This window comes from Mchenga conophoros, linkage group LG2 (assembly GCF_057382185.1).
Source record: "Mchenga conophoros isolate Kocher_MC1m ecotype Shallow Benthic linkage group LG2, M_conophoros_male_GT1.1, whole genome shotgun sequence".
Lineage (NCBI taxonomy): Eukaryota > Metazoa > Chordata > Actinopteri > Cichliformes > Cichlidae > Mchenga > Mchenga conophoros.
Window position 1 is genome coordinate 16,981,800 of NC_140527.1, and position 72,089 is coordinate 17,053,888.

Below are 72,089 nucleotides of genomic sequence, written 5' to 3' on the forward strand. Positions count from 1 at the left end.
AAGTATAGGTTTTCATTATGTGAATAATTTTAAAATCTTAGCTCAAACGGCTGCAAAACCTGTTTGCCCAGCACGGGGATATTGAGTTCTATAAGATAAAGCCATAAATATGTTTGTCTGAGTCTTCTATCAAAAGTTACAGCGATTTATATGAAGTTGTACGAAAACGCTTTATTTCGCCAAGACAATGCGTTTCTCACTGTTACATGCATTTGAATGGGAAACTCACCTGAAACAAAGTATAGGTTTTCATTATGTGAATAATTTTAAAATCTTAGCTCAAACGGCTGCAAAACCTGTTTGCCCAGCACGGGGATATTGAGTTCTATAAGATAAAGCCATAAACATGTTTGTCTGAGTCTTCTATCAAAAGTTACAGCGATTTATATGAAGTTGTTCAAAAACGCTTTATTTCGCCAAGACAATGCGTTTCTCACTGTTACATGCATTTGAATGGGAAACTCGCCTGAAACAAAGTATAGGTTTTCATTATGTGAATAATTTTAAAATCTTAGCTCAAACGGCTGCAAAACCTGTTCTGTTTGCCCAGCACGGGGATATTGAGTTCTATAAGATAAAGCCATAAACATGTTTGTCTGAGTCTTCTATCAAAAGTTACAGCGATTTATATGAAGTTGTTCAAAAACGCTTTATTTCGCCAAGACAATGCGTTTCTCACTGTTACATGCATTTGAATGGGAAACTCGCCTGAAACAAAGTATAGGTTTTCATTATGTGAATAATTTTAAAATCTTAGCTCAAACGGCTGCAAAACCTGTTCTGTTTGCCCAGCACGGGGATATTGAGTTCTATAAGATAAAGCCATAAACATGTTTGTCTGAGTCTTCTATCAAAAGTTACAGCGATTTATATGAAGTTGTACAAAAACGCTTTATTTCGCCAAGACAGTGTGTTTCTCACTGTTACATGCATTTGAATGGGAAACTCACCCGAGACAAAGTATAGGTTTTCATTATGTGAATAATTTTAAAATCTTAGCTCAAACGGCTGCAAAACCTGTTTGCCCAGCACGGGGATATTGAGTTCTATAAGATAAAGCCATAAATATGTTTGTCTGAGTCTTCTATCAAAAGTTACAGCGATTTATATGAAGTGGTTGAAAAACGCTTTATTTCGCCAAGACAGTGTATTTCTCACTGTTACATGCATTTGAATGGGAAACTCGCCTGAAACAAAGTATAGGTTTTCATTATGTGAATAATTTTAAAATCTTAGCTCAAACGGCTGCAAAACCTGTTCTGTTTGCCCAGCACGGGGATATTGAGTTCTATAAGATAAAGCCATAAATATGTTTGTCTGAGTCTTCTATCAAAAGTTACAGCGATTTATATGAAGTTGTTCAAAAACGCTTTATTTTGCCAAGACAATGCGTTTCTCACTGTTACATGCATTTGAAAGGGAAACTCACCTGAAACAAAGTATAGGTTTTCATTATGTGAATAATTTTAAAATCTTAGCTCAAACGGCTGCAAAACCTGTTTGCCCAGCACGGGGATATTGAGTTCTATAAGATAAAGCCATAAACATGTTTGTCTGAGTCTTCTATCAAAAGTTACAGCGATTTATATTAAGTGGTTGTACAAAAACGCTTTATTTCGCCAAGACAGTGTATTTCTCACTGTTACATGCATTTGAATGGGAAACTCGCCTGAAACAAAGTATAGGTTTTCATTATGTGAATAATTTTAAAATCTTAGCTCAAACGGCTGCAAAACCTGTTCTGTTTGCCCAGCACGGGGATATTGAGTTCTATAAGATAAAGCCATAAACATGTTTGTCTGAGTCTTCTATCAAAAGTTACAGCGATTTATATGAAGTTGTACAAAAACGCTTTATTTCGCCAAGACAGTGTGTTTCTCACTGTTACATGCATTTGAATGGGAAACTCACCCGAGACAAAGTATAGGTTTTCATTATGTGAATAATTTTAAAATCTTAGCTCAAATGGCTGCAAAACCTGTTTGCCCAGCACGGGGATATTGAGTTCTATAAGATAAAGCCATAAATATGTTTGTCTGAGTCTTCTATCAAAAGTTACAGCGATTTATATGAAGTTGTTCAAAAATGCTTTATTTCGCCAAGACAATGCGTTTCTCACTGTTACATGCATTTGAATGGGAAACTCGCCTGAAACAAAGTATAGGTTTTCATTATGTGAATAATTTTAAAATCTTAGCTCAAACGGCTGCAAAACCTGTTCTGTTTGCCCAGCACGGGGATATTGAGTTCTATAAGATAAAGCCATAAACATGTTTGTCTGAGTCTTCTATCAAAAGTTACAGCGATTTATATGAAGTTGTACAAAAACGCTTTATTTCGCCAAGACAGTGTGTTTCTCACTGTTACATGCATTTGAATGGGAAACTCACCCGAGACAAAGTATAGGTTTTCATTATGTGAATAATTTTAAAATCTTAGCTCAAACGGCTGCAAAACCTGTTTGCCCAGCACGGGGATATTGAGTTCTATAAGATAAAGCCATAAATATGTTTGTCTGAGTCTTCTATCAAAAGTTACAGCGATTTATATGAAGTTGTACGAAAACGCTTTATTTCGCCAAGACAATGCGTTTCTCACTGTTACATGCATTTGAATGGGAAACTCACCTGAAACAAAGTATAGGTTTTCATTATGTGAATAATTTTAAAATCTTAGCTCAAACGGCTGCAAAACCTGTTTGCCCAGCACGGGGATATTGAGTTCTATAAGATAAAGCCATAAACATGTTTGTCTGAGTCTTCTATCAAAAGTTACAGCGATTTATATGAAGTTGTTCAAAAACGCTTTATTTCGCCAAGACAATGCGTTTCTCACTGTTACATGCATTTGAATGGGAAACTCGCCTGAAACAAAGTATAGGTTTTCATTATGTGAATAATTTTAAAATCTTAGCTCAAACGGCTGCAAAACCTGTTCTGTTTGCCCAGCACGGGGATATTGAGTTCTATAAGATAAAGCCATAAACATGTTTGTCTGAGTCTTCTATCAAAAGTTACAGCGATTTATATGAAGTTGTTCAAAAACGCTTTATTTCGCCAAGACAATGCGTTTCTCACTGTTACATGCATTTGAATGGGAAACTCGCCTGAAACAAAGTATAGGTTTTCATTATGTGAATAATTTTAAAATCTTAGCTCAAACGGCTGCAAAACCTGTTCTGTTTGCCCAGCACGGGGATATTGAGTTCTATAAGATAAAGCCATAAACATGTTTGTCTGAGTATTCTATCAAAAGTTACAGCGATTTATATGAAGTTGTACAAAAACGCTTTATTTCGCCAAGACAGTGTGTTTCTCACTGTTACATGCATTTGAATGGGAAACTCACCCGAGACAAAGTATAGGTTTTCATTATGTGAATAATTTTAAAATCTTAGCTCAAACGGCTGCAAAACCTGTTTGCCCAGCACGGGGATATTGAGTTCTATAAGATAAAGCCATAAATATGTTTGTCTGAGTCTTCTATCAAAAGTTACAGCGATTTATATGAAGTGGTTGAAAAACGCTTTATTTCGCCAAGACAGTGTATTTCTCACTGTTACATGCATTTGAATGGGAAACTCGCCTGAAACAAAGTATAGGTTTTCATTATGTGAATAATTTTAAAATCTTATCTCAAACGGCTGCAAAACCTGTTCTGTTTGCCCAGCACGGGGATATTGAGTTCTATAAGATAAAGCCATAAATATGTTTGTCTGAGTCTTCTATCAAAAGTTACAGCGATTTATATGAAGTTGTTCAAAAACGCTTTATTTTGCCAAGACAATGCGTTTCTCACTGTTACATGCATTTGAAAGGGAAACTCACCTGAAACAAAGTATAGGTTTTCATTATGTGAATAATTTTAAAATCTTAGCTCAAACGGCTGCAAAACCTGTTCTGTTTGCCCAGCACGGGGATATTGAGTTCTATAAGATAAAGCCATAAACATGTTTGTCTGAGTATTCTATCAAAAGTTACAGCGATTTATATGAAGTTGTACAAAAACGCTTTATTTCGCCAAGACAGTGTGTTTCTCACTGTTACATGCATTTGAATGGGAAACTCACCCGAGACAAAGTATAGGTTTTCATTATGTGAATAATTTTAAAATCTTAGCTCAAACGGCTGCAAAACCTGTTTGCCCAGCACGGGGATATTGAGTTCTATAAGATAAAGCCATAAATATGTTTGTCTGAGTCTTCTATCAAAAGTTACAGCGATTTATATGAAGTGGTTGAAAAACGCTTTATTTCGCCAAGACAGTGTATTTCTCACTGTTACATGCATTTGAATGGGAAACTCGCCTGAAACAAAGTATAGGTTTTCATTATGTGAATAATTTTAAAATCTTATCTCAAACGGCTGCAAAACCTGTTCTGTTTGCCCAGCACGGGGATATTGAGTTCTATAAGATAAAGCCATAAATATGTTTGTCTGAGTCTTCTATCAAAAGTTACAGCGATTTATATGAAGTTGTTCAAAAACGCTTTATTTTGCCAAGACAATGCGTTTCTCACTGTTACATGCATTTGAAAGGGAAACTCACCTGAAACAAAGTATAGGTTTTCATTATGTGAATAATTTTAAAATCTTAGCTCAAACGGCTGCAAAACCTGTTCTGTTTGCCCAGCACGGGGATATTGAGTTCTATAAGATAAAGCCATAAACATGTTTGTCTGAGTCTTCTATCAAAAGTTACAGCGATTTATATGAAGTTGTACAAAAACGCTTTATTTCGCCAAGACAGTGTGTTTCTCACTGTTACATGCATTTGAATGGGAAACTCACCCGAGACAAAGTATAGGTTTTCATTATGTGAATAATTTTAAAATCTTAGCTCAAACGGCTGCAAAACCTGTTTGCCCAGCACGGGGATATTGAGTTCTATAAGATAAAGCCATAAATATGTTTGTCTGAGTCTTCTATCAAAAGTTACAGCGATTTATATGAAGTGGTTGTACAAAAACGCTTTATTTCGCCAAGACAGTGTATTTCTCACTGTTACATGCATTTGAATGGGAAACTCGCCTGAAACAAAGTATAGGTTTTCATTATGTGAATAATTTTAAAATCTTAGCTCAAACGGCTGCAAAACCTGTTCTGTTTGCCCAGCACGGGGATATTGAGTTCTATAAGATAAAGCCATAAACATGTTTGTCTGAGTCTTCTATCAAAAGTTACAGCGATTTATATGAAGTTGTACAAAAACGCTTTATTTCGCCAAGACAGTGTGTTTCTCACTGTTACATGCATTTGAATGGGAAACTCACCCGAGACAAAGTATAGGTTTTCATTATGTGAATAATTTTAAAATCTTAGCTCAAACGGCTGCAAAACCTGTTTGCCCAGCACGGGGATATTGAGTTCTATAAGATAAAGCCATAAATATGTTTGTCTGAGTCTTCTATCAAAAGTTACAGCGATTTATATGAAGTTGTACGAAAACGCTTTATTTCGCCAAGACAATGCGTTTCTCACTGTTACATGCATTTGAATGGGAAACTCACCTGAAACAAAGTATAGGTTTTCATTATGTGAATAATTTTAAAATCTTAGCTCAAACGGCTGCAAAACCTGTTCTGTTTGCCCAGCACGGGGATATTGAGTTCTATAAGATAAAGCCATAAACATGTTTGTCTGAGTCTTCTATCAAAAGTTACAGCGATTTATATGAAGTTGTACAAAAACGCTTTATTTCGCCAAGACAGTGTGTTTCTCACTGTTACATGCATTTGAATGGGAAACTCACCCGAGACAAAGTATAGGTTTTCATTATGTGAATAATTTTAAAATCTTAGCTCAAACGGCTGCAAAACCTGTTTGCCCAGCACGGGGATATTGAGTTCTATAAGATAAAGCCATAAATATGTTTGTCTGAGTCTTCTATCAAAAGTTACAGCGATTTATATGAAGTGGTTGTACAAAAACGCTTTATTTCGCCAAGACAGTGTATTTCTCACTGTTACATGCATTTGAATGGGAAACTCGCCTGAAACAAAGTATAGGTTTTCATTATGTGAATAATTTTAAAATCTTAGCTCAAACGGCTGCAAAACCTGTTCTGTTTGCCCAGCACGGGGATATTGAGTTCTATAAGATAAAGCCATAAACATGTTTGTCTGAGTCTTCTATCAAAAGTTACAGCGATTTATATGAAGTTGTACAAAAACGCTTTATTTCGCCAAGACAGTGTGTTTCTCACTGTTACATGCATTTGAATGGGAAACTCACCCGAGACAAAGTATAGGTTTTCATTATGTGAATAATTTTAAAATCTTAGCTCAAACGGCTGCAAAACCTGTTTGCCCAGCACGGGGATATTGAGTTCTATAAGATAAAGCCATAAATATGTTTGTCTGAGTCTTCTATCAAAAGTTACAGCGATTTATATGAAGTTGTACGAAAACGCTTTATTTCGCCAAGACAATGCGTTTCTCACTGTTACATGCATTTGAATGGGAAACTCACCTGAAACAAAGTATAGGTTTTCATTATGTGAATAATTTTAAAATCTTAGCTCAAACGGCTGCAAAACCTGTTCTGTTTGCCCAGCACGGGGATATTGAGTTCTATAAGATAAAGCCATAAACATGTTTGTCTGAGTCTTCTATCAAAAGTTACAGCGATTTATATGAAGTTGTACAAAAACGCTTTATTTCGCCAAGACAGTGTGTTTCTCACTGTTACATGCATTTGAATGGGAAACTCACCCGAGACAAAGTATAGGTTTTCATTATGTGAATAATTTTAAAATCTTAGCTCAAACGGCTGCAAAACCTGTTTGCCCAGCACGGGGATATTGAGTTCTATAAGATAAAGCCATAAATATGTTTGTCTGAGTCTTCTATCAAAAGTTACAGCGATTTATATGAAGTTGTTCAAAAATGCTTCATTTCGCCAAGACAATGCGTTTCTCACTGTTACATGCATTTGAATGGGAAACTCGCCTGAAACAAAGTATAGGTTTTCATTATGTGAATAATTTTAAAATCTTAGCTCAAACGGCTGCAAAACCTGTTCTGTTTGCCCAGCACGGGGATATTGAGTTCTATAAGATAAAGCCATAAACATGTTTGTCTGAGTCTTCTATCAAAAGTTACAGCGATTTATATGAAGTTGTACAAAAACGCTTTATTTCGCCAAGACAGTGTGTTTCTCACTGTTACATGCATTTGAATGGGAAACTCACCCGAGACAAAGTATAGGTTTTCATTATGTGAATAATTTTAAAATCTTAGCTCAAACGGCTGCAAAACCTGTTTGCCCAGCACGGGGATATTGAGTTCTATAAGATAAAGCCATAAATATGTTTGTCTGAGTCTTCTATCAAAAGTTACAGCGATTTATATGAAGTTGTACGAAAACGCTTTATTTCGCCAAGACAATGCGTTTCTCACTGTTACATGCATTTGAATGGGAAACTCACCTGAAACAAAGTATAGGTTTTCATTATGTGAATAATTTTAAAATCTTAGCTCAAACGGCTGCAAAACCTGTTTGCCCAGCACGGGGATATTGAGTTCTATAAGATAAAGCCATAAACATGTTTGTCTGAGTCTTCTATCAAAAGTTACAGCGATTTATATGAAGTTGTTCAAAAATGCTTTATTTCGCCAAGACAATGCGTTTCTCACTGTTACATGCATTTGAATGGGAAACTCGCCTGAAACAAAGTATAGGTTTTCATTATGTGAATAATTTTAAAATCTTAGCTCAAACGGCTGCAAAACCTGTTCTGTTTGCCCAGCACGGGGATATTGAGTTCTATAAGATAAAGCCATAAACATCTTTGTCTGAGTCTTCTATCAAAAGTTACAGCGATTTATATGAAGTTGTTCAAAAACGCTTTATTTCGCCAAGACAATGCGTTTCTCACTGTTACATGCATTTGAATGGGAAACTCGCCTGAAACAAAGTATAGGTTTTCATTATGTGAATAATTTTAAAATCTTAGCTCAAACGGCTGCAAAACCTGTTCTGTTTGCCCAGCACGGGGATATTGAGTTCTATAAGATAAAGCCATAAACATGTTTGTCTGAGTCTTCTATCAAAAGTTACAGCGATTTATATGAAGTTGTACAAAAACGCTTTATTTCGCCAAGACAGTGTGTTTTTCACTGTTACATGCATTTGAATGGGAAACTCACCCGAGACAAAGTATAGGTTTTCATTATGTGAATAATTTTAAAATCTTAGCTCAAACGGCTGCAAAACCTGTTTGCCCAGCACGGGGATATTGAGTTCTATAAGATAAAGCCATAAATATGTTTGTCTGAGTCTTCTATCAAAAGTTACAGCGATTTATATGAAGTTGTTCAAAAACGCTTTATTTTGCCAAGACAATGCGTTTCTCACTGTTACATGCATTTGAAAGGGAAACTCGCCTGAAACAAAGTATAGGTTTTCATTATGTGAATAATTTTAAAATCTTAGCTCAAACGGCTGCAAAACCTGTTCTGTTTGCCCAGCACGGGGATATTGAGTTCTATAAGATAAAGCCATAAATATGTTTGTCTGAGTCTTCTATCAAAAGTTACAGCGATTTATATGAAGTTGTTCAAAAACACTTTATTTTGCCAAGACAATGCGTTTCTCACTGTTACATGCATTTGAAAGGGAAACTCGCCTGAAACAAAGTATAGGTTTTCATTATGTGAATAATTTTAAAATCTTAGCTCAAACGGCTGCAAAACCTGTTCTGTTTGCCCAGCACGGGGATATTGAGTTCTATAAGATAAAGCCATAAACATCTTTGTCTGAGTCTTCTATCAAAAGTTACAGCGATTTATATGAAGTTGTACAAAAACGCTTTATTTCGCCAAGACAGTGTGTTTCTCACTGTTACATGCATTTGAATGGGAAACTCACCCGAGACAAAGTATAGGTTTTCATTATGTGAATAATTTTAAAATCTTAGCTCAAACGGCTGCAAAACCTGTTTGCCCAGCACGGGGATATTGAGTTCTATAAGATAAAGCCATAAATATGTTTGTCTGAGTCTTCTATCAAAAGTTACAGCGATTTATATGAAGTGGTTGTACAAAAACGCTTTATTTCGCCAAGACAGTGTATTTCTCACTGTTACATGCATTTGAATGGGAAACTCGCCTGAAACAAAGTATAGGTTTTCATTATGTGAATAATTTTAAAATCTTAGCTCAAACGGCTGCAAAACCTGTTCTGTTTGCCCAGCACGGGGATATTGAGTTCTATAAGATAAAGCCATAAACATGTTTGTCTGAGTCTTCTATCAAAAGTTACAGCGATTTATATGAAGTTGTTCAAAAACGCTTTATTTCGCCAAGACAATGCGTTTCTCACTGTTACATGCATTTGAATGGGAAACTCACCCGAGACAAAGTATAGGTTTTCATTATGTGAATAATTTTAAAATCTTAGCTCAAACGGCTGCAAAACCTGTTTGCCCAGCACGGGGATATTGAGTTCTATAAGATAAAGCCATAAATATGTTTGTCTGAGTCTTCTATCAAAAGTTACAGCGATTTATATGAAGTGGTTGTACAAAAACGCTTTATTTCGCCAAGACAGTGTATTTCTCACTGTTACATGCATTTGAATGGGAAACTCGCCTGAAACAAAGTATAGGTTTTCATTATGTGAATAATTTTAAAATCTTAGCTCAAACGGCTGCAAAACCTGTTCTGTTTGCCCAGCACGGGGATATTGAGTTCTATAAGATAAAGCCATAAACATCTTTGTCTGAGTCTTCTATCAAAAGTTACAGCGATTTATATGAAGTTGTACAAAAACGCTTTATTTCGCCAAGACAGTGTGTTTCTCACTGTTACATGCATTTGAATGGGAAACTCACCCGAGACAAAGTATAGGTTTTCATTATGTGAATAATTTTAAAATCTTAGCTCAAACGGCTGCAAAACCTGTTTGCCCAGCACGGGGATATTGAGTTCTATAAGATAAAGCCATAAATATGTTTGTCTGAGTCTTCTATCAAAAGTTACAGCGATTTATATGAAGTGGTTGTACAAAAACGCTTTATTTCGCCAAGACAGTGTATTTCTCACTGTTACATGCATTTGAATGGGAAACTCGCCTGAAACAAAGTATAGGTTTTCATTATGTGAATAATTTTAAAATCTTAGCTCAAACGGCTGCAAAACCTGTTCTGTTTGCCCAGCACGGGGATATTGAGTTCTATAAGATAAAGCCATAAACATGTTTGTCTGAGTCTTCTATCAAAAGTTACAGCGATTTATATGAAGTTGTACAAAAACGCTTTATTTCGCCAAGACAGTGTGTTTCTCACTGTTACATGCATTTGAATGGGAAACTCACCCGAGACAAAGTATAGGTTTTCATTATGTGAATAATTTTAAAATCTTAGCTCAAACGGCTGCAAAACCTGCTTGCCCAGCACGGGGATATTGAGTTCTATAAGATAAAGCCATAAATATGTTTGTCTGAGTCTTCTATCAAAAGTTACAGCGATTTATATGAAGTTGTACGAAAACGCTTTATTTCGCCAAGACAATGCGTTTCTCACTGTTACATGCATTTGAATGGGAAACTCACCTGAAACAAAGTATAGGTTTTCATTATGTGAATAATTTTAAAATCTTAGCTCAAACGGCTGCAAAACCTGTTTGCCCAGCACGGGGATATTGAGTTCTATAAGATAAAGCCATAAATATGTTTGTCTGAGTCTTCTATCAAAAGTTACAGCGATTTATATGAAGTTGTACGAAAACGCTTTATTTCGCCAAGACAATGCGTTTCTCACTGTTACATGCATTTGAATGGGAAACTCACCTGAAACAAAGTATAGGTTTTCATTATGTGAATAATTTTAAAATCTTAGCTCAAACGGCTGCAAAACCTGTTTGCCCAGCACGGGGATATTGAGTTCTATAAGATAAAGCCATAAACATGTTTGTCTGAGTCTTCTATCAAAAGTTACAGCGATTTATATGAAGTGGTTGAAAAACGCTTTATTTCGCCAAGACAGTGTATTTCTCACTGTTACATGCATTTGAATGGGAAACTCGCCTGAAACAAAGTATAGGTTTTCATTATGTGAATAATTTTAAAATCTTAGCTCAAACGGCTGCAAAACCTGTTCTGTTTGCCCAGCACGGGGATATTGAGTTCTATAAGATAAAGCCATAAACATGTTTGTCTGAGTCTTCTATCAAAAGTTACAGCGATTTATATGAAGTTGTACGAAAACGCTTTATTTCGCCAAGACAATGCGTTTCTCACTGTTACATGCATTTGAATGGGAAACTCGCCTGAAACAAAGTATAGGTTTTCATTATGTGAATAATTTTAAAATCTTAGCTCAAACGGCTGCAAAACCTGTTCTGTTTGCCTAGCACGGGGATATTGAGTTCTATAAGATAAAGCCATAAACATGTTTGTCTGAGTCTTCTATCAAAAGTTACAGCGATTTATATGAAGTTGTACGAAAACGCTTTATTTCGCCAAGACAATGCGTTTCTCACTGTTACATGCATTTGAATGGGAAACTCGCCTGAAACAAAGTATAGGTTTTCATTATGTGAATAATTTTAAAATCTTAGCTCAAACGGCTGCAAAACCTGTTTGCCCAGCACGGGGATATTGAGTTCTATAAGATAAAGCCATAAATATGTTTGTCTGAGTCTTCTATCAAACGTTACAGCGATTTATATGAAGTGGTTGAAAAACGCTTTATTTCGCCAAGACAGTGTATTTCTCACTGTTACATGCATTTGAATGGGAAACTCGACTGAAACAAAGTATAGGTTTTCATTATGTGAATAATTTTAAAATCTTAGCTCAAACGGCTGCAAAACCTGTTTGCCCAGCACGGGGATATTGAGTTCTATAAGATAAAGCCATAAACATGTTTGTCTGAGTCTTCTATCAAAAGTTACAGCGATTTATATGAAGTGGTTCAAAAACGCTTTATTTCGCCAAGACAATGCGTTTCTCACTGTTACATGCATTTGAATGGGAAACTCACCCGAGACAAAGTATAGGTTTTCATTATGTGAATAATTTTAAAATCTTAGCTCAAACGGCTGCAAAACCTGTTTGCCCAGCACGGGGATATTGAGTTCTATAAGATAAAGCCATAAATATGTTTGTCTGAGTCTTCTATCAAAAGTTACAGCGATTTATATGAAGTGGTTGTACAAAAACGCTTTATTTCGCCAAGACAGTGTATTTCTCACTGTTACATGCATTTGAATGGGAAACTCGCCTGAAACAAAGTATAGGTTTTCATTATGTGAATAATTTTAAAATCTTAGCTCAAACGGCTGCAAAACCTGTTCTGTTTGCCCAGCACGGGGATATTGAGTTCTATAAGATAAAGCCATAAACATCTTTGTCTGAGTCTTCTATCAAAAGTTACAGCGATTTATATGAAGTTGTACAAAAACGCTTTATTTCGCCAAGACAGTGTGTTTCTCACTGTTACATGCATTTGAATGGGAAACTCACCCGAGACAAAGTATAGGTTTTCATTATGTGAATAATTTTAAAATCTTAGCTCAAACGGCTGCAAAACCTGTTTGCCCAGCACGGGGATATTGAGTTCTATAAGATAAAGCCATAAATATGTTTGTCTGAGTCTTCTATCAAAAGTTACAGCGATTTATATGAAGTTGTTCAAAAATGCTTTATTTCGCCAAGACAATGCGTTTCTCACTGTTACATGCATTTGAATGGGAAACTCGCCTGAAACAAAGTATAGGTTTTCATTATGTGAATAATTTTAAAATCTTAGCTCAAACGGCTGCAAAACCTGCTTGCCCAGCACGGGGATATTGAGTTCTATAAGATAAAGCCATAAACATGTTTGTCTGAGTCTTCTATCAAAAGTTACAGCGATTTATATGAAGTTGTACAAAAACGCTTTATTTCGCCAAGACAGTGTGTTTCTCACTGTTACATGCATTTGAATGGGAAACTCACCCGAGACAAAGTATAGGTTTTCATTATGTGAATAATTTTAAAATCTTAGCTCAAACAGCTGCAAAACCTGTTTGCCCAGCACGGGGATATTGAGTTCTATAAGATAAAGCCATAAACATGTTTGTCTGAGTCTTCTATCAAAAGTTACAGCGATTTATATGAAGTTGTACAAAAACGCTTTATTTCGCCAAGACAGTGTGTTTCTCACTGTTACATGCATTTGAATGGGAAACTCACCCGAGACAAAGTATAGGTTTTCATTATGTGAATAATTTTAAAATCTTAGCTCAAACGGCTGCAAAACCTGTTTGCCCAGCACGGGGATATTGAGTTCTATAAGATAAAGCCATAAATATGTTTGTCTGAGTCTTCTATCAAAAGTTACAGCGATTTATATGAAGTGGTTGAAAAACGCTTTATTTCGCCAAGACAGTGTATTTCTCACTGTTACATGCATTTGAATGGGAAACTCGCCTGAAACAAAGTATAGGTTTTCATTATGTGAATAATTTTAAAATCTTAGCTCAAACGGCTGCAAAACCTGTTCTGTTTGCCCAGCACGGGGATATTGAGTTCTATAAGATAAAGCCATAAATATGTTTGTCTGAGTCTTCTATCAAAAGTTACAGCGATTTATATGAAGTTGTTCAAAAACGCTTTATTTTGCCAAGACAATGCGTTTCTCACTGTTACATGCATTTGAAAGGGAAACTCGCCTGAAACAAAGTATAGGTTTTCATTATGTGAATAATTTTAAAATCTTAGCTCAAACGGCTGCAAAACCTGTTTGCCCAGCACGGGGATATTGAGTTCTATAAGATAAAGCCATAAATATGTTTGTCTGAGTCTTCTATCAAAAGTTACAGCGATTTATATGAAGTGGTTGTACAAAAACGCTTTATTTCGCCAAGACAGTGTATTTCTCACTGTTACATGCATTTGAATGGGAAACTCGCCTGAAACAAAGTATAGGTTTTCATTATGTGAATAATTTTAAAATCTTAGCTCAAACGGCTGCAAAACCTGTTCTGTTTGCCCAGCACGGGGATATTGAGTTCTATAAGATAAAGCCATAAACATGTTTGTCTGAGTCTTCTATCAAAAGTTACAGCGATTTATATGAAGTGGTTGAAAAACGCTTTATTTCGCCAAGACAGTGTATTTCTCACTGTTACATGCATTTGAATGGGAAACTCGCCTGAAACAAAGTATAGGTTTTCATTATGTGAATAATTTTAAAATCTTAGCTCAAACGGCTGCAAAACCTGTTCTGTTTGCCCAGCACGGGGATATTGAGTTCTATAAGATAAAGCCATAAACATGTTTGTCTGAGTCTTCTATCAAAAGTTACAGCGATTTATATGAAGTTGTTCAAAAACGCTTTATTTCGCCAAGACAATGCGTTTCTCACTGTTACATGCATTTGAATGGGAAACTCACCCGAGACAAAGTATAGGTTTTCATTATGTGAATAATTTTAAAATCTTAGCTCAAACGGCTGCAAAACCTGTTTGCCCAGCACGGGGATATTGAGTTCTATAAGATAAAGCCATAAATATGTTTGTCTGAGTCTTCTATCAAAAGTTACAGCGATTTATATGAAGTGGTTGTACAAAAACGCTTTATTTCGCCAAGACAGTGTATTTCTCACTGTTACATGCATTTGAATGGGAAACTCGCCTGAAACAAAGTATAGGTTTTCATTATGTGAATAATTTTAAAATCTTAGCTCAAACGGCTGCAAAACCTGTTCTGTTTGCCCAGCACGGGGATATTGAGTTCTATAAGATAAAGCCATAAACATCTTTGTCTGAGTCTTCTATCAAAAGTTACAGCGATTTATATGAAGTTGTACAAAAACGCTTTATTTCGCCAAGACAGTGTGTTTCTCACTGTTACATGCATTTGAATGGGAAACTCACCCGAGACAAAGTATAGGTTTTCATTATGTGAATAATTTTAAAATCTTAGCTCAAACGGCTGCAAAACCTGTTTGCCCAGCACGGGGATATTGAGTTCTATAAGATAAAGCCATAAATATGTTTGTCTGAGTCTTCTATCAAAAGTTACAGCGATTTATATGAAGTGGTTGTACAAAAACGCTTTATTTCGCCAAGACAGTGTATTTCTCACTGTTACATGCATTTGAATGGGAAACTCGCCTGAAACAAAGTATAGGTTTTCATTATGTGAATAATTTTAAAATCTTAGCTCAAACGGCTGCAAAACCTGCTTGCCCAGCACGGGGATATTGAGTTCTATAAGATAAAGCCATAAACATGTTTGTCTGAGTCTTCTATCAAAAGTTACAGCGATTTATATGAAGTTGTTCAAAAACGCTTTATTTCGCCAAGACTTTGCGTTTCTCACTGTTACATGCATTTGAATGGGAAACTCGCCTGAAACAAAGTATAGGTTTTCATTATGTGAATAATTTTAAAATCTTAGCTCAAACGGCTGCAAAACCTGTTCTGTTTGCCCAGCACGGGGATATTGAGTTCTATAAGATAAAGCCATAAACATGTTTGTCTGAGTCTTCTATCAAAAGTTACAGCGATTTATATGAAGTTGTTCAAAAACGCTTTATTTCGCCAAGACAATGCGTTTCTCACTGTTACATGCATTTGAATGGGAAACTCACCCGAGACAAAGTATAGGTTTTCATTATGTGAATAATTTTAAAATCTTAGCTCAAACGGCTGCAAAACCTGTTTGCCCAGCACGGGGATATTGAGTTCTATAAGATAAAGCCATAAATATGTTTGTCTGAGTCTTCTATCAAAAGTTACAGCGATTTATATGAAGTGGTTGTACAAAAACGCTTTATTTCGCCAAGACAGTGTATTTCTCACTGTTACATGCATTTGAATGGGAAACTCGCCTGAAACAAAGTATAGGTTTTCATTATGTGAATAATTTTAAAATCTTAGCTCAAACGGCTGCAAAACCTGTTCTGTTTGCCCAGCACGGGGATATTGAGTTCTATAAGATAAAGCCATAAACATCTTTGTCTGAGTCTTCTATCAAAAGTTACAGCGATTTATATGAAGTTGTACAAAAACGCTTTATTTCGCCAAGACAGTGTGTTTCTCACTGTTACATGCATTTGAATGGGAAACTCACCCGAGACAAAGTATAGGTTTTCATTATGTGAATAATTTTAAAATCTTAGCTCAAACGGCTGCAAAACCTGTTTGCCCAGCACGGGGATATTGAGTTCTATAAGATAAAGCCATAAATATGTTTGTCTGAGTCTTCTATCAAAAGTTACAGCGATTTATATGAAGTGGTTGTACAAAAACGCTTTATTTCGCCAAGACAGTGTATTTCTCACTGTTACATGCATTTGAATGGGAAACTCGCCTGAAACAAAGTATAGGTTTTCATTATGTGAATAATTTTAAAATCTTAGCTCAAACGGCTGCAAAACCTGCTTGCCCAGCACGGGGATATTGAGTTCTATAAGATAAAGCCATAAACATGTTTGTCTGAGTCTTCTATCAAAAGTTACAGCGATTTATATGAAGTTGTACAAAAACGCTTTATTTCGCCAAGACAGTGTGTTTCTCACTGTTACATGCATTTGAATGGGAAACTCACCCGAGACAAAGTATAGGTTTTCATTATGTGAATAATTTTAAAATCTTAGCTCAAACGGCTGCAAAACCTGCTTGCCCAGCACGGGGATATTGAGTTCTATAAGATAAAGCCATAAACATGTTTGTCTGAGTCTTCTATCAAAAGTTACAGCGATTTATATGAAGTTGTTCAAAAACGCTTTATTTCGCCAAGACTTTGCGTTTCTCACTGTTACATGCATTTGAATGGGAAACTCGCCTGAAACAAAGTATAGGTTTTCATTATGTGAATAATTTTAAAATCTTAGCTCAAACGGCTGCAAAACCTGTTCTGTTTGCCCAGCACGGGGATATTGAGTTCTATAAGATAAAGCCATAAACATGTTTGTCTGAGTCTTCTATCAAAAGTTACAGCGATTTATATGAAGTTGTACAAAAACGCTTTATTTCGCCAAGACAGTGTATTTCTCACTGTTACATGCATTTGAATGGGAAACTCGCCTGAAACAAAGTATAGGTTTTCATTATGTGAATAATTTTAAAATCTTAGCTCAAACGGCTGCAAAACCTGTTTGCCCAGCACGGGGATATTGAGTTCTATAAGATAAAGCCATAAACATGTTTGTCTGAGTCTTCTATCAAAAGTTACAGCGATTTATATGAAGTTGTACAAAAACGCTTTATTTCGCCAAGACAGTGTGTTTCTCACTGTTACATGCATTTGAATGGGAAACTCACCCGAGACAAAGTATAGGTTTTCATTATGTGAATAATTTTAAAATCTTAGCTCAAACGGCTGCAAAATCTGCTTGCCCAGCACGGGGATATTGAGTTCTATAAGATAAAGCCATAAACATGTTTGTCTGAGTCTTCTATCAAAAGTTACAGCGATTTATATGTGTTACGCCCCATTCTAGGCAGCCGGAACGCAACACAAGATTGAAAGAATTGCCCCGCCCTGGTCCCCAAAACCATACACAAAGGGAAACCAATTTCTTAGTGAATCGTGATTTATTTTTCTCCACTGCAAAAATGAAGCTCCGGGGTGAACAAAGGCCAAAATAACAAACAAAACCAGCTAAGTCAGGAGAAGGTGTTATCTAAAACCCTATGTGAAATCAAACAACAAACAAAAGACAAGCGCTACACCTAACTCCCTAACTGAAATAAACAGGAGAAAACAGTGCAAGGAAAAACAATAAGGCAGCTCACCCCTTCTGTTGCAGTGCTAATTACAAGGTGCTATTTACAATGGAAACTAATGTATACACTATATACAAAACTCGAAAAAAGTCGCACAAAGTCACAGGCACAAAAGTCTCAGGTTTTGGAGGCCAGGGCCCTGTTTCAGGAAGCCGGTTTAGTGGAAAAACTGAGTAAGTATACCCTGAGTTAACGAAAACTCTGGGTTTTCGGTTTCACAAAGAGAGTTCAGATGAAGCCTCAGTGAGTCACTATGACGACACACTCCGTGAAGCTAACCTGCCCCCTAGCAGGTTTACTACAACTAACCCTGACTGTCTCCGCCCCTTTGTCGGAAACCTGACAGTAGGAAGTGTCGGACATGGCGTGCCACTTCCTTGAAGAGCCAGTAGATCGTGAAGCCCAAATTCTCCGCAGAGCTCTCCGCCGGGAGAGAGTGATCAGAGCGCGTTTGGACATTTTATCATTTCCTGATGATTTTCTGTGCGAACGTTACCGTTTCTCAGCACAATCTATAATTTATTTGGATAACATCCTCAGGCCATATATTACGCATGTGACACATCGCGGACATGCTCTCAGTTCATTGCATATTATTTGTATTGCACTTCGGTTTCTTCCAAACGGGAGCTTTCTGTATAATATTGGTGACGCTGAGCACGTTTCCAAGGCTACCGTCTGTCGGGCAGTCAGGAATGTTACAGTTGCACTGAATCGTCTCCTGTACCCGTTTGTGGTGTTCCCCGGTCATAGACCCACAAGATTTATCAAAGAGGGATGCCACAAAATTGCAGGTATCAGGATGACCAAAACTTAATGTATGATGTGGTGATACTTGGACTACTACTTAAATTGCACATTTATTTTCAGGGTTCCCAGGCGTGATTGGCTGTACAGATGGCACTCACATTCCAATCATTGCTCCTTCAGTAAATGAAGGAGACTATGTGAACAGGAAGTCTTTCCACAGCATTAATGTACAGGTACATAGTTCCCTGTAGCATGTCAAACTAACAAATTATTTCATTATAGTAATGGATGCTAATTTGTGTTCTCTGCACTGTGAAGATCATATGTGATGCTGCCAACATTATCACAAATGTGGAAGCCAAGTGGCCAGGCTCTGTCCATGACTCACAAATATTCCGTGAATGTACACTGAGCACAAAATTTGGACATGGTGAGTTGAGAATACTTTAAAATATATAAAGACCAATTGCTTCAGGGACATTTGAACTGAAGTGTATCCTTCTGTCTTAGGAGAGTTCACTGGCTACTTGCTTGGTGATAGGGGGTATCCACGTTTACCCTATTTGCTTACCCCTTACCCTGACCCTGAACCGGGCCCACAGCAGCGATATAATCTGGCTAATTGCAGGACAAGAGCCAGAATTGAAATGACTATCGGAATGCTTAAGGCCCGGTTCCAGTGCCTGCAAAGACTCAGGGTCACCCCAGAAAGGGCATGTGACATTATTGTGGCATGTGTGATTCTTCACAACATTGCCACAATTAGAGGAGAACACTGTCCTTCTGAACCAAACATCAGCAGTGATCCAAACCATGAACATCCTGACCCTCCCACGGACATACAAGATGGAAGCGCAGTCAGAGACACCATATGTCACAATCATTTCTTTTGACCCATCACCTCAACATGTTGATAGAAGAATAAACAGATTTTTTGTTCAACTGGCTTTATTGGTCACCTGTATTTCCTGTACACAAAGTATTAAAAGATGTAAACCTCATAAAGTGTCTCTGTTGCTTCCTCCTCCTTAACAGCTGTCAATGTTTCTTCATTATTTTCCTGTAGTAAAGAAATAGACAACATTGCTGTTCTACTGTAAACTCATATAATCTGTGGAGTATTACTCACAACTGCATGTTGGTCTGGCTCAACAGGAGGCTGCACCAGATGCAGTACACCATCACCATCAACTGATAGAATATGAGGTTTATACAGGTCACTTATAACTTACAAGGGACCAAATGGCAATTAACAAACATACCAAGCACCTTACACTTCATTGTCATTATGCTCTCAAAGACAACCAAGGCTGAGGGAAGGCAAGATCAGTCGGAAAATAACTTCACTACAAAATAATCCATTATGGTAAAGAGTTTATCAAATGAATGAGCAGCACTGCAAAGGTGACTGTGAAGAAAGGATGTATGCACATCATGTATTATTTTGAATTTACCCCTTATGTAGGCACTTGTGTCTTGCGGGGTTATTGCCTCAGAGGATGTCCCCGCAGAGATGCCTTCGGCCACAGGGTGCCCACTGTTTTGGCTGAGGGCCAACTGCTCAGCCTCTGTGAGTGGTGGTGGTGGAGGACCCCCACCTGTTTTTCGGGCCTCCGCTTTTTTTCTGTTGGCTATAACGGGCCACATTTGAGCATACAGAGTAAGCAAATATGTACTTGTAATGTGCTCAGATAATTTCAATAAGTGCTTACAGAAAGAAAATTAATGTAGCCTCTAACTGCAATTGATTTACATGGGACAAACAGACCAAGCACTATGGCTCATAATACAATTACACCTTACCTGTTTGGACTATATTTTTATATTTCATTTTTACTTGCTTCCAGGCACGTTTGGGGCCTGTTGGGTTGCACCTGCGCTCACATCACATCACAAAATAAAATGTATAAAATAACAAATAAAATAACATATGATAAAATAACGTGTTAAATGGGTGGAAATCCCTCGATCAATGTTTATATTAACACTCACGCATTGACTCTGTCGGCTATGTTTTGCCATGCATGCTTTTGCAGCTGTGGCTGTGTTACTTTTTTCCGCGGAATTTGCATGTTATCGGCATATGCTGCCATCAGAATTTCGGCCTCAAGCGCTGTAAGATACATTGACCGCGCCTTCTTTCCCTCCGTCTCCATGGTGACTCGCTTAATCTGTGCTCCGCTTATCAGGGCTTTATGTATCATCGTCCGCGCGCTTCACTTGGGGTTAAAGCAACTCCGCGTTGACTGAACTAATTGTTATCAGCCTTTCTGAAACGGAATATTCCGAGTTGGACAGTTCGGGGTTACTCAACCGTGAGTGTCGTTTTTCACTCTGAGTTTTCCAAACCGGCTTCCTGAAACAGGGCCCAGGGCCAGGTCTGCTGCTGCTGTCAGTGGCTGCCCCGGGACAACTGCTGGTGAGGGATTTGAATGAAGATCACATGGCCAGGGGACCAATCAGCAGCCGTCAGCTCATCCACTCCGGGACCTGCAAAGACTTAAAGGCACAGACAACAACAGCCACCAAAACAGATTATGGACAGGGCCATAACACCCCCCTTCCCAAGACCAAACATCTCCCCTAAAGATGTTTGGCGCTTAGGGGTTCCGAAAACCACGTGACAGCGCATCTGCCAGTACATTCTCTGTCCCTTTTTTGTGATGGATCTCCAGATTGAAATCCTGTACTAAGAGGGACCATCTCATGAGTCTTTGGTTGGAATTTTGCATTCGGGTCAAAAACACGAGGGGGTTGTGGTCTGTGTAAACAATGACAGGTGCTGAACTGGAACCGACATAGACCTCGAAATGCTGTAGAGCAAGCAATAGAGAGAGGGCTTCTTTTTCAATGGTGCTGTATTTCTGTTGGTGGGAGTTGAATTTTTTCGAAAAGTAACCAATTGGGTGATCAACACCCTGCCTATCCTCCTGCAACAGCACCGCACCTGCACCGTTGGCGCTGGCATCCACCTCAAGTTTAAACGGATGTGTGAAAACAGGAGCGGCAAGTACTGGTGTGCTGCAGAGGAGAGCTTTGGCAGACTCAAAAGCATTCTGGCATGTGGGGGACCATACAAATGGTTTTGATACACTTGTGAGACTGGTGAGAGGTGCAACTACATCTGCAAAATTCTTACAGAAGCCACGATAATAGCCGGCCATACCAAGGAACCGGCACAAGCTCATGTCTAGTGCGAAGCACAGGGAAATCTAGGATAGCCTGGATTTTAGCCAGCAGGGGGCGCACCTGTCCCTGACCCACCTGCTTCCCTAGATAAGTCACAGTGGCCTTACCAAAGTCACATTTGGCAAGATTTAGGGTAAGGGAGGCCTCTTGTAACCTTTCAAAAATCTCCGTGAGTGTTCCAAGGTGATCTGACCAAGTCTCTGAATAGGCTACAATGTCGTCTAAGTACACTTCACAGTTTGTGACACCACCTAAGACAATGTGCATAAGGCGTTGGAATGTGGCAGGGGCATTTCGAAGGCCAAAAGGCATGACGGTGTATTGGAGGAAGTGGTCAGGAGTGACAAAAGCAGAAATTTCAGATGCACGCGGAGTGAGGGGAACTTGCCAATAACCCTTTAATAAGTCCAGTTTGGTGACAAACTTTGCGGAGCCAACCCTGTCAACACAATCTTCCATGCGGGGAAGAGGGTAGGAGTCGGGTTTGGTCACACTGTTCACTTTTCGAAAATCACTACAAAAACGTGGAGTTTTGTCTTCCTTCGGCACAAGAAGGCATGGGGAACTCCAGGCACTCGAACTAGGGACAGCAAGACCATTTTCCAGCAAGTAGGAAACTTCTTGCTGAAAAAGTGCACGTTTGGTAGGGCTCACACGATAAGCGTGTTGTTTGATCGGAGGGTGGTCACCTACATCTATGTCATGTTCGAGGACAGTAGTGCGAGACGGAGTGTCAGCAAACAGAGATGGGTAAGTATTGATCAGAGAACACACATCGGCCTGGGCAGCCTCATCTAAATGTTTTAGGTGGGAATTCAACTTATCCAATACTTCAGAGTTTCTGAGTCGGGAGCAACCCTCAGCACAAACGAAAGCTAAGCCATCACTTTCTGGGCTATACTGAGACGGGGATGCTGGCACAACTACCGACACGGCAGACAGCGCAGCAGGGGATGAGGAGTTTACACCTGCATCACGAACAAAAAATAAGGCTTCATCAGATTAACATGACACACACGACGCTTTCTCCTACGGTCTGGGGTACCTATAACATAATCTGTGTCACTCAGTTTCTCTTGGACAGTATAGGGCCCACAGAACTTTGCCTGGAGAGAGGATCCAGGAACGGGTAGGAGAGTCAACACTTTGTCACCCACTTCAAATTTTCTCTGCACGGACTTTTTGTCGAATTTCCTTTTCATTTTTTTCTGAGACGCGGAAAGAGCCTCGCGTGCAATTTCGCATGCTTTATGCAGACGCTCCCTAAAACAACTTACGTAATCTAATACGTTCTGCTCGGGGGTAGCTGTGTCGGACAGATATCTCTCTTTAAGCAGCCGCAGGGGACCACGCACTGTGTGTCCAAACACCAGCTCTGCGGGACTGAAACCCGTGGACTCCTGCACAGTCTCCGTCACCGCTAGAAGGAGAAGTGGCAGACCTTCGTCCCACTCTCTTCCTGACTCGAGGCAGAACTTCCTCATCATGGCTTTTAAAGTCTGGTGGAAACGCTCAAGCGCACCCTGTGATTCGGGGTGATATGCACTGGATTTTTGATGCTTGATGGATAGCGATTTTAAGACCTGAGCGAATATCTTGGACATGAAGTTAGACCCTTGGTCTGTTTGAACTGATTTAGGCAAACCGAAAAGGGAGAAAAAGTTTACTAATGCTCTGACAATGGCTTTGACTTTGATAGTGCGTAACGGAATAGCCTCGGGGAAGCGTGTGGCGGTGCACATTAAAGTCAAGAGGTACTGATGTCCTGACTTGGTTTTTGGAAGCGGACCTACACAATCGATGATTATGTGCTCAAATGGTTCGCCTAAGGCTGGGATTGGATGCAATGGAGCAGGAGGAATAACCTGGTTGGGTTTTCCGCTGACCTGGCAAACGTGGCAAGAGCGGCAATATTTGGTCACATCAGTCTTCAAACCTGGCCAGAAAAAGTGACGCAGAATACGAAGGTAAGTCTTCCTAATTCCTAAATGTCCAGAGAAACTGTCATGTGCTAGGCTGAGTACTTGGTGTTGGAAATTTTGCGGTACAACTGCTTGTTGAAATACGTTCCAGCCAAGATCACTAGAGGAGGGAGGATGCCATTTGCGCATTAACACATCATTTTCAATGCTGTAGACACGGGGATTCTGATCACTTGAATTTGCGGCAAGTAAACATTTGGCCAAAGTTGGGTCATTCTGTTGCGCATGAATAAAATCTGTTTTGTTTACCTCAAAAGACAGGTCAGGTGTAGTGGGTAGCATTTTATCAGACACACATTTTTCAGCTTTTTCCATAGGCAGTTCAGCTTTCTCAGGAACAGCTTCAGAACATAGAAAAGAGTCAGACAAGTCAACATCACCATATTTACGCTTGTGGGCGTGTGTGACAACACAGGCAGGAAAAACAGAGGGCAGACTGTCAGCAGCAGGCTCAGAAACAAAATCAAAATCATCGACGGGGTTTTCAATTACTTCAGGGATCGGGAAAACTTTCCCATTGGCTAGATCATTCCCCAGAATCATAGTAACCCCCTGCACGGGCAAGCGAGCGCGCACCCCAACTGTTACCGGGCCCGAAACGAGAGGCGACTGTAGGAAGACTCTGTGCAGCGGAGCTCGTAACACACTCATTTTCACTCCCCACACGAGAGCATCAGCACCACAAAACGAGTTACTTGAGAAAGGCAACGCGCTTTCCAAAATGAGAGACTGGGCAGCCCCAGTGTCGCGCAAAATTACAATCGGCACGCGATCCTCCTCTATTCCAGTCAGTGAGGCGAACCCTTGTGAAATGAATGGTCGGTAACTGCTGTCAAGACTGTCATTTCCTGGTTCATCACTGACGGGATTAGGAGTAGCAACCGATTGAACAAAACCAATGCTTTTTGGCTTTTTCCATGTGTGAGTTTGCTCTTTGCGACGGAGCGACGGACAACTGGCAATGAGATGGCCAGTATCATGGCAATAAAAGCATTCTCGGACAGTCATGGGGACCTGATCAGGGCGCGTTTGACGCTTAGGAGAAACCCTCAAACTCCTCGCAGGTTTCGACAACGGGGCACATTCACGGCGCACAGCTGAAAACGCAACGCGATGGGTCAACACAAACTCATCTGCGAGAACAGCAGCTTTAGACAACGAATCCACCTTTTGCTCATTGATATATACAACAACATTTTCTGGAAGACACGTTTTGAATTCCTCCAGCAGGACCAATTCCTTCACTTTACTTGCAGCTAACCACTTATCAAACAAGAGAGTCTTCTCCCTGGCAAACTCTACATGTGTTTGGTTGGCAGATTTTTCACACGACCGAAACCTCTGGCGATATGCCTCTGGAACTATAGCTCATAAGCCCTTAAAATAGTGGATTTCACAATTTCATAATCCAGGCTGTCATCAATAGACAAGCTCGCACACACTTCCTGTGCTTTCCCCACCAATTTACACTGCAGCAACAAACTCCACACATCCTTGGGCCATTTCAAAGTGGTTGCGATGCGTTCAAAGGCATTAAAGTAAGAGTCAACCTCACTTTCTCTGAAAGGTGGCACTAAAGCAATTTGCCTGCTTGCATCAAATTGGTCAGAGGAGAGTGAATCAGAAGATTTACTCACAACTTTACTCACTGGGGTAGAGGTAACATTGCGCTGCCGGGAAGGATCCAGCTCCATAGCCCTTATGCGGAGATGCATAAGCTCAACTTCTTTGGACTTAGTCGCAAGCTCCACCTCTTTCAGGCGAAGGGCGAGCCCAAGATCCTCCGTAACCAATCCTGTTGATTGTCCGGCCGGGCTAGCGTTTGGGATCCGAATGGCAGCAGGAGCCTCCGCCCCTGGCGACACCCGTCCACTGGGAGCTTTTGGGATGGTTGCAGCAGCTTCTGCTCCCGCATCCACCACCAAACCTCCAGTCGCCTCAACCGGCCGAGGTTTCGACTCCGCAAAAACCCCCTTATCCACCAGCTGAGCTGTCAGGCACTGCTTAATTTCTGCCTTTTTAGCATGTAAAGGCACACTAACATTAAACAAATCTGCCACCAACAACAAATCCGCCTTTGTGCATCGATCCAACTTATCCACGGTGGGTTGTAGTGCAAAATCATCCACATCAAAAGTCATTGTGACTCACCCCCAACACTACAAGAAAACTGCCAACCAAAAACTGCAGACAACCCACAAAATACAATGAGCAAAAAGGATGGCAAAAGAAAAAAAAAAAAAAAAAAAGGACGAGCCCCCACTTTATGTTACGCCCCAGTCTAGGCAGCCGGAACGCAACACAAGATTGAAAGAATTGCCCCGCCCTGGTCCCCAAAACCATACACAAAGGGAAACCAATTTCTTAGTGAATCGTGATTTATTTTTCTCCACTGCAAAAATGAAGCTCCGGGGTGAACAAAGGCCAAAATAACAAACAAAACCAGCTAAGTCAGGAGAAGGTGTTATCTAAAACCCTATGTGAAATCAAACAACAAACAAAAGACAAGCGCTACACCTAACTCCCTAACTGAAATAAACAGGAGAAAACAGTGCAAGGAAAAACAATAAGGCAGCTCACCCCTTCTGTTGCAGTGCTAATTACAAGGTGCTATTTACAATGAAAACTAATGTACACACTATATACAAAACTCCAAAAAAGTCACACAAAAGTCTCAGGTTTTGGAGGCCAGGGTCAGGTCTGCTGCTGCTGTCAGTGGCTGCCCTGGGACAACTGCTGGTGAGGGATTTGAATGAAGATCACATGGCCAGGGGACCAATCAGCAGCCGTCAGCTCATCCACTCCGGGACCTGCAAAGACTTAAAGGCACAGACAACAACAGCCACCAAAACAGATTATGGACAGGGCCATAACAATATGAAGTTGTTCAAAAACGCTTTATTTCGCCAAGACAATGCGTTTCTCACTGTTACATGCATTTGAATGGGAAACTCGCCTGAAACAAAGTATAGGTTTTCATTATGTGAATAATTTTAAAATCTTAGCTCAAACGGCTGCAAAACCTGTTCTGTTTGCCCAGCACGGGGATATTGAGTTCTATAAGATAAAGCCATAAACATGTTTGTCTGAGTCTTCTATCAAAAGTTACAGCGATTTATATGAAGTTGTACAAAAACGCTTTATTTCGCCAAGACAGTGTGTTTCTCACTGTTACATGCATTTGAATGGGAAACTCACCCGAGACAAAGTATAGGTTTTCATTATGTGAATAATTTTAAAATCTTAGCTCAAACGGCTGCAAAACCTGTTTGCCCAGCACGGGGATATTGAGTTCTATAAGATAAAGCCATAAATATGTTTGTCTGAGTCTTCTATCAAAAGTTACAGCGATTTATATGAAGTGGTTGTACAAAAACGCTTTATTTCGCCAAGACAGTGTATTTCTCACTGTTACATGCATTTGAATGGGAAACTCGCCTGAAACAAAGTATAGGTTTTCATTATGTGAATAATTTTTAAATCTTAGCTCAAACGGCTGCAAAACCTGTTTGCCCAGCACGGGGATATTGAGTTCTATAAGATAAAGCCATAAACATGTTTGTCTGAGTCTTCTATCAAAAGTTACAGCGATTTATATGAAGTTGTACAAAAACGCTTTATTTCGCCAAGACAGTGTGTTTCTCACTGTTACATGCATTTGAATGGGAAACTCACCCGAGACAAAGTATAGGTTTTCATTATGTGAATAATTTTAAAATCTTAGCTCAAACGGCTGCAAAACCTGCTTGCCCAGCACGGGGATATTGAGTTCTATAAGATAAAGCCATAAACATGTTTGTCTGAGTCTTCTATCAAAAGTTACAGCGATTTATATGAAGTTGTTCAAAAACGCTTTATTTCGCCAAGACAATGCGTTTCTCACTGTTACATGCATTTGAATGGGAAACTCGCCTGAAACAAAGTATAGGTTTTCATTATGTGAATAATTTTAAAATCTTAGCTCAAACGGCTGCAAAACCTGTTCTGTTTGCCCAGCACGGGGATATTGAGTTCTATAAGATAAAGCCATAAACATGTTTGTCTGAGTCTTCTATCAAAAGTTACAGCGATTTATATGAAGTTGTACGAAAACGCTTTATTTCGCCAAGACAGTGTGTTTCTCACTGTTACATGCATTTGAATGGGAAACTCACCTGAGACAAAGTATAGGTTTTCATTATGTGAATAATTTTAAAATCTTAGCTCAAACAGCTGCAAAACCTGTTTGCCCAGCACGGGGATATTGAGTTCTATAAGATAAAGCCATAAATATGTTTGTCTGAGTCTTCTATCAAAAGTTACAGCGATTTATATGAAGTTGTACGAAAACGCTTTATTTCGCCAAGACAATGCGTTTCTCACTGTTACATGCATTTGAATGGGAAACTCGCCTGAAACAAAGTATAGGTTTTCATTATGTGAATAATTTTAAAATCTTAGCTCAAACGGCTGCAAAACCTGTTTGCCCAGCACGGGGATATTGAGTTCTATAAGATAAAGCCATAAACATGTTTGTCTGAGTCTTCTATCAAAAGTTACAGCGATTTATATGAAGTGGTTGTACAAAAACGCTTTATTTCGCCAAGACAGTGTATTTCTCACTGTTACATGCATTTGAATGGGAAACTCGCCTGAAACAAAGTATAGGTTTTCATTATGTGAATAATTTTAAAATCTTAGCTCAAACGGCTGCAAAACCTGTTTGCCCAGCACGGGGATATTGAGTTCTATAAGATAAAGCCATAAATATGTTTGTCTGAGTCTTCTATCAAAAGTTACAGCGATTTATATGAAGTGGTTGTACAAAAACGCTTTATTTCGCCAAGACAGTGTGTTTCTCACTGTTACATGCATTTGAATGGGAAACTCACCTGAGACAAAGTATAGGTTTTCATTATGTGAATAATTTTAAAATCTTAGCTCAAACGGCTGCAAAACCTGTTTGCCCAGCACGGGGATATTGAGTTCTATAAGATAAAGCCATAAACATGTTTGTCTGAGTCTTCTATCAAAAGTTACAGCGATTTATATGAAGTTGTTCAAAAACGCTTTATTTCGCCAAGACAATGCGTTTCTCACTGTTACATGCATTTGAATGGGAAACTCGCCTGAAACAAAGTATAGGTTTTCATTATGTGAATAATTTTAAAATCTTAGCTCAAACGGCTGCAAAACCTGTTCTGTTTGCCCAGCACGGGGATATTGAGTTCTATAAGATAAAGCCATAAACATGTTTGTCTGAGTCTTCTATCAAAAGTTACAGCGATTTATATGAAGTTGTACAAAAACGCTTTATTTCGCCAAGACAGTGTGTTTCTCACTGTTACATGCATTTGAATGGGAAACTCACCTGAGACAAAGTATAGGTTTTCATTATGTGAATAATTTTAAAATCTTAGCTCAAACAGCTGCAAAACCTGTTTGCCCAGCACGGGGATATTGAGTTCTATAAGATAAAGCCATAAATATGTTTGTCTGAGTCTTCTATCAAAAGTTACAGCGATTTATATGAAGTTGTACGAAAACGCTTTATTTCGCCAAGACAATGCGTTTCTCACTGTTACATGCATTTGAATGGGAAACTCGCCTGAAACAAAGTATAGGTTTTCATTATGTGAATAATTTTAAAATCTTAGCTCAAACGGCTGCAAAACCTGTTTGCCCAGCACGGGGATATTGAGTTCTATAAGATAAAGCCATAAACATGTTTGTCTGAGTCTTCTATCAAAAGTTACAGCGATTTATATGAAGTGGTTGTACAAAAACGCTTTATTTCGCCAAGACAGTGTATTTCTCACTGTTACATGCATTTGAATGGGAAACTCGCCTGAAACAAAGTATAGGTTTTCATTATGTGAATAATTTTAAAATCTTAGCTCAAACGGCTGCAAAACCTGTTCTGTTTGCCCAGCACGGGGATATTGAGTTCTATAAGATAAAGCCATAAACATGTTTGTCTGAGTCTTCTATCAAAAGTTACAGCGATTTATATGAAGTGGTTGTACAAAAACGCTTTATTTCGCCAAGACAGTGTATTTCTCACTGTTACATGCATTTGAATGGGAAACTCGCCTGAAACAAAGTATAGGTTTTCATTATGTGAATAATTTTAAAATCTTAGCTCAAACGGCTGCAAAACCTGTTCTGTTTGCCCAGCACGGGGATATTGAGTTCTATAAGATAAAGCCATAAACATGTTTGTCTGAGTCTTCTATCAAAAGTTACAGCGATTTATATGAAGTTGTACAAAAACGCTTTATTTCGCCAAGACAGTGTGTTTCTCACTGTTACATGCATTTGAATGGGAAATTCACCCGAGATAAAGTATAGGTTTTCATTATGTGAATAATTTTAAAATCTTAGCTCAAACGGCTGCAAAACCTGTTTGCCCAGCACGGGGATATTGAGTTCTATAAGATAAAGCCATAAACATGTTTGTCTGAGTCTTCTATCAAAAGTTACAGCGATTTATATGAAGTGGTTGAAAAACGCTTTATTTCGCCAAGACAGTGTATTTCTCACTGTTACATGCATTTGAATGGGAAACTCGCCTGAAACAAAGTATAGGTTTTCATTATGTGAATAATTTTAAAATCTTAGCTCAAACGGCTGCAAAACCTGTTTGCCCAGCACGGGGATATTGAGTTCTATAAGATAAAGCCATAAATATGTTTGTCTGAGTCTTCTATCAAAAGTTACAGCGATTTATATGAAGTGGTTGTACAAAAATGCTTTATTTCGCCAAGACAGTGTGTTTCTCACTGTTACATGCATTTGAATGGGAAACTCGCCTGAAACAAAGTATAGGTTTTCATTATGTGAATAATTTTAAAATCTTAGCTCAAACGGCTGCAAAACCTGTTTGCCCAGCACGGGGATATTGAGTTCTATAAGATAAAGCCATAAATATGTTTGTCTGACTCTTCTATCAAAAGTTACAGCGATTTATATGAAGTGGTTGTACAAAAACGCTTTATTTCGCCAAGACAGTGTATTTCTCACTGTTACATGCATTTGAATGGGAAACTCGCCTGAAACAAAGTATAGGTTTTCATTATGTGAATAATTTTAAAATCTTAGCTCAAACGGCTGCAAAACCTGTTTGCCCAGCACGGGGATATTGAGTTCTATAAGATAAAGCCATAAACATGTTTGTCTGAGTCTTCTATCAAAAGTTACAGCGATTTATATGAAGTGGTTGTACAAAAACGCTTTATTTCGCCAAGACAGTGTATTTCTCACTGTTACATGCATTTGAATGGGAAACTCGCCTGAAACAAAGTATAGGTTTTCATTATGTGAATAATTTTAAAATCTTAGCTCAAACGGCTGCAAAACCTGTTTGCCCAGCACGGGGATATTGAGTTCTATAAGATAAAGCCATAAATATGTTTGTCTGAGTCTTCTATCAAAAGTTACAGTGATTTATATGAAGTGGTTGTACAAAAACGCTTTATTTCGCCAAGACAGTGTGTTTCTCACTGTTACATGCATTTGAATGGGAAACTCACCCGAGACAAAGTATAGGTTTTCATTATGTGAATAATTTTAAAATCTTAGCTCAAACGGCTGCAAAACCTGTTTGCCCAGCACGGGGATATTGAGTTCTATAAGATAAAGCCATAAACATGTTTGTCTGAGTCTTCTATCAAAAGTTACAGCGATTTATATGAAGTTGTTCAAAAACGCTTTATTTCGCCAAGACAATGCGTTTCTCACTGTTACATGCATTTGAATGGGAAACTCGCCTGAAACAAAGTATAGGTTTTCATTATGTGAATAATTTTAAAATCTTAGCTCAAACGGCTGCAAAACCTGTTCTGTTTGCCCAGCACGGGGATATTGAGTTCTATAAGATAAAGCCATAAACATGTTTGTCTGAGTCTTCTATCAAAAGTTACAGCGATTTATATGAAGTTGTACAAAAACGCTTTATTTCGCCAAGACAGTGTGTTTCTCACTGTTACATGCATTTGAATGGGAAACTCACCTGAGACAAAGTATAGGTTTTCATTATGTGAATAATTTTAAAATCTTAGCTCAAACAGCTGCAAAACCTGTTTGCCCAGCACGGGGATATTGAGTTCTATAAGATAAAGCCATAAATATGTTTGTCTGAGTCTTCTATCAAAAGTTACAGCGATTTATATGAAGTTGTACGAAAACGCTTTATTTCGCCAAGACAATGCGTTTCTCACTGTTACATGCATTTGAATGGGAAACTCGCCTGAAACAAAGTATAGGTTTTCATTATGTGAATAATTTTAAAATCTTAGCTCAAACGGCTGCAAAACCTGTTTGCCCAGCACGGGGATATTGAGTTCTATAAGATAAAGCCATAAACATGTTTGTCTGAGTCTTCTATCAAAAGTTACAGCGATTTATATGAAGTGGTTGTACAAAAACGCTTTATTTCGCCAAGACAGTGTATTTCTCACTGTTACATGCATTTGAATGGGAAACTCGCCTGAAACAAAGTATAGGTTTTCATTATGTGAATAATTTTAAAATCTTAGCTCAAACGGCTGCAAAACCTGTTTGCCCAGCACGGGGATATTGAGTTCTATAAGATAAAGCCATAAATATGTTTGTCTGAGTCTTCTATCAAAAGTTACAGCGATTTATATGAAGTGGTTGTACAAAAACGCTTTATTTCGCCAAGACAGTGTATTTCTCACTGTTACATGCATTTGAATGGGAAACTCGCCTGAAACAAAGTATAGGTTTTCATTATGTGAATAATTTTAAAATCTTAGCTCAAACGGCTGCAAAACCTGTTCTGTTTGCCCAGCACGGGGATATTGAGTTCTATAAGATAAAGCCATAAACATGTTTGTCTGAGTCTTCTATCAAAAGTTACAGCGATTTATATGAAGTGGTTGAAAAACGCTTTATTTCGCCAAGACAGTGTATTTCTCACTGTTACATGCATTTGAATGGGAAACTCGCCTGAAACAAAGTATAGGTTTTCATTATGTGAATAATTTTAAAATCTTAGCTCAAACGGCTGCAAAACCTGTTTGCCCAGCACGGGGATATTGAGTTCTATAAGATAAAGCCATAAATATGTTTGTCTGAGTCTTCTATCAAAAGTTACAGCGATTTATATGAAGTGGTTGTACAAAAACGCTTTATTTCGCCAAGACAGTGTGTTTCTCACTGTTACATGCATTTGAATGGGAAACTCGCCTGAAACAAAGTATAGGTTTTCATTATGTGAATAATTTTAAAATCTTAGCTCAAACGGCTGCAAAACCTGTTCTGTTTGCCCAGCACGGGGATATTGAGTTCTATAAGATAAAGCCATAAACATGTTTGTCTGAGTCTTCTATCAAAAGTTACAGCGATTTATATGAAGTTGTACAAAAACGCTTTATTTCGCCAAGACAGTGTGTTTTCTCACTGTTACATGCATTTGAATGGGAAACTCGCCTGAAACAAAGTATAGGTTTTCATTATGTGAATAATTTTAAAATCTTAGCTCAAATGGCTGCAAAACCTGTTCTGTTTGCCCAGCACGGGGATATTGAGTTCTATAAGATAAAGCCATAAATATGTTTGTCTGAGTCTTCTATCAAACGTTACAGCGATTTATATGAAGTGGTTGAAAAACGCTTTATTTCGCCAAGACAGTGTATTTCTCACTGTTACATGCATTTGAATGGGAAACTCGACTGAAACAAAGTATAGGTTTTCATTATGTGAATAATTTTAAAATCTTAGCTCAAACGGCTGCAAAACCTGTTCTGTTTGCCCAGCACGGGGATATTGAGTTCTATAAGATAAAGCCATAAACATGTTTGTCTGAGTCTTCTATCAAAAGTTACAGCGATTTATATGAAGTTGTACAAAAACGCTTTATTTCGCCAAGACAGTGTGTTTCTCACTGTTACATGCATTTGAATGGGAAATTCACCCGAGATAAAGTATAGGTTTTCATTATGTGAATAATTTTAAAATCTTAGCTCAAACGGCTGCAAAACCTGTTTGCCCAGCACGGGGATATTGAGTTCTATAAGATAAAGCCATAAACATGTTTGTCTGAGTCTTCTATCAAAAGTTACAGCGATTTATATGAAGTGGTTGAAAAACGCTTTATTTCGCCAAGACAGTGTATTTCTCACTGTTACATGCATTTGAATGGGAAACTCGCCTGAAACAAAGTATAGGTTTTCATTATGTGAATAATTTTAAAATCTTAGCTCAAACGGCTGCAAAACCTGTTTGCCCAGCACGGGGATATTGAGTTCTATAAGATAAAGCCATAAATATGTTTGTCTGAGTCTTCTATCAAAAGTTACAGCGATTTATATGAAGTGGTTGTACAAAAACGCTTTATTTCGCCAAGACAGTGTATTTCTCACTGTTACATGCATTTGAATGGGAAACTCGCCTGAAACAAAGTATAGGTTTTCATTATGTGAATAATTTTAAAATCTTAGCTCAAACGGCTGCAAAACCTGTTCTGTTTGCCCAGCACGGGGATATTGAGTTCTATAAGATAAAGCCATAAACATGTTTGTCTGAGTCTTCTATCAAAAGTTACAGCGATTTATATGAAGTTGTACAAAAACGCTTTATTTCGCCAAGACAGTGTGTTTCTCACTGTTACATGCATTTGAATGGGAAACTCGCCTGAAACAAAGTATAGGTTTTCATTATGTGAATAATTTTAAAATCTTAGCTCAAACGGCTGCAAAACCTGTTTGCCCAGCACGGGGATATTGAGTTCTATAAGATAAAGCCATAAATATGTTTGTCTGAGTCTTCTATCAAAAGTTACAGCGATTTATATGAAGTGGTTGTACAAAAACGCTTTATTTCGCCAAGACAGTGTGTTTCTCACTGTTACATGCATTTGAATGGGAAACTCGCCTGAAACAAAGTATAGGTTTTCATTATGTGAATAATTTTAAAATCTTAGCTCAAACGGCTGCAAAACCTGTTTGCCCAGCACGGGGATATTGAGTTCTATAAGATAAAGCCATAAACATGTTTGTCTGAGTCTTCTATCAAAAGTTACAGCGATTTATATGAAGTTGTACAAAAACGCTTTATTTCGCCAAGACAGTGTGTTTCTCACTGTTACATGCATTTGAATGGGAAACTCACCCGAGACAAAGTATAGGTTTTCATTATGTGAATAATTTTAAAATCTTAGCTCAAACGGCTGCAAAACCTGCTTGCCCAGCACGGGGATATTGAGTTCTATAAGATAAAGCCATAAACATGTTTGTCTGAGTCTTCTATCAAAAGTTACAGCGATTTATATGAAGTGGTTGAAAAACGCTTTATTTCGCCAAGACAGTGTATTTCTCACTGTTACATGCATTTGAATGGGAAACTCGCCTGAAACAAAGTATAGGTTTTCATTATGTGAATAATTTTAAAATCTTAGCTCAAACGGCTGCAAAACCTGTTTGCCCAGCACGGGGATATTGAGTTCTCTAAGATAAAGCCATAAATATGTTTGTCTGAGTCTTCTATCAAAAGTTACAGCGATTTATATGAAGTGGTTGTACAAAAACGCTTTATTTCGCCAAGACAGTGTGTTTCTCACTGTTACATGCATTTGAATGGGAAACTCGCCTGAAACAAAGTATAGGTTTTCATTATGTGAATAATTTTAAAATCTTAGCTCAAACGGCTGCAAAACCTGTTCTGTTTGCCCAGCACGGGGATATTGAGTTCTATAAGATAAAGCCATAAACATGTTTGTCTGAGTCTTCTATCAAAAGTTACAGCGATTTATATGAAGTTGTACAAAAACGCTTTATTTCGCCAAGACAGTGTGTTTTCTCACTGTTACATGCATTTGAATGGGAAACTCGCCTGAAACAAAGTATAGGTTTTCATTATGTGAATAATTTTAAAATCTTAGCTCAAATGGCTGCAAAACCTGTTCTGTTTGCCCAGCACGGGGATATTGAGTTCTATAAGATAAAGCCATAAATATGTTTGTCTGAGTCTTCTATCAAACGTTACAGCGATTTATATGAAGTGGTTGAAAAACGCTTTATTTCGCCAAGACAGTGTATTTCTCACTGTTACATGCATTTGAATGGGAAACTCGACTGAAACAAAGTATAGGTTTTCATTATGTGAATAATTTTAAAATCTTAGCTCAAACGGCTGCAAAACCTGTTCTGTTTGCCCAGCACGGGGATATTGAGTTCTATAAGATAAAGCCATAAACATGTTTGTCTGAGTCTTCTATCAAAAGTTACAGCGATTTATATGAAGTTGTACAAAAACGCTTTATTTCGCCAAGACAGTGTGTTTCTCACTGTTACATGCATTTGAATGGGAAATTCACCCGAGATAAAGTATAGGTTTTCATTATGTGAATAATTTTAAAATCTTAGCTCAAACGGCTGCAAAACCTGTTTGCCCAGCACGGGGATATTGAGTTCTATAAGATAAAGCCATAAACATGTTTGTCTGAGTCTTCTATCAAAAGTTACAGCGATTTATATGAAGTGGTTGAAAAACGCTTTATTTCGCCAAGACAGTGTATTTCTCACTGTTACATGCATTTGAATGGGAAACTCGCCTGAAACAAAGTATAGGTTTTCATTATGTGAATAATTTTAAAATCTTAGCTCAAACGGCTGCAAAACCTGTTTGCCCAGCACGGGGATATTGAGTTCTATAAGATAAAGCCATAAATATGTTTGTCTGAGTCTTCTATCAAAAGTTACAGCGATTTATATGAAGTGGTTGTACAAAAACGCTTTATTTCGCCAAGACAGTGTGTTTCTCACTGTTACATGCATTTGAATGGGAAACTCGCCTGAAACAAAGTATAGGTTTTCATTATGTGAATAATTTTAAAATCTTAGCTCAAACGGCTGCAAAACCTGTTCTGTTTGCCCAGCACGGGGATATTGAGTTCTATAAGATAAAGCCATAAACATGTTTGTCTGAGTCTTCTATCAAAAGTTACAGCGATTTATATGAAGTTGTACAAAAACGCTTTATTTCGCCAAGACAGTGTGTTTCTCACTGTTACATGCATTTGAATGGGAAACTCGCCTGAAACAAAGTATAGGTTTTCATTATGTGAATAATTTTAAAATCTTAGCTCAAACGGCTGCAAAACCTGTTTGCCCAGCACGGGGATATTGAGTTCTATAAGATAAAGCCATAAATATGTTTGTCTGAGTCTTCTATCAAAAGTTACAGCGATTTATATGAAGTGGTTGTACAAAAACGCTTTATTTCGCCAAGACAGTGTATTTCTCACTGTTACATGCATTTGAATGGGAAACTCGCCTGAAACAAAGTATAGGTTTTCATTATGTGAATAATTTTAAAATCTTAGCTCAAACGGCTGCAAAACCTGTTTGCCCAGCACGGGGATATTGAGTTCTATAAGATAAAGCCATAAACATGTTTGTCTGAGTCTTCTATCAAAAGTTACAGCGATTTATATGAAGTGGTTGAAAAACGCTTTATTTCGCCAAGACAGTGTATTTCTCACTGTTACATGCATTTGAATGGGAAACTCGCCTGAAACAAAGTATAGGTTTTCATTATGTGAATAATTTTAAAATCTTAGCTCAAACAGCTGCAAAACCTGTTTGCCCAGCACGGGGATATTGAGTTCTATAAGATAAAGCCATAAATATGTTTGTCTGAGTCTTCTATCAAAAGTTACAGCGATTTATATGAAGTTGTACGAAAACGCTTTATTTCGCCAAGACAATGCGTTTCTCACTGTTACATGCATTTGAATGGGAAACTCGCCTGAAACAAAGTATAGGTTTTCATTATGTGAATAATTTTAAAATCTTAGCTCAAACGGCTGCAAAACCTGTTTGCCCAGCACGGGGATATTGAGTTCTATAAGATAAAGCCATAAACATGTTTGTCTGAGTCTTCTATCAAAAGTTACAGCGATTTATATGAAGTGGTTGAAAAACGCTTTATTTCGCCAAGACAGTGTATTTCTCACTGTTACATGCATTTGAATGGGAAACTCGCCTGAAACAAAGTATAGGTTTTCATTATGTGAATAATTTTAAAATCTTAGCTCAAACGGCTGCAAAACCTGTTCTGTTTGCCCAGCACGGGGATATTGAGTTCTATAAGATAAAGCCATAAACATGTTTGTCTGAGTCTTCTATCAAAAGTTACAGCGATTTATATGAAGTGGTTGAAAAACGCTTTATTTCGCCAAGACAGTGTATTTCTCACTGTTACATGCATTTGAATGGGAAACTCGCCTGAAACAAAGTATAGGTTTTCATTATGTGAATAATTTTAAAATCTTAGCTCAAACGGCTGCAAAACCTGTTTGCCCAGCACGGGGATATTGAGTTCTATAAGATAAAGCCATAAATATGTTTGTCTGAGTCTTCTATCAAAAGTTACAGCGATTTATATGAAGTGGTTGTACAAAAACGCTTTATTTCGCCAAGACAGTGTGTTTCTCACTGTTACATGCATTTGAATGGGAAACTCGCCTGAAACAAAGTATAGGTTTTCATTATGTGAATAATTTTAAAATCTTAGCTCAAACGGCTGCAAAACCTGTTCTGTTTGCCCAGCACGGGGATATTGAGTTCTATAAGATAAAGCCATAAACATGTTTGTCTGAGTCTTCTATCAAAAGTTACAGCGATTTATATGAAGTTGTACAAAAACGCTTTATTTCGCCAAGACAGTGTGTTTTCTCACTGTTACATGCATTTGAATGGGAAACTCGCCTGAAACAAAGTATAGGTTTTCATTATGTGAATAATTTTAAAATCTTAGCTCAAATGGCTGCAAAACCTGTTCTGTTTGCCCAGCACGGGGATATTGAGTTCTATAAGATAAAGCCATAAATATGTTTGTCTGAGTCTTCTATCAAACGTTACAGCGATTTATATGAAGTGGTTGAAAAACGCTTTATTTCGCCAAGACAGTGTATTTCTCACTGTTACATGCATTTGAATGGGAAACTCGACTGAAACAAAGTATAGGTTTTCATTATGTGAATAATTTTAAAATCTTAGCTCAAACGGCTGCAAAACCTGTTCTGTTTGCCCAGCACGGGGATATTGAGTTCTATAAGATAAAGCCATAAACATGTTTGTCTGAGTCTTCTATCAAAAGTTACAGCGATTTATATGAAGTTGTACAAAAACGCTTTATTTCGCCAAGACAGTGTGTTTCTCACTGTTACATGCATTTGAATGGGAAATTCACCCGAGATAAAGTATAGGTTTTCATTATGTGAATAATTTTAAAATCTTAGCTCAAACGGCTGCAAAACCTGTTTGCCCAGCACGGGGATATTGAGTTCTATAAGATAAAGCCATAAACATGTTTGTCTGAGTCTTCTATCAAAAGTTACAGCGATTTATATGAAGTGGTTGAAAAACGCTTTATTTCGCCAAGACAGTGTATTTCTCACTGTTACATGCATTTGAATGGGAAACTCGCCTGAAACAAAGTATAGGTTTTCATTATGTGAATAATTTTAAAATCTTAGCTCAAACGGCTGCAAAACCTGTTTGCCCAGCACGGGGATATTGAGTTCTATAAGATAAAGCCATAAATATGTTTGTCTGAGTCTTCTATCAAAAGTTACAGCGATTTATATGAAGTGGTTGTACAAAAACGCTTTATTTCGCCAAGACAGTGTATTTCTCACTGTTACATGCATTTGAATGGGAAACTCGCCTGAAACAAAGTATAGGTTTTCATTATGTGAATAATTTTAAAATCTTAGCTCAAACGGCTGCAAAACCTGTTCTGTTTGCCCAGCACGGGGATATTGAGTTCTATAAGATAAAGCCATAAACATGTTTGTCTGAGTCTTCTATCAAAAGTTACAGCGATTTATATGAAGTTGTACAAAAACGCTTTATTTCGCCAAGACAGTGTGTTTCTCACTGTTACATGCATTTGAATGGGAAACTCGCCTGAAACAAAGTATAGGTTTTCATTATGTGAATAATTTTAAAATCTTAGCTCAAACGGCTGCAAAACCTGTTTGCCCAGCACGGGGATATTGAGTTCTATAAGATAAAGCCATAAATATGTTTGTCTGAGTCTTCTATCAAAAGTTACAGCGATTTATATGAAGTGGTTGTACAAAAACGCTTTATTTCGCCAAGACAGTGTGTTTCTCACTGTTACATGCATTTGAATGGGAAACTCGCCTGAAACAAAGTATAGGTTTTCATTATGTGAATAATTTTAAAATCTTAGCTCAAACGGCTGCAAAACCTGTTTGCCCAGCACGGGGATATTGAGTTCTATAAGATAAAGCCATAAACATGTTTGTCTGAGTCTTCTATCAAAAGTTACAGCGATTTATATGAAGTTGTACAAAAACGCTTTATTTCGCCAAGACAGTGTGTTTCTCACTGTTACATGCATTTGAATGGGAAACTCACCCGAGACAAAGTATAGGTTTTCATTATGTGAATAATTTTAAAATCTTAGCTCAAACGGCTGCAAAACCTGCTTGCCCAGCACGGGGATATTGAGTTCTATAAGATAAAGCCATAAACATGTTTGTCTGAGTCTTCTATCAAAAGTTACAGCGATTTATATGAAGTGGTTGAAAAACGCTTTATTTCGCCAAGACAGTGTATTTCTCACTGTTACATGCATTTGAATGGGAAACTCGCCTGAAACAAAGTATAGGTTTTCATTATGTGAATAATTTTAAAATCTTAGCTCAAACGGCTGCAAAACCTGTTTGCCCAGCACGGGGATATTGAGTTCTCTAAGATAAAGCCATAAATATGTTTGTCTGAGTCTTCTATCAAAAGTTACAGCGATTTATATGAAGTGGTTGTACAAAAACGCTTTATTTCGCCAAGACAGTGTGTTTCTCACTGTTACATGCATTTGAATGGGAAACTCGCCTGAAACAAAGTATAGGTTTTCATTATGTGAATAATTTTAAAATCTTAGCTCAAACGGCTGCAAAACCTGTTCTGTTTGCCCAGCACGGGGATATTGAGTTCTATAAGATAAAGCCATAAACATGTTTGTCTGAGTCTTCTATCAAAAGTTACAGCGATTTATATGAAGTTGTACAAAAACGCTTTATTTCGCCAAGACAGTGTGTTTTCTCACTGTTACATGCATTTGAATGGGAAACTCGCCTGAAACAAAGTATAGGTTTTCATTATGTGAATAATTTTAAAATCTTAGCTCAAATGGCTGCAAAACCTGTTCTGTTTGCCCAGCACGGGGATATTGAGTTCTATAAGATAAAGCCATAAATATGTTTGTCTGAGTCTTCTATCAAACGTTACAGCGATTTATATGAAGTGGTTGAAAAACGCTTTATTTCGCCAAGACAGTGTATTTCTCACTGTTACATGCATTTGAATGGGAAACTCGACTGAAACAAAGTATAGGTTTTCATTATGTGAATAATTTTAAAATCTTAGCTCAAACGGCTGCAAAACCTGTTCTGTTTGCCCAGCACGGGGATATTGAGTTCTATAAGATAAAGCCATAAACATGTTTGTCTGAGTCTTCTATCAAAAGTTACAGCGATTTATATGAAGTTGTACAAAAACGCTTTATTTCGCCAAGACAGTGTGTTTCTCACTGTTACATGCATTTGAATGGGAAATTCACCCGAGATAAAGTATAGGTTTTCATTATGTGAATAATTTTAAAATCTTAGCTCAAACGGCTGCAAAACCTGTTTGCCCAGCACGGGGATATTGAGTTCTATAAGATAAAGCCATAAACATGTTTGTCTGAGTCTTCTATCAAAAGTTACAGCGATTTATATGAAGTGGTTGAAAAACGCTTTATTTCGCCAAGACAGTGTATTTCTCACTGTTACATGCATTTGAATGGGAAACTCGCCTGAAACAAAGTATAGGTTTTCATTATGTGAATAATTTTAAAATCTTAGCTCAAACGGCTGCAAAACCTGTTTGCCCAGCACGGGGATATTGAGTTCTATAAGATAAAGCCATAAATATGTTTGTCTGAGTCTTCTATCAAAAGTTACAGCGATTTATATGAAGTGGTTGTACAAAAACGCTTTATTTCGCCAAGACAGTGTGTTTCTCACTGTTACATGCATTTGAATGGGAAACTCGCCTGAAACAAAGTATAGGTTTTCATTATGTGAATAATTTTAAAATCTTAGCTCAAACGGCTGCAAAACCTGTTCTGTTTGCCCAGCACGGGGATATTGAGTTCTATAAGATAAAGCCATAAACATGTTTGTCTGAGTCTTCTATCAAAAGTTACAGCGATTTATATGAAGTTGTACAAAAACGCTTTATTTCGCCAAGACAGTGTGTTTCTCACTGTTACATGCATTTGAATGGGAAACTCGCCTGAAACAAAGTATAGGTTTTCATTATGTGAATAATTTTAAAATCTTAGCTCAAACGGCTGCAAAACCTGTTTGCCCAGCACGGGGATATTGAGTTCTATAAGATAAAGCCATAAATATGTTTGTCTGAGTCTTCTATCAAAAGTTACAGCGATTTATATGAAGTGGTTGTACAAAAACGCTTTATTTCGCCAAGACAGTGTATTTCTCACTGTTACATGCATTTGAATGGGAAACTCGCCTGAAACAAAGTATAGGTTTTCATTATGTGAATAATTTTAAAATCTTAGCTCAAACGGCTGCAAAACCTGTTTGCCCAGCACGGGGATATTGAGTTCTATAAGATAAAGCCATAAACATGTTTGTCTGAGTCTTCTATCAAAAGTTACAGCGATTTATATGAAGTGGTTGAAAAACGCTTTATTTCGCCAAGACAGTGTATTTCTCACTGTTACATGCATTTGAATGGGAAACTCGCCTGAAACAAAGTATAGGTTTTCATTATGTGAATAATTTTAAAATCTTAGCTCAAACAGCTGCAAAACCTGTTTGCCCAGCACGGGGATATTGAGTTCTATAAGATAAAGCCATAAATATGTTTGTCTGAGTCTTCTATCAAAAGTTACAGCGATTTATATGAAGTTGTACGAAAACGCTTTATTTCGCCAAGACAATGCGTTTCTCACTGTTACATGCATTTGAATGGGAAACTCGCCTGAAACAAAGTATAGGTTTTCATTATGTGAATAATTTTAAAATCTTAGCTCAAACGGCTGCAAAACCTGTTTGCCCAGCACGGGGATATTGAGTTCTATAAGATAAAGCCATAAACATGTTTGTCTGAGTCTTCTATCAAAAGTTACAGCGATTTATATGAAGTGGTTGAAAAACGCTTTATTTCGCCAAGACAGTGTATTTCTCACTGTTACATGCATTTGAATGGGAAACTCGCCTGAAACAAAGTATAGGTTTTCATTATGTGAATAATTTTAAAATCTTAGCTCAAACGGCTGCAAAACCTGTTCTGTTTGCCCAGCACGGGGATATTGAGTTCTATAAGATAAAGCCATAAACATGTTTGTCTGAGTCTTCTATCAAAAGTTACAGCGATTTATATGAAGTTGTACAAAAACGCTTTATTTCACCAAGACAGTGTGTTTCTCACTGTTACATGCATTTGAATGGGAAACTCACCCGAGATAAAGTATAGGTTTTCATTATGTGAATAATTTTAAAATCTTAGCTCAAACGGCTGCAAAACCTGTTTGCCCAGCACGGGGATATTGAGTTCTATAAGATAAAGCCATAAACATGTTTGTCTGAGTCTTCTATCAAAAGTTACAGCGATTTATATGAAGTGGTTGAAAAACGCTTTATTTCACCAAGACAGTGTATTTCTCACTGTTACATACATTTGAATGGGAAACTCGCCTGAAACAAAGTATAGGTTTTCATTATGTGAATAATTTTAAAATCTTAGCTCAAACGGCTGCAAAACCTGTTTGCCCAGCACGGGGATATTGAGTTCTATAAGATAAAGCCATAAACATGTTTGTCTGAGTCTTCTATCAAAAGTTACAGCGATTTATATGAAGTTGTTCAAAAACGCTTTATTTCGCCAAGACAATGCGTTTCTCACTGTTACATGCATTTGAATGGGAAACTCGCCAGAAACAAAGTATAGGTTTTCATTATGTGAATAATTTTAAAATCTTAGCTCAAACAGCTGCAAAACCTGTTTGCCCAGCACGGGGATATTGAGTTCTATAAGATAAAGCCATAAATATGTTTGTCTGAGTCTTCTATCAAAAGTTACAGCGATTTATATGAAGTTGTACGAAAACGCTTTATTTCGCCAAGACAATGCGTTTCTCACTGTTACATGCATTTGAATGGGAAACTCGCCTGAAACAAAGTATAGGTTTTCATTATGTGAATAATTTTAAAATCTTAGCTCAAACGGCTGCAAAACCTGTTTGCCCAGCACGGGGATATTGAGTTCTATAAGATAAAGCCATAAACATGTTTGTCTGAGTCTTCTATCAAAAGTTACAGCGATTTATATGAAGTGGTTGAAAAACGCTTTATTTCGCCAAGACAGTGTGTTTCTCACTGTTACATGCATTTGAATGGGAAACTCACCCGAGACAAAGTATAGGTTTTCATTATGTGAATAATTTTAAAATCTTAGCTCAAACGGCTGCAAAACCTGTTTGCCCAGCACGGGGATATTGAGTTCTATAAGATAAAGCCATAAATATGTTTGTCTGAGTCTTCTATCAAAAGTTACAGCGATTTATATGAAGTGGTTGTACAAAAACGCTTTATTTCGCCAAGACAGTGTATTTCTCACTGTTACATGCATTTGAATGGGAAACTCGCCTGAAACAAAGTATAGGTTTTCATTATGTGAATAATTTTAAAATCTTAGCTCAAACGGCTGCAAAACCTGTTTGCCCAGCACGGGGATATTGAGTTCTATAAGATAAAGCCATAAATATGTTTGTCTGAGTCTTCTATCAAAAGTTACAGCGATTTATATGAAGTTGTACAAAAACGCTTTATTTCGCCAAGACAGTGTGTTTCTCACTGTTACATGCATTTGAATGGGAAACTCACCCGAGACAAAGTATAGGTTTTCATTATGTGAATAATTTTAAAATCTTAGCTCAAACAGCTGCAAAACCTGTTTGCCCAGCACGGGGATATTGAGTTCTATAAGATAAAGCCATAAATATGTTTGTCTGAGTCTTCTATCAAAAGTTACAGCGATTTATATGAAGTTGTACGAAAACGCTTTATTTCGCCAAGACAATGCGTTTCTCACTGTTACATGCATTTGAATGGGAAACTCGCCTGAAACAAAGTATAGGTTTTCATTATGTGAATAATTTTAAAATCTTAGCTCAAACGGCTGCAAAACCTGTTCTGTTTGCCCAGCACGGGGATATTGAGTTCTATAAGATAAAGCCATAAACATGTTTGTCTGAGTCTTCTATCAAAAGTTACAGCGATTTATATGAAGTTGTACAAAAACGCTTTATTTCGCCAAGACAGTGTGTTTCTCACTGTTACATGCATTTGAATGGGAAACTCACCCGAGATAAAGTATAGGTTTTCATTATGTGAATAATTTTAAAATCTTAGCTCAAACGGCTGCAAAACCTGTTTGCCCAGCACGGGGATATTGAGTTCTATAAGATAAAGCCATAAATATGTTTGTCTGAGTCTTCTATCAAAAGTTACAGCGATTTATATGAAGTGGTTGAAAAACGCTTTATTTCGCCAAGACAGTGTATTTCTCACTGTTACATGCATTTGAATGGGAAACTCGCCTGAAACAAAGTATAGGTTTTCATTATGTGAATAATTTTAAAATCTTAGCTCAAACGGCTGCAAAACCTGTTTGCCCAGCACGGGGATATTGAGTTCTATAAGATAAAGCCATAAATATGTTTGTCTGAGTCTTCTATCAAAAGTTACAGCGATTTATATGAAGTGGTTGTACAAAAACGCTTTATTTCGCCAAGACAGTGTATTTCTCACTGTTACATGCATTTGAATGGGAAACTCGCCTGAAACAAAGTATAGGTTTTCATTATGTGAATAATTTTAAAATCTTAGCTCAAACGGCTGCAAAACCTGTTCTGTTTGCCCAGCACGGGGATATTGAGTTCTATAAGATAAAGCCATAAACATGTTTGTCTGAGTCTTCTATCAAAAGTTACAGCGATTTATATGAAGTTGTACAAAAACGCTTTATTTCACCAAGACAGTGTGTTTCTCACTGTTACATGCATTTGAATGGGAAACTCACCCGAGATAAAGTATAGGTTTTCATTATGTGAATAATTTTAAAATCTTAGCTCAAACGGCTGCAAAACCTGTTTGCCCAGCACGGGGATATTGAGTTCTATAAGATAAAGCCATAAATATGTTTGTCTGAGTCTTCTATCAAAAGTTACAGCGATTTATATGAAGTGGTTGTACAAAAACGCTTTATTTCGCCAAGATAATGCGTTTCTCACTGTTACATGCATTTGAATGGGAAACTCGCCTGAAACAAAGTATAGGTTTTCATTATGTGAATAATTTTAAAATCTTAGCTCAAACGGCTGCAAAACCTGTTCTGTTTGCCCAGCACGGGGATATTGAGTTCTATAAGATAAAGCCATAAACATGTTTGTCTGAGTCTTCTATCAAAAGTTACAGCGATTTATATGAAGTTGTTCAAAAACGCTTTATTTCGCCAAGACAATGCGTTTCTCACTGTTACATGCATTTGAATGGGAAACTCGCCTGAAACAAAGTATAGGTTTTCATTATGTGAATAATTTTAAAATCTTAGCTCAAACGGCTGCAAAACCTGTTCTGTTTGCCCAGCACGGGGATATTGAGTTCTATAAGATAAAGCCATAAACATGTTTGTCTGAGTCTTCTATCAAAAGTTACAGCGATTTATATGAAGTTGTTCAAAAACGCTTTATTTCGCCAAGACAATGCGTTTCTCACTGTTACATGCATTTGAATGGGAAACTCGCCTGAAACAAAGTATAGGTTTTCATTATGTGAATAATTTTAAAATCTTAGCTCAAACGGCTGCAAAACCTGTTCTGTTTGCCCAGCACGGGGATATTGAGTTCTATAAGATAAAGCCATAAACATGTTTGTCTGAGTCTTCTATCAAAAGTTACAGCGATTTATATGAAGTTGTTCAAAAACGCTTTATTTCGCCAAGACAATGCGTTTCTCACTGTTACATGCATTTGAATGGGAAACTCGCCTGAAACAAAGTATAGGTTTTCATTATGTGAATAATTTTAAAATCTTAGCTCAAACGGCTGCAAAACCTGTTCTGTTTGCCCAGCACGGGGATATTGAGTTCTATAAGATAAAGCCATAAACATGTTTGTCTGAGTCTTCTATCAAAAGTTACAGCGATTTATATGAAGTTGTTCAAAAACGCTTTATTTCGCCAAGACAATGCGTTTCTCACTGTTACATGCATTTGAATGGGAAACTCGCCTGAAACAAAGTATAGGTTTTCATTATGTGAATAATTTTAAAATCTTAGCTCAAACGGCTGCAAAACCTGTTCTGTTTGCCCAGCACGGGGATATTGAGTTCTATAAGATAAAGCCATAAACATGTTTGTCTGAGTCTTCTATCAAAAGTTACAGCGATTTATATGAAGTTGTTCAAAAACGCTTTATTTCGCCAAGACAATGCGTTTCTCACTGTTACATGCATTTGAATGGGAAACTCGCCTGAAACAAAGTATAGGTTTTCATTATGTGAATAATTTTAAAATCTTAGCTCAAACAGCTGCAAAACCTGTTTGCCCAGCACGGGGATATTGAGTTCTATAAGATAAAGCCATAAACATGTTTGTCTGAGTCTTCTATCAAAAGTTACAGCGATTTATATGAAGTTGTACAAAAACGCTTTATTTCGCCAAGACAGTGTGTTTCTCACTGTTACATGCATTTGAATGGGAAACTCACCCGAGACAAAGTATAGGTTTTCATTATGTGAATAATTTTAAAATCTTAGCTCAAAAAGCTGCAAAACCTGTTTGCCCAGCACGGGGATATTGAGTTCTATAAGATAAAGCCATAAATATGTTTGTCTGAGTCTTCTATCAAAAGTTACAGCGATTTATATGAAGTTGTACAAAAACGCTTTATTTCGCCAAGACAATGCGTTTCTCACTGTTACATGCATTTGAATGGGAAACTCGCCTGAAACAAAGTATAGGTTTTCATTATGTGAATAATTTTAAAATCTTAGCTCAAACGGCTGCAAAACCTGTTCTGTTTGCCCAGCACGGGGATATTGAGTTCTATAAGATAAAGCCATAAACATGTTTGTCTGAGTCTTCTATCAAAAGTTACAGCGATTTATATGAAGTTGTACAAAAACGCTTTATTTCGCCAAGACAGTGTGTTTCTCACTGTTACATGCATTTGAATGGGAAACTCACCCGAGATAAAGTATAGGTTTTCATTATGTGAATAATTTTAAAATCTTAGCTCAAACGGCTGCAAAACCTGTTTGCCCAGCACGGGGATATTGAGTTCTATAAGATAAAGCCATAAATATGTTTGTCTGAGTCTTCTATCAAAAGTTACAGCGATTTATATGAAGTGGTTGAAAAACGCTTTATTTCGCCAAGACAGTGTATTTCTCACTGTTACATGCATTTGAATGGGAAACTCGCCTGAAACAAAGTATAGGTTTTCATTATGTGAATAATTTTAAAATCTTAGCTCAAACGGCTGCAAAACCTGTTTGCCCAGCACGGGGATATTGAGTTCTATAAGATAAAGCCATAAATATGTTTGTCTGAGTCTTCTATCAAAAGTTACAGCGATTTATATGAAGTTGTTCAAAAACGCTTTATTTCGCCAAGACAATGCGTTTCTCACTGTTACATGCATTTGAATGGGAAACTCGCCTGAAACAAAGTATAGGTTTTCATTATGTGAATAATTTTAAAATCTTAGCTCAAACGGCTGCAAAACCTGTTCTGTTTGCCCAGCACGGGGATATTGAGTTCTATAAGATAAAGCCATAAATATGTTTGTCTGAGTCTTCTATCAAAAGTTACAGCGATTTATATGAAGTTGTACGAAAACGCTTTATTTCGCCAAGACAATGCGTTTCTCACTGTTACATGCATTTGAATGGGAAACTCGCCTGAAACAAAGTATAGGTTTTCATTATGTGAATAATTTTAAAATCTTAGCTCAAACGGCTGCAAAACCTGTTTGCCCAGCACGGGGATATTGAGTTCTATAAGATAAAGCCATAAACATGTTTGTCTGAGTCTTCTATCAAAAGTTACAGCGATTTATATGAAGTGGTTGAAAAACGCTTTATTTCGCCAAGACAGTGTATTTCTCACTGTTACATGCATTTGAATGGGAAACTCGCCTGAAACAAAGTATAGGTTTTCATTATGTGAATAATTTTAAAATCTTAGCTCAAACGGCTGCAAAACCTGTTTGCCCAGCACGGGGATATTGAGTTCTATAAGATAAAGCCATAAATATGTTTGTCTGAGTCTTCTATCAAAAGTTACAGCGATTTATATGAAGTGGTTGTACAAAAACGCTTTATTTCGCCAAGACAGTGTATTTCTCACTGTTACATGCATTTGAATGGGAAACTCGCCTGAAACAAAGTATAGGTTTTCATTATGTGAATAATTTTAAAATCTTAGCTCAAACGGCTGCAAAACCTGTTTGCCCAGCACGGGGATATTGAGTTCTATAAGATAAAGCCATAAATATGTTTGTCTGAGTCTTCTATCAAAAGTTACAGCGATTTATATGAAGTGGTTGTACAAAAATGCTTTATTTCGCCAAGATAATGCGTTTCTCACTGTTACATGCATTTGAATGGGAAACTCGCCTGAAACAAAGTATAGGTTTTCATTATGTGAATAATTTTAAAATCTTAGCTCAAACGGCTGCAAAACCTGTTCTGTTTGCCCAGCACGGGGATATTGAGTTCTATAAGATAAAGCCATAAACATGTTTGTCTGAGTCTTCTATCAAAAGTTACAGCGATTTATATGAAGTTGTTCAAAAACGCTTTATTTCGCCAAGACAATGCGTTTCTCACTGTTACATGCATTTGAATGGGAAACTCGCCTGAAACAAAGTATAGGTTTTCATTATGTGAATAATTTTAAAATCTTAGCTCAAACGGCTGCAAAACCTGTTCTGTTTGCCCAGCACGGGGATATTGAGTTCTATAAGATAAAGCCATAAACATGTTTGTCTGAGTCTTCTATCAAAAGTTACAGCGATTTATATGAAGTTGTACAAAAACGCTTTATTTCGCCAAGACAGTGTGTTTCTCACTGTTACATGCATTTGAATGGGAAACTCACCCGAGACAAAGTATAGGTTTTCATTATGTGAATAATTTTAAAATCTTAGCTCAAACGGCTGCAAAACCTGTTTGCCCAGCACGGGGATATTGAGTTCTATAAGATAAAGCCATAAATATGTTTGTCTGAGTCTTCTATCAAAAGTTACAGCGATTTATATGAAGTGGTTGTACAAAAACGTTTTATTTCGCCAAGACAGTGTATTTCTCACTGTTACATGCATTTGAATGGGAAACTCGCCTGAAACAAAGTATAGGTTTTCATTATGTGAATAATTTTAAAATCTTAGCTCAAACGGCTGCAAAACCTGTTTGCCCAGCACGGGGATATTGAGTTCTATAAGATAAAGCCATAAACATGTTTGTCTGAGTCTTCTATCAAAAGTTACAGCGATTTATATGAAGTTGTACGAAAACGCTTTATTTCGCCAAGACAATGCGTTTCTCACTGTTACATGCATTTGAATGGGAAACTCGCCTGAAACAAAGTATAGGTTTTCATTATGTGAATAATTTTAAAATCTTAGCTCAAACGGCTGCAAAACCTGTTTGCCCAGCACGGGGATATTGAGTTCTATAAGATAAAGCCATAAACATGTTTGTCTGAGTCTTCTATCAAAAGTTACAGCGATTTATATGAAGTGGTTGAAAAACGCTTTATTTCGCCAAGACAGTGTATTTCTCACTGTTACATGCATTTGAATGGGAAACTCGCCTGAAACAAAGTATAGGTTTTCATTATGTGAATAATTTTAAAATCTTAGCTCAAACGGCTGCAAAACCTGTTTGCCCAGCACGGGGATATTGAGTTCTATAAGATAAAGCCATAAATATGTTTGTCTGAGTCTTCTATCAAAAGTTACAGCGATTTATATGAAGTGGTTGTACAAAAACGCTTTATTTCGCCAAGACAGTGTATTTCTCACTGTTACATGCATTTGAATGGGAAACTCGCCTGAAACAAAGTATAGGTTTTCATTATGTGAATAATTTTAAAATCTTAGCTCAAACGGCTGCAAAACCTGTTTGCCCAGCACGGGGATATTGAGTTCTATAAGATAAAGCCATAAACATGTTTGTCTGAGTCTTCTATCAAAAGTTACAGCGATTTATATGAAGTGGTTGAAAAACGCTTTATTTCGCCAAGACAGTGTATTTCTCACTGTTACATGCATTTGAATGGGAAACTCGCCTGAAACAAAGTATAGGTTTTCATTATGTGAATAATTTTAAAATCTTAGCTCAAACGGCTGCAAAACCTTTTTGCCCAGCACGGGGATATTGAGTTCTATAAGATAAAGCCATAAATATGTTTGTCTGAGTCTTCTATCAAAAGTTACAGCGATTTATATGAAGTGGTTGTACAAAAACGCTTTATTTCGCCAAGATAATGCGTTTCTCACTGTTACATGCATTTGAATGGGAAACTCGCCTGAAACAAAGTATAGGTTTTCATTATGTGAATAATTTTAAAATCTTAGCTCAAACGGCTGCAAAACCTGTTTGCCCAGCACGGGGATATTGAGTTCTATAAGATAAAGCCATAAACATGTTTGTCTGAGTCTTCTATCAAAAGTTACAGCGATTTATATGAAGTTGTTCAAAAACGCTTTATTTCGCCAAGACAATGCGTTTCTCACTGTTACATGCATTTGAATGGGAAACTCGCCTGAAACAAAGTATAGGTTTTCATTATGTGAATAATTTTAAAATCTTAGCTCAAACGGCTGCAAAACCTGTTCTGTTTGCCCAGCACGGGGATATTGAGTTCTATAAGATAAAGCCATAAACATGTTTGTCTGAGTCTTCTATCAAAAGTTACAGCGATTTATATGAAGTTGTACAAAAACGCTTTATTTCGCCAAGACAGTGTGTTTCTCACTGTTACATGCATTTGAATGGGAAACTCACCCGAGACAAAGTATAGGTTTTCATTATGTGAATAATTTTAAAATCTTAGCTCAAACGGCTGCAAAACCTGTTTGCCCAGCACGGGGATATTGAGTTCTATAAGATAAAGCCATAAATATGTTTGTCTGAGTCTTCTATCAAAAGTTACAGCGATTTATATGAAGTGGTTGAAAAACGCTTTATTTCGCCAAGACAGTGTATTTCTCACTGTTACATGCATTTGAATGGGAAACTCGCCTGAAACAAAGTATAGGTTTTCATTATGTGAATAATTTTAAAATCTTAGCTCAAACGGATGCAAAACCTGTTTGCCCAGCACGGGGATATTGAGTTCTATAAGATAAAGCCATAAACATGTTTGTCTGAGTCTTCTATCAAAAGTTACAGCGATTTATATGAAGTTGTTCAAAAACGCTTTATTTCGCCAAGACAATGCGTTTCTCACTGTTACATGCATTTGAATGGGAAACTCGCCTGAAACAAAGTATAGGTTTTCATTATGTGAATAATTTTAAAATCTTAGCTCAAACGGCTGCAAAACCTGTTTGCCCAGCACGGGGATATTGAGTTCTATAAGATAAAGCCATAAATATGTTTGTCTGAGTCTTCTATCAAAAGTTACAGCGATTTATATGAAGTGGTTGTACAAAAACGCTTTATTTCGCCAAGATAATGCGTTTCTCACTGTTACATGCATTTGAATGGGAAACTCGCCTGAAACAAAGTATAGGTTTTCATTATGTGAATAATTTTAAAATCTTAGCTCAAACGGCTGCAAAACCTGTTCTGTTTGCCCAGCACGGGGATATTGAGTTCTATAAGATAAAGCCATAAACATGTTTGTCTGAGTCTTCTATCAAAAGTTACAGCGATTTATATGAAGTTGTACAAAAACGCTTTATTTCGCCAAGACAGTGTGTTTCTCACTGTTACATGCATTTGAATGGGAAACTCGCCTGAAACAAAGTATAGGTTTTCATTATGTGAATAATTTTAAAATCTTAGCTCAAACGGCTGCAAAACCTGTTCTGTTTGCCCAGCACGGGGATATTGAGTTCTATAAGATAAAGCCATAAACATGTTTGTCTGAGTCTTCTATCAAAAGTTACAGCGATTTATATGAAGTGGTTGTACAAAAACGCTTTATTTCACCAAGATAATGCGTTTCTCACTGTTACATGCATTTGAATGGGAAACTCGCCTGAAACAAAGTATAGGTTTTCATTATGTGAATAATTTTAAAATCTTAGCTCAAACGGCTGCAAAACCTGTTTGCCCAGCACGGGGATATTGAGTTCTATAAGATAAAGCCATAAACATGTTTGTCTGAGTCTTCTATCAAAAGTTACAGCGATTTATATGAAGTTGTTCAAAAACGCTTTATTTCGCCAAGACAATGCGTTTCTCACTGTTACATGCATTTGAATGGGAAACTCGCCTGAAACAAAGTATAGGTTTTCATTATGTGAATAATTTTAAAATCTTAGCTCAAACGGCTGCAAAACCTGTTCTGTTTGCCCAGCACGGGGATATTGAGTTCTATAAGATAAAGCCATAAACATGTTTGTCTGAGTCTTCTATCAAAAGTTACAGCGATTTATATGAAGTTGTACAAAAACGCTTTATTTCGCCAAGACAGTGTGTTTCTCACTGTTACATGCATTTGAATGGGAAACTCACCCGAGACAAAGTATAGGTTTTCATTATGTGAATAATTTTAAAATCTTAGCTCAAACGGCTGCAAAACCTGTTTGCCCAGCACGGGGATATTGAGTTCTATAAGATAAAGCCATAAATATGTTTGTCTGAGTCTTCTATCAAAAGTTACAGCGATTTATATGAAGTGGTTGAAAAACGCTTTATTTCGCCAAGACAGTGTATTTCTCACTGTTACATGCATTTGAATGGGAAACTCGCCTGAAACAAAGTATAGGTTTTCATTATGTGAATAATTTTAAAATCTTAGCTCAAACGGATGCAAAACCTGTTTGCCCAGCACGGGGATATTGAGTTCTATAAGATAAAGCCATAAACATGTTTGTCTGAGTCTTCTATCAAAAGTTACAGCGATTTATATGAAGTTGTTCAAAAACGCTTTATTTCGCCAAGACAATGCGTTTCTCACTGTTACATGCATTTGAATGGGAAACTCGCCTGAAACAAAGTATAGGTTTTCATTATGTGAATAATTTTAAAATCTTAGCTCAAACGGCTGCAAAACCTGTTTGCCCAGCACGGGGATATTGAGTTCTATAAGATAAAGCCATAAATATGTTTGTCTGAGTCTTCTATCAAAAGTTACAGCGATTTATATGAAGTGGTTGTACAAAAACGCTTTATTTCGCCAAGATAATGCGTTTCTCACTGTTACATGCATTTGAATGGGAAACTCGCCTGAAACAAAGTATAGGTTTTCATTATGTGAATAATTTTAAAATCTTAGCTCAAACGGCTGCAAAACCTGTTTGCCCAGCACGGGGATATTGAGTTCTATAAGATAAAGCCATAAACATGTTTGTCTGAGTCTTCTATCAAAAGTTACAGCGATTTATATGAAGTTGTTCAAAAACGCTTTATTTCGCCAAGACAATGCGTTTCTCACTGTTACATGCATTTGAATGGGAAACTCGCCTGAAACAAAGTATAGGTTTTCATTATGTGAATAATTTTAAAATCTTAGCTCAAACGGCTGCAAAACCTGTTCTGTTTGCCCAGCACGGGGATATTGAGTTCTATAAGATAAAGCCATAAACATGTTTGTCCGAGTCTTCTATCAAAAGTTACAGCGATTTATATGAAGTGGTTGAAAAACGCTTTATTTCGCCAAGACAGTGTATTTCTCACTGTTACATGCATTTGAATGGGAAACTCGCCTGAAACAAAGTATAGGTTTTCATTATGTGAATAATTTTAAAATCTTAGCTCAAACGGCTGCAAAACCTGTTTGCCCAGCACGGGGATATTGAGTTCTATAAGATAAAGCCATAAATATGTTTGTCTGAGTCTTCTATCAAAAGTTACAGCGATTTATATGAAGTGGTTGAAAAACGCTTTATTTCGCCAAGACAGTGTATTTCTCACTGTTACATGCATTTGAATGGGAAACTCGCCTGAAACAAAGTATAGGTTTTCATTATGTGAATAATTTTAAAATCTTAGCTCAAACGGCTGCAAAACCTGTTTGCCCAGCACGGGGATATTGAGTTCTATAAGATAAAGCCATAAATATGTTTGTCTGAGTCTTCTATCAAAAGTTACAGCGATTTATATGAAGTGGTTGTACAAAAACGCTTTATTTCGCCAAGACAGTGTATTTCTCACTGTTACATGCATTTGAATGGGAAACTCGCCTGAAACAAAGTATAGGTTTTCATTATGTGAATAATTTTAAAATCTTAGCTCAAACGGCTGCAAAACCTGTTCTGTTTGCCCAGCACGGGGATATTGAGTTCTATAAGATAAAGCCATAAACATGTTTGTCTGAGTCTTCTATCAAAAGTTACAGCGATTTATATGAAGTTGTACAAAAACGCTTTATTTCGCCAAGACAGTGTATTTCTCACTGTTACATGCATTTGAATGGGAAACTCGCCTGAAACAAAGTATAGGTTTTCATTATGTGAATAATTTTAAAATCTTAGCTCAAACGGCTGCAAAACCTGTTCTGTTTGCCCAGCACGGGGATATTGAGTTCTATAAGATAAAGTCATAAACATGTTTGTCTGAGTCTTCTATCAAAAGTTACAGCGATTTATATGAAGTTGTACAAAAACGCTTTATTTCACCAAGACAGTGTGTTTCTCACTGTTACATGCATTTGAATGGGAAACTCACCCGAGATAAAGTATAGGTTTTCATTATGTGAATAATTTTAAAATCTTAGCTCAAACGGCTGCAAAACCTGTTTGCCCAGCACGGGGATATTGAGTTCTATAAGATAAAGCCATAAACATGTTTGTCTGAGTCTTCTATCAAAAGTTACAGCGATTTATATGAAGTGGTTGAAAAACGCTTTATTTCGCCAAGACAGTGTATTTCTCACTGTTACATGCATTTGAATGGGAAACTCGCCTGAAACAAAGTATAGGTTTTCATTATGTGAATAATTTTAAAATCTTAGCTCAAACGGCTGCAAAACCTGTTTGCCCAGCACGGGGATATTGAGTTCTATAAGATAAAGCCATAAATATGTTTGTCTGAGTCTTCTATCAAAAGTTACAGCGATTTATATGAAGTGGTTGTACAAAAACGCTTTATTTCGCCAAGACAGTGTATTTCTCACTGTTACATGCATTTGAATGGGAAACTCGCCTGAAACAAAGTATAGGTTTTCATTATGTGAATAATTTTAAAATCTTAGCTCAAACGGCTGCAAAACCTGTTCTGTTTGCCCAGCACGGGGATATTGAGTTCTATAAGATAAAGCCATAAACATGTTTGTCTGAGTCTTCTATCAAAAGTTACAGCGATTTATATGAAGTTGTACAAAAACGCTTTATTTCGCCAAGACAGTGTGTTTCTCACTGTTACATGCATTTGAATGGGAAACTCACCCGAGATAAAGTATAGGTTTTCATTATGTGAATAATTTTAAAATCTTAGCTCAAACGGCTGCAAAACCTGTTTGCCCAGCACGGGGATATTGAGTTCTATAAGATAAAGCCATAAATATGTTTGTCTGAGTCTTCTATCAAAAGTTACAGCGATTTATATGAAGTTGTACGAAAACGCTTTATTTCGCCAAGACAATGCGTTTCTCACTGTTACATGCATTTGAATGGGAAACTCACCTGAAACAAAGTATAGGTTTTCATTATGTGAATAATTTTAAAATCTTAGCTCAAACGGCTGCAAAACCTGTTTGCCCAGCACGGGGATATTGAGTTCTATAAGATAAAGCCATAAATATGTTTGTCTGAGTCTTCTATCAAAAGTTACAGCGATTTATATGAAGTTGTACAAAAACGCTTTATTTCACCAAGACAGTGTGTTTCTCACTGTTACATGCATTTGAATGGGAAACTCACCCGAGATAAAGTATAGGTTTTCATTATGTGAATAATTTTAAAATCTTAGCTCAAACGGCTGCAAAACCTGTTTGCCCAGCACGGGGATATTGAGTTCTATAAGATAAAGCCATAAATATGTTTGTCTGAGTCTTCTATCAAAAGTTACAGCGATTTATATGAAGTGGTTGTACAAAAACGCTTTATTTCGCCAAGATAATGCGTTTCTCACTGTTACATGCATTTGAATGGGAAACTCGCCTGAAACAAAGTATAGGTTTTCATTATGTGAATAATTTTAAAATCTTAGCTCAAACGGCTGCAAAACCTGTTTGCCCAGCACGGGGATATTGAGTTCTATAAGATAAAGCCATAAACATGTTTGTCTGAGTCTTCTATCAAAAGTTACAGCGATTTATATGAAGTTGTTCAAAAACGCTTTATTTCGCCAAGACAATGCGTTTCTCACTGTTACATGCATTTGAATGGGAAACTCGCCTGAAACAAAGTATAGGTTTTCATTATGTGAATAATTTTAAAATCTTAGCTCAAACGGCTGCAAAACCTGTTCTGTTTGCCCAGCACGGGGATATTGAGTTCTATAAGATAAAGCCATAAACATGTTTGTCTGAGTCTTCTATCAAAAGTTACAGCGATTTATATGAAGTTGTACAAAAACGCTTTATTTCGCCAAGACAGTGTGTTTCTCACTGTTACATGCATTTGAATGGGAAACTCACCCGAGACAAAGTATAGGTTTTCATTATGTGAATAATTTTAAAATCTTAGCTCAAACGGCTGCAAAACCTGTTTGCCCAGCACGGGGATATTGAGTTCTATAAGATAAAGCCATAAATATGTTTGTCTGAGTCTTCTATCAAAAGTTACAGCGATTTATATGAAGTGGTTGAAAAACGCTTTATTTCGCCAAGACAGTGTATTTCTCACTGTTACATGCATTTGAATGGGAAACTCGCCCGAGACAAAGTATAGGTTTTCATTATGTGAATAATTTTAAAATCTTAGCTCAAACGGATGCAAAACCTGTTTGCCCAGCACGGGGATATTGAGTTCTATAAGATAAAGCCATAAACATGTTTGTCTGAGTCTTCTATCAAAAGTTACAGCGATTTATATGAAGTTGTTCAAAAACGCTTTATTTCGCCAAGACAATGCGTTTCTCACTGTTACATGCATTTGAATGGGAAACTCGCCTGAAACAAAGTATAGGTTTTCATTATGTGAATCATTTTAAAATCTTAGCTCAAACGGCTGCAAAACCTGTTCTGTTTGCCCAGCACGGGGATATTGAGTTCTATAAGATAAAGCCATAAACATGTTTGTCTGAGTCTTCTATCAAAAGTTACAGCGATTTATATGAAGTTGTACAAAAACGCTTTATTTCGCCAAGACAGTGTGTTTCTCACTGTTACATGCATTTGAATGGGAAACTCACCCGAGACAAAGTATAGGTTTTCATTATGTGAATAATTTTAAAATCTTAGCTCAAACGGCTGCAAAACCTGTTTGCCCAGCACGGGGATATTGAGTTCTATAAGATAAAGCCATAAATATGTTTGTCTGAGTCTTCTATCAAAAGTTACAGCGATTTATATGAAGTGGTTGTACAAAAACGCTTTATTTCGCCAAGACAGTGTATTTCTCACTGTTACATGCATTTGAATGGGAAACTCGCCTGAAACAAAGTATAGGTTTTCATTATGTGAATAATTTTAAAATCTTAGCTCAAACGGCTGCAAAACCTGTTTGCCCAGCACGGGGATATTGAGTTCTATAAGATAAAGCCATAAATATGTTTGTCTGAGTCTTCTATCAAAAGTTACAGCGATTTATATGAAGTTGTACGAAAACGCTTTATTTCGCCAAGACAATGCGTTTCTCACTGTTACATGCATTTGAATGGGAAACTCGCCTGAAACAAAGTATAGGTTTTCATTATGTGAATCATTTTAAAATCTTAGCTCAAACGGCTGCAAAACCTGTTTGCCCAGCACGGGGATATTGAGTTCTATAAGATAAAGCCATAAACATGTTTGTCTGAGTCTTCTATCAAAAGTTACAGCGATTTATATGAAGTGGTTGAAAAACGCTTTATTTCGCCAAGACAGTGTATTTCTCACTGTTACATGCATTTGAATGGGAAACTCGCCTGAAACAAAGTATAGGTTTTCATTATGTGAATAATTTTAAAATCTTAGCTCAAACGGCTGCAAAACCTGTTTGCCCAGCACGGGGATATTGAGTTCTATAAGATAAAGCCATAAATATGTTTGTCTGAGTCTTCTATCAAAAGTTACAGCGATTTATATGAAGTGGTTGTACAAAAATGCTTTATTTCGCCAAGATAATGCGTTTCTCACTGTTACATGCATTTGAATGGGAAACTCGCCTGAAACAAAGTATAGGTTTTCATTATGTGAATAATTTTAAAATCTTAGCTCAAACGGCTGCAAAACCTGTTCTGTTTGCCCAGCACGGGGATATTGAGTTCTATAAGATAAAGCCATAAACATGTTTGTCTGAGTCTTCTATCAAAAGTTACAGCGATTTATATGAAGTTGTACAAAAACGCTTTATTTCACCAAGACAGTGTGTTTCTCACTGTTACATGCATTTGAATGGGAAACTCACCCGAGATAAAGTATAGGTTTTCATTATGTGAATAATTTTAAAATCTTAGCTCAAACGGCTGCAAAACCTGTTTGCCCAGCACGGGGATATTGAGTTCTATAAGATAAAGCCATAAATATGTTTGTCTGAGTCTTCTATCAAAAGTTACAGCGATTTATATGAAGTGGTTGTACAAAAACGCTTTATTTCGCCAAGATAATGCGTTTCTCACTGTTACATGCATTTGAATGGGAAACTCGCCTGAAACAAAGTATAGGTTTTCATTATGTGAATAATTTTAAAATCTTAGCTCAAACGGCTGCAAAACCTGTTTGCCCAGCACGGGGATATTGAGTTCTATAAGATAAAGCCATAAACATGTTTGTCTGAGTCTTCTATCAAAAGTTACAGCGATTTATATGAAGTTGTTCAAAAACGCTTTATTTCGCCAAGACAATGCGTTTCTCACTGTTACATGCATTTGAATGGGAAACTCGCCTGAAACAAAGTATAGGTTTTCATTATGTGAATAATTTTAAAATCTTAGCTCAAACGGCTGCAAAACCTGTTCTGTTTGCCCAGCACGGGGATATTGAGTTCTATAAGATAAAGCCATAAACATGTTTGTCTGAGTCTTCTATCAAAAGTTACAGCGATTTATATGAAGTTGTACAAAAACGCTTTATTTCGCCAAGACAGTGTGTTTCTCACTGTTACATGCATTTGAATGGGAAACTCACCCGAGACAAAGTATAGGTTTTCATTATGTGAATAATTTTAAAATCTTAGCTCAAACGGCTGCAAAACCTGTTTGCCCAGCACGGGGATATTGAGTTCTATAAGATAAAGCCATAAATATGTTTGTCTGAGTCTTCTATCAAAAGTTACAGCGATTTATATGAAGTGGTTGAAAAACGCTTTATTTCGCCAAGACAGTGTATTTCTCACTGTTACATGCATTTGAATGGGAAACTCGCCCGAGACAAAGTATAGGTTTTCATTATGTGAATAATTTTAAAATCTTAGCTCAAACGGATGCAAAACCTGTTTGCCCAGCACGGGGATATTGAGTTCTATAAGATAAAGCCATAAACATGTTTGTCTGAGTCTTCTATCAAAAGTTACAGCGATTTATATGAAGTTGTTCAAAAACGCTTTATTTCGCCAAGACAATGCGTTTCTCACTGTTACATGCATTTGAATGGGAAACTCGCCTGAAACAAAGTATAGGTTTTCATTATGTGAATCATTTTAAAATCTTAGCTCAAACGGCTGCAAAACCTGTTCTGTTTGCCCAGCACGGGGATATTGAGTTCTATAAGATAAAGCCATAAACATGTTTGTCTGAGTCTTCTATCAAAAGTTACAGCGATTTATATGAAGTTGTACAAAAACGCTTTATTTCGCCAAGACAGTGTGTTTCTCACTGTTACATGCATTTGAATGGGAAACTCACCCGAGACAAAGTATAGGTTTTCATTATGTGAATAATTTTAAAATCTTAGCTCAAACGGCTGCAAAACCTGTTTGCCCAGCACGGGGATATTGAGTTCTATAAGATAAAGCCATAAATATGTTTGTCTGAGTCTTCTATCAAAAGTTACAGCGATTTATATGAAGTGGTTGTACAAAAACGCTTTATTTCGCCAAGACAGTGTATTTCTCACTGTTACATGCATTTGAATGGGAAACTCGCCTGAAACAAAGTATAGGTTTTCATTATGTGAATAATTTTAAAATCTTAGCTCAAACGGCTGCAAAACCTGTTCTGTTTGCCCAGCACGGGGATATTGAGTTCTATAAGATAAAGCCATAAACATGTTTGTCTGAGTCTTCTATCAAAAGTTACAGCGATTTATATGAAGTTGTACAAAAACGCTTTATTTCGCCAAGACAGTGTGTTTCTCACTGTTACATGCATTTGAATGGGAAACTCGCCTGAAACAAAGTATAGGTTTTCATTATGTGAATAATTTTAAAATCTTAGCTCAAACGGCTGCAAAACCTGTTTGCCCAGCACGGGGATATTGAGTTCTATAAGATAAAGCCATAAACATGTTTGTCTGAGTCTTCTATCAAAAGTTACAGCGATTTATATGAAGTGGTTGTACAAAAATGCTTTATTTCGCCAAGATAATGCGTTTCTCACTGTTACATGCATTTGAATGGGAAACTCGCCTGAAACAAAGTATAGGTTTTCATTATGTGAATAATTTTAAAATCTTAGCTCAAACGGCTGCAAAACCTGTTCTGTTTGCCCAGCACGGGGATATTGAGTTCTATAAGATAAAGCCATAAACATGTTTGTCTGAGTCTTCTATCAAAAGTTACAGCGATTTATATGAAGTTGTTCAAAAACGCTTTATTTCGCCAAGACAATGCGTTTCTCACTGTTACATGCATTTGAATGGGAAACTCGCCTGAAACAAAGTATAGGTTTTCATTATGTGAATAATTTTAAAATCTTAGCTCAAACGGCTGCAAAACCTGTTCTGTTTGCCCAGCACGGGGATATTGAGTTCTATAAGATAAAGCCATAAACATGTTTGTCTGAGTCTTCTATCAAAAGTTACAGCGATTTATATGAAGTTGTACAAAAACGCTTTATTTCGCCAAGACAGTGTGTTTCTCACTGTTACATGCATTTGAATGGGAAACTCACCCGAGACAAAGTATAGGTTTTCATTATGTGAATAATTTTAAAATCTTAGCTCAAACGGCTGCAAAACCTGTTTGCCCAGCACGGGGATATTGAGTTCTATAAGATAAAGCCATAAATATGTTTGTCTGAGTCTTCTATCAAAAGTTACAGCGATTTATATGAAGTGGTTGTACAAAAACGCTTTATTTCGCCAAGACAGTGTATTTCTCACTGTTACATGCATTTGAATGGGAAACTCGCCTGAAACAAAGTATAGGTTTTCATTATGTGAATAATTTTAAAATCTTAGCTCAAACGGCTGCAAAACCTGTTTGCCCAGCACGGGGATATTGAGTTCTATAAGATAAAGCCATAAATATGTTTGTCTGAGTCTTCTATCAAAAGTTACAGCGATTTATATGAAGTGGTTGTACAAAAACGCTTTATTTCGCCAAGACAGTGTATTTCTCACTGTTACATGCATTTGAATGGGAAACTCGCCTGAAACAAAGTATAGGTTTTCATTATGTGAATAATTTTAAAATCTTAGCTCAAACGGCTGCAAAACCTGTTTGCCCAGCACGGGGATATTGAGTTCTATAAGATAAAGCCATAAACATGTTTGTCTGAGTCTTCTATCAAAAGTTACAGCGATTTATATGAAGTGGTTGAAAAACGCTTTATTTCGCCAAGACAGTGTATTTCTCACTGTTACATGCATTTGAATGGGAAACTCGCCTGAAACAAAGTATAGGTTTTCATTATGTGAATAATTTTAAAATCTTAGCTCAAACGGCTGCAAAACCTGTTTGCCCAGCACGGGGATATTGAGTTCTATAAGATAAAGCCATAAATATGTTTGTCTGAGTCTTCTATCAAAAGTTACAGCGATTTATATGAAGTGGTTGTACAAAAACGCTTTATTTCGCCAAGATAATGCGTTTCTCACTGTTACATGCATTTGAATGGGAAACTCGCCTGAAACAAAGTATAGGTTTTCATTATGTGAATAATTTTAAAATCTTAGCTCAAACGGCTGCAAAACCTGTTTGCCCAGCACGGGGATATTGAGTTCTATAAGATAAAGCCATAAACATGTTTGTCTGAGTCTTCTATCAAAAGTTACAGCGATTTATATGAAGTTGTTCAAAAACGCTTTATTTCGCCAAGACAATGCGTTTCTCACTGTTACATGCATTTGAATGGGAAACTCGCCTGAAACAAAGTATAGGTTTTCATTATGTGAATAATTTTAAAATCTTAGCTCAAACGGCTGCAAAACCTGTTCTGTTTGCCCAGCACGGGGATATTGAGTTCTATAAGATAAAGCCATAAACATGTTTGTCTGAGTCTTCTATCAAAAGTTACAGCGATTTATATGAAGTTGTACAAAAACGCTTTATTTCGCCAAGACAGTGTGTTTCTCACTGTTACATGCATTTGAATGGGAAACTCACCCGAGACAAAGTATAGGTTTTCATTATGTGAATAATTTTAAAATCTTAGCTCAAACGGCTGCAAAACCTGTTTGCCCAGCACGGGGATATTGAGTTCTATAAGATAAAGCCATAAATATGTTTGTCTGAGTCTTCTATCAAAAGTTACAGCGATTTATATGAAGTGGTTGAAAAACGCTTTATTTCGCCAAGACAGTGTATTTCTCACTGTTACATGCATTTGAATGGGAAACTCGCCTGAAACAAAGTATAGGTTTTCATTATGTGAATAATTTTAAAATCTTAGCTCAAACGGATGCAAAACCTGTTTGCCCAGCACGGGGATATTGAGTTCTATAAGATAAAGCCATAAACATGTTTGTCTGAGTCTTCTATCAAAAGTTACAGCGATTTATATGAAGTTGTTCAAAAACGCTTTATTTCGCCAAGACAATGCGTTTCTCACTGTTACATGCATTTGAATGGGAAACTCGCCTGAAACAAAGTATAGGTTTTCATTATGTGAATAATTTTAAAATCTTAGCTCAAACGGCTGCAAAACCTGTTTGCCCAGCACGGGGATATTGAGTTCTATAAGATAAAGCCATAAACATGTTTGTCTGAGTCTTCTATCAAAAGTTACAGCGATTTATATGAAGTGGTTGTACAAAAACGCTTTATTTCACCAAGATAATGCGTTTCTCACTGTTACATGCATTTGAATGGGAAACTCGCCTGAAACAAAGTATAGGTTTTCATTATGTGAATAATTTTAAAATCTTAGCTCAAACGGCTGCAAAACCTGTTTGCCCAGCACGGGGATATTGAGTTCTATAAGATAAAGCCATAAACATGTTTGTCTGAGTCTTCTATCAAAAGTTACAGCGATTTATATGAAGTTGTTCAAAAACGCTTTATTTCGCCAAGACAATGCGTTTCTCACTGTTACATGCATTTGAATGGGAAACTCGCCTGAAACAAAGTATAGGTTTTCATTATGTGAATAATTTTAAAATCTTAGCTCAAACGGCTGCAAAACCTGTTCTGTTTGCCCAGCACGGGGATATTGAGTTCTATAAGATAAAGCCATAAACATGTTTGTCTGAGTCTTCTATCAAAAGTTACAGCGATTTATATGAAGTTGTACAAAAACGCTTTATTTCGCCAAGACAGTGTGTTTCTCACTGTTACATGCATTTGAATGGGAAACTCACCCGAGACAAAGTATAGGTTTTCATTATGTGAATAATTTTAAAATCTTAGCTCAAACGGCTGCAAAACCTGTTTGCCCAGCACGGGGATATTGAGTTCTATAAGATAAAGCCATAAATATGTTTGTCTGAGTCTTCTATCAAAAGTTACAGCGATTTATATGAAGTGGTTGAAAAACGCTTTATTTCGCCAAGACAGTGTATTTCTCACTGTTACATGCATTTGAATGGGAAACTCGCCTGAAACAAAGTATAGGTTTTCATTATGTGAATAATTTTAAAATCTTAGCTCAAACGGATGCAAAACCTGTTTGCCCAGCACGGGGATATTGAGTTCTATAAGATAAAGCCATAAACATGTTTGTCTGAGTCTTCTATCAAAAGTTACAGCGATTTATATGAAGTTGTACAAAAACGCTTTATTTCGCCAAGATAATGCGTTTCTCACTGTTACATGCATTTGAATGGGAAACTCGCCTGAAACAAAGTATAGGTTTTCATTATGTGAATAATTTTAAAATCTTAGCTCAAACGGCTGCAAAACCTGTTTGCCCAGCACGGGGATATTGAGTTCTATAAGATAAAGCCATAAACATGTTTGTCTGAGTCTTCTATCAAAAGTTACAGCGATTTATATGAAGTTGTTCAAAAACGCTTTATTTCGCCAAGACAATGCGTTTCTCACTGTTACATGCATTTGAATGGGAAACTCGCCTGAAACAAAGTATAGGTTTTCATTATGTGAATAATTTTAAAATCTTAGCTCAAACGGCTGCAAAACCTGTTCTGTTTGCCCAGCACGGGGATATTGAGTTCTATAAGATAAAGCCATAAACATGTTTGTCCGAGTCTTCTATCAAAAGTTACAGCGATTTATATGAAGTGGTTGAAAAACGCTTTATTTCGCCAAGACAGTGTATTTCTCACTGTTACATGCATTTGAATGGGAAACTCGCCTGAAACAAAGTATAGGTTTTCATTATGTGAATAATTTTAAAATCTTAGCTCAAACGGCTGCAAAACCTGTTTGCCCAGCACGGGGATATTGAGTTCTATAAGATAAAGCCATAAATATGTTTGTCTGAGTCTTCTATCAAAAGTTACAGCGATTTATATGAAGTGGTTGAAAAACGCTTTATTTCGCCAAGACAGTGTATTTCTCACTGTTACATGCATTTGAATGGGAAACTCGCCTGAAACAAAGTATAGGTTTTCATTATGTGAATAATTTTAAAATCTTAGCTCAAACGGCTGCAAAACCTGTTTGCCCAGCACGGGGATATTGAGTTCTATAAGATAAAGCCATAAATATGTTTGTCTGAGTCTTCTATCAAAAGTTACAGCGATTTATATGAAGTGGTTGTACAAAAACGCTTTATTTCGCCAAGACAGTGTATTTCTCACTGTTACATGCATTTGAATGGGAAACTCGCCTGAAACAAAGTATAGGTTTTCATTATGTGAATAATTTTAAAATCTTAGCTCAAACGGCTGCAAAACCTGTTCTGTTTGCCCAGCACGGGGATATTGAGTTCTATAAGATAAAGCCATAAACATGTTTGTCTGAGTCTTCTATCAAAAGTTACAGCGATTTATATGAAGTTGTACAAAAACGCTTTATTTCGCCAAGACAGTGTATTTCTCACTGTTACATGCATTTGAATGGGAAACTCGCCTGAAACAAAGTATAGGTTTTCATTATGTGAATAATTTTAAAATCTTAGCTCAAACGGCTGCAAAACCTGTTTGCCCAGCACGGGGATATTGAGTTCTATAAGATAAAGCCATAAACATGTTTGTCTGAGTCTTCTATCAAAAGTTACAGCGATTTATATGAAGTGGTTGAAAAACGCTTTATTTCGCCAAGACAGTGTATTTCTCACTGTTACATGCATTTGAATGGGAAACTCGCCTGAAACAAAGTATAGGTTTTCATTATGTGAATAATTTTAAAATCTTAGCTCAAACGGCTGCAAAACCTGTTTGTCCAGCACGGGGATATTGAGTTCTATAAGATAAAGCCATAAATATGTTTGTCTGAGTCTTCTATCAAAAGTTACAGCGATTTATATGAAGTGGTTGTACAAAAACGCTTTATTTCGCCAAGACAGTGTATTTCTCACTGTTACATGCATTTGAATGGGAAACTCGCCTGAAACAAAGTATAGGTTTTCATTATGTGAATAATTTTAAAATCTTAGCTCAAACGGCTGCAAAACCTGTTCTGTTTGCCCAGCACGGGGATATTGAGTTCTATAAGATAAAGTCATAAACATGTTTGTCTGAGTCTTCTATCAAAAGTTACAGCGATTTATATGAAGTTGTACAAAAACGCTTTATTTCACTAAGACAGTGTGTTTCTCACTGTTACATGCATTTGAATGGGAAACTCACCCGAGATAAAGTATAGGTTTTCATTATGTGAATAATTTTAAAATCTTAGCTCAAACGGCTGCAAAACCTGTTTGCCCAGCACGGGGATATTGAGTTCTATAAGATAAAGCCATAAACATGTTTGTCTGAGTCTTCTATCAAAAGTTACAGCGATTTATATGAAGTGGTTGAAAAACGCTTTATTTCGCCAAGACAGTGTATTTCTCACTGTTACATGCATTTGAATGGGAAACTCGCCTGAAACAAAGTATAGGTTTTCATTATGTGAATAATTTTAAAATCTTAGCTCAAACGGCTGCAAAACCTGTTTGCCCAGCACGGGGATATTGAGTTCTATAAGATAAAGCCATAAATATGTTTGTCTGAGTCTTCTATCAAAAGTTACAGCGATTTATATGAAGTGGTTGTACAAAAACGCTTTATTTCGCCAAGACAGTGTATTTCTCACTGTTACATGCATTTGAATGGGAAACTCGCCTGAAACAAAGTATAGGTTTTCATTATGTGAATAATTTTAAAATCTTAGCTCAAACGGCTGCAAAACCTGTTCTGTTTGCCCAGCACGGGGATATTGAGTTCTATAAGATAAAGCCATAAACATGTTTGTCTGAGTCTTCTATCAAAAGTTACAGCGATTTATATGAAGTTGTACAAAAACGCTTTATTTCGCCAAGACAGTGTGTTTCTCACTGTTACATGCATTTGAATGGGAAACTCACCCGAGATAAAGTATAGGTTTTCATTATGTGAATAATTTTAAAATCTTAGCTCAAACGGCTGCAAAACCTGTTTGCCCAGCACGGGGATATTGAGTTCTATAAGATAAAGCCATAAATATGTTTGTCTGAGTCTTCTATCAAAAGTTACAGCGATTTATATGAAGTTGTACGAAAACGCTTTATTTCGCCAAGACAATGCGTTTCTCACTGTTACATGCATTTGAATGGGAAACTCACCTGAAACAAAGTATAGGTTTTCATTATGTGAATAATTTTAAAATCTTAGCTCAAACGGCTGCAAAACCTGTTTGCCCAGCACGGGGATATTGAGTTCTATAAGATAAAGCCATAAACATGTTTGTCTGAGTCTTCTATCAAAAGTTACAGCGATTTATATGAAGTTGTACAAAAACGCTTTATTTCACCAAGACAGTGTGTTTCTCACTGTTACATGCATTTGAATGGGAAACTCACCCGAGATAAAGTATAGGTTTTCATTATGTGAATAATTTTAAAATCTTAGCTCAAACGGCTGCAAAACCTGTTTGCCCAGCACGGGGATATTGAGTTCTATAAGATAAAGCCATAAATATGTTTGTCTGAGTCTTCTATCAAAAGTTACAGCGATTTATATGAAGTGGTTGTACAAAAACGCTTTATTTCGCCAAGATAATGCGTTTCTCACTGTTACATGCATTTGAATGGGAAACTCGCCTGAAACAAAGTATAGGTTTTCATTATGTGAATAATTTTAAAATCTTAGCTCAAACGGCTGCAAAACCTGTTTGCCCAGCACGGGGATATTGAGTTCTATAAGATAAAGCCATAAACATGTTTGTCTGAGTCTTCTATCAAAAGTTACAGCGATTTATATGAAGTTGTTCAAAAACGCTTTATTTCGCCAAGACAATGCGTTTCTCACTGTTACATGCATTTGAATGGGAAACTCGCCTGAAACAAAGTATAGGTTTTCATTATGTGAATAATTTTAAAATCTTAGCTCAAACGGCTGCAAAACCTGTTCTGTTTGCCCAGCACGGGGATATTGAGTTCTATAAGATAAAGCCATAAACATGTTTGTCTGAGTCTTCTATCAAAAGTTACAGCGATTTATATGAAGTTGTACAAAAACGCTTTATTTCGCCAAGACAGTGTGTTTCTCACTGTTACATGCATTTGAATGGGAAACTCACCCGAGACAAAGTATAGGTTTTCATTATGTGAATAATTTTAAAATCTTAGCTCAAACGGCTGCAAAACCTGTTTGCCCAGCACGGGGATATTGAGTTCTATAAGATAAAGCCATAAATATGTTTGTCTGAGTCTTCTATCAAAAGTTACAGCGATTTATATGAAGTGGTTGAAAAACGCTTTATTTCGCCAAGACAGTGTATTTCTCACTGTTACATGCATTTGAATGGGAAACTCGCCCGAGACAAAGTATAGGTTTTCATTATGTGAATAATTTTAAAATCTTAGCTCAAACGGATGCAAAACCTGTTTGCCCAGCACGGGGATATTGAGTTCTATAAGATAAAGCCATAAACATGTTTGTCTGAGTCTTCTATCAAAAGTTACAGCGATTTATATGAAGTTGTTCAAAAACGCTTTATTTCGCCAAGACAATGCGTTTCTCACTGTTACATGCATTTGAATGGGAAACTCGCCTGAAACAAAGTATAGGTTTTCATTATGTGAATCATTTTAAAATCTTAGCTCAAACGGCTGCAAAACCTGTTCTGTTTGCCCAGCACGGGGATATTGAGTTCTATAAGATAAAGCCATAAACATGTTTGTCTGAGTCTTCTATCAAAAGTTACAGCGATTTATATGAAGTTGTACAAAAACGCTTTATTTCGCCAAGACAGTGTGTTTCTCACTGTTACATGCATTTGAATGGGAAACTCACCCGAGACAAAGTATAGGTTTTCATTATGTGAATAATTTTAAAATCTTAGCTCAAACGGCTGCAAAACCTGTTTGCCCAGCACGGGGATATTGAGTTCTATAAGATAAAGCCATAAATATGTTTGTCTGAGTCTTCTATCAAAAGTTACAGCGATTTATATGAAGTGGTTGTACAAAAACGCTTTATTTCGCCAAGACAGTGTATTTCTCACTGTTACATGCATTTGAATGGGAAACTCGCCTGAAACAAAGTATAGGTTTTCATTATGTGAATAATTTTAAAATCTTAGCTCAAACGGCTGCAAAACCTGTTTGCCCAGCACGGGGATATTGAGTTCTATAAGATAAAGCCATAAACATGTTTGTCTGAGTCTTCTATCAAAAGTTACAGCGATTTATATGAAGTTGTTCAAAAACGCTTTATTTCGCCAAGACAATGCGTTTCTCACTGTTACATGCATTTGAATGGGAAACTCGCCTGAAACAAAGTATAGGTTTTCATTATGTGAATAATTTTAAAATCTTAGCTCAAACGGCTGCAAAACCTGTTTGCCCAGCACGGGGATATTGAGTTCTATAAGATAAAGCCATAAATATGTTTGTCTGAGTCTTCTATCAAAAGTTACAGCGATTTATATGAAGTGGTTGTACAAAAACGCTTTATTTCGCCAAGATAATGCGTTTCTCACTGTTACATGCATTTGAATGGGAAACTCGCCTGAAACAAAGTATAGGTTTTCATTATGTGAATAATTTTAAAATCTTAGCTCAAACGGCTGCAAAACCTGTTTGCCCAGCACGGGGATATTGAGTTCTATAAGATAAAGCCATAAACATGTTTGTCTGAGTCTTCTATCAAAAGTTACAGCGATTTATATGAAGTTGTTCAAAAACGCTTTATTTCGCCAAGACAATGCGTTTCTCACTGTTACATGCATTTGAATGGGAAACTCGCCTGAAACAAAGTATAGGTTTTCATTATGTGAATAATTTTAAAATCTTAGCTCAAACGGCTGCAAAACCTGTTCTGTTTGCCCAGCACGGGGATATTGAGTTCTATAAGATAAAGTCATAAACATGTTTGTCTGAGTCTTCTATCAAAAGTTACAGCGATTTATATGAAGTGGTTGAAAAACGCTTTATTTCGCCAAGACAGTGTATTTCTCACTGTTACATGCATTTGAATGGGAAACTCGCCTGAAACAAAGTATAGGTTTTCATTATGTGAATAATTTTAAAATCTTAGCTCAAACGGCTGCAAAACCTGTTTGCCCAGCACGGGGATATTGAGTTCTATAAGATAAAGCCATAAACATGTTTGTCTGAGTCTTCTATCAAAAGTTACAGCGATTTATATGAAGTTGTTCAAAAACGCTTTATTTCGCCAAGACAATGCGTTTCTCACTGTTACATGCATTTGAATGGGAAACTCGCCTGAAACAAAGTATAGGTTTTCATTATGTGAATAATTTTAAAATCTTAGCTCAAACGGCTGCAAAACCTGTTCTGTTTGCCCAGCACGGGGATATTGAGTTCTATAAGATAAAGCCATAAACATGTTTGTCTGAGTCTTCTATCAAAAGTTACAGCGATTTATATGAAGTTGTACAAAAACGCTTTATTTCGCCAAGACAGTGTGTTTCTCACTGTTACATGCATTTGAATGGGAAACTCACCCGAGACAAAGTATAGGTTTTCATTATGTGAATAATTTTAAAATCTTAGCTCAAACGGCTGCAAAACCTGTTTGCCCAGCACGGGGATATTGAGTTCTATAAGATAAAGCCATAAATATGTTTGTCTGAGTCTTCTATCAAAAGTTACAGCGATTTATATGAAGTGGTTGTACAAAAACGCTTTATTTCGCCAAGACAGTGTATTTCTCACTGTTACATGCATTTGAATGGGAAACTCGCCTGAAACAAAGTATAGGTTTTCATTATGTGAATAATGTTAAAATCTTAGCTCAAACGGCTGCAAAACCTGTTTGCCCAGCACGGGGATATTGAGTTCTATAAGATAAAGCCATAAATATGTTTGTCTGAGTCTTCTATCAAAAGTTACAGCGATTTATATGAAGTGGTTGAAAAACGCTTTATTTCGCCAAGACAGTGTATTTCTCACTGTTACATGCATTTGAATGGGAAACTCGCCTGAAACAAAGTATAGGTTTTCATTATGTGAATAATTTTAAAATCTTAGCTCAAACGGATGCAAAACCTGTTTGCCCAGCACGGGGATATTGAGTTCTATAAGATAAAGCCATAAACATGTTTGTCTGAGTCTTCTATCAAAAGTTACAGCGATTTATATGAAGTTGTTCAAAAACGCTTTATTTCGCCAAGACAATGCGTTTCTCACTGTTACATGCATTTGA